The sequence below is a fragment of the Glycine soja genome, chromosome 15 (assembly GCF_004193775.1).
Source record: "Glycine soja cultivar W05 chromosome 15, ASM419377v2, whole genome shotgun sequence".
In the NCBI taxonomy this organism is placed as follows: Eukaryota; Viridiplantae; Streptophyta; class Magnoliopsida; order Fabales; family Fabaceae; genus Glycine; species Glycine soja.
In genome coordinates, this window is record NC_041016.1 from 12279427 (window position 1) to 12351515 (window position 72089).

Here is a 72089-nt window from a genome sequence, read left to right on the forward strand (position 1 = left end):
CTAGCATCCAAAATCATGGTGAAAATTTGAATTAAGTAAAAATGATTATTTGTTGCTTTGACTTTCAACGATATTGGAATTGATTATGAAAACTTTAAATCCAATTCAAAAAGATTATCAAGCTCGATCAATCTATTACAGAACATGTGTTGTGCCGTGTTGGTCCTAGTGGGCAAATGATATATGTTCACATGATAAGATACGCCAGTTTTGTAAACTTGTTTTATACACTAAGGAGAGCAAATGGGCGATTGTTCACCTAAAGTTATCAAATCAAGCTTATTATATGGGCCATTCTAGGAACCGTCAAATTGCATCCGTGTGAATGAGTCCCCATTTTTGTCACTCAACAAGTGTATACATTTTATTAACATTCCGTATTTCTTTTTAAAAAAATGTTTAATAGATACCAATTAACCTATTCAACACTTAGAAAGATAGATAAAAATAAAAAAATATAAATATAATAAGATTTATAATTAAATTGAAAGAAAAAGATAAAAAAGATAAAAAAATATTGATAAGATATTTAAAATTAAAAAATATTTATATATCATTATTCTTGTTTTTATCCATCTCTTGTTTTCATATTATATTATATCAAGTATATAAATTATACTATTATTTTGTCTTTCTTCTCTTTTTACTTTTTTATTGAAGAGGTGTCCAAGAATATTCTCCTTACGAATTTCACCAACAGCTCATGTATAACTAACATTTACCGACATACGTATGAGTTGTTTGCACGAGTGGCTAAGAATGAATGATGGGACATCCGTCTAATGTGCATGTGACGCTAGAAGACAAGGCTTTTAAATAATCAAATAAATGCAATGGAATACGGTAGGTAATCTTTTTGATGTAGAAGGGAAGTAATAACTAATAAGGTTTGAATAAATACAAAGAGTAATGTTATTTTCATAAGAAACTTATACAATAATTATATATATACATATATATTACTTATCTTATTCTATATTTCTTTCTTTTCTCTTCTTTTCTGTCTCTCTTTTATAAAAAAAATAAGTAAATTATATTAATTATCCTTTAAGTTTTATGAACTTATTTAATTTTTATTTTTTAATATTTACAATTATTTATCTTAGAAGAAATGTCAGTATAACGTATACGGAGTGTCGATGCATATTTTTTAAAAGTTAAGGAAGATCAGGGGAATGTATAAAAGAATGTTAGTGTATATTAAAATAAAAAAAGATAAATAGTTATTTTGTCCCTGACAAATACTTGAAAGATGAAAATACAATCTCCGAAAATATAAAAAGTGACACAAATATATTCGGTCATTAATTCTTGTCTGTCACAATTAATAAAATAACTTACATGGCACACAAGGACAAATTTGTTACTGAAATGATTGTTAACGCGATCATATTGACTAGATTGTACAAATATTTCAGTAAGATATCATTTTTTGACGTAAATGTCAGTAATTTTTTGTTGGACGAAAATGTCAATATTTTTTAATTGGAGGAAAAAGTCAGTAAATTTCTTTGGACTTAAATGTCAGTATGTTTCATTGGACAAAAAATATTAATAAGTTACCATTATTTGATGAAAATGTAAGTAACTTTTTATTGGATCTAAATATCAGACTGTTTCTATTGAACTAATTTGTTAGATCCAAATTTTCGTTTCATTTAAGAGTAAAATATAATTTTAGGACAAATTTTTGTCATTTTTTTATCGTTACAAACATAACATTACAATAATCACTTAAAAAAATATATTGACAAAAATAATTTAAAACAAACATAATAACGATAATATTGATTATCAATCATAATTTATATATTATAATAAAAATTATTCAAAATAAACATTGTAGCAGTTTACCAAAATTAAACATTGCAACAATGTACCAATCATTACAAATTTTTCCAAATTACCCTAAAAAATAAATATATCTCATATTTCACTTCTTCAAATCTTGGTTATTTTGTTAACGTTGACGAACGAAAGTTAACGGCCGAATATATTTGTCACACTTTTTATACTTTTAAGGATTAAATTTTATATTTTAATCTTTTAGAGACACATTTGTTAGCAAATTACACATTCAGGGACAAAAGTGACTATTTACCCATTCATATTCCTAGAGAGTTGGAAGACGAAAGTCAATAAAATATTATATAACAAATATGTCTCTATGTTGATAATTAGAGATGGTCACGTTAACAATCATTTCAGTGATAAATTTGTCCCTATGTGTTACGTAGGATATTTTATTAACAATGACAAACGAAAGTTAACGGTCGGATATATTTGTCACACTTTTTACACTTTTGGGGACTAAATTTTGTATTTTCATCTTTCAATGATACATTTGTCAGTGAATTACACATTTAAGGACAAAAATAACTATTTATCCAAAAAAGAAAAAAAAATAGTATAATAGTAGATAGAAGTAAGAGGTGTTTGTACAATGAAAAAATAAAGTGATGCATCGAAAGTGTAAAAAAAAAATTATATTATCACATTATCAATTAATTATAAGTCATTGTGTATGATAAGTTTGTTGATTTTTATAATAATTGCCTTGAAAGTTATATCAACAATGATTTGTTATTGGTTGACAATGTAAAATAGTTATTGTATCATCATTGAACTCTTGCATAAATTCATTAAACTTGTGATTAATGTAATTTACTCTAAGAGCATCTACAATGAGGGTTTCTTGAAGGATTCCTTATAGTTTCTTTTCCATTGGAGCAAATCTATATGACAAAGAAAATTTCTTAAAAATAAGATTTGTATCTTCTATCAGAAACTATTTTTTAGCAATAAAAATAATATTTAACTGACACATAACAACACCATAATTAAATCATAAGTAAGTGAAAATAAAAAATAAAAAAGTGTGAGTTTCTTGAAGTTTCCTAGAATTTCTTACCATTAAAGCAAAATTATGTATAGATTTTTTTTACAATAACATGACATTGTGAGAACCACAAAAAATACCATAGGGATCACAAAAAGTAACTTAAGAAACTCACTTAAGAAATTTTTATTGGAGATGCTTTAGTCCAACTCACTTAAATATTTTTATATATAAAAATGACTATGAAAAACTTTGTATGTATAAACTTCTTTTATTACATGATTTATCAACAAAGTTTTTATATTATATGTGTGTTGGAAAAAACATTTCAGTTAACTTTTGGTTTTTTATTATTAGCTAAAAAATTTATTTGATTGTTTGATAAATGAGTCTTTTTAGTAGTTTCTAGCATTTTTTTGAAATGTTAATTTTTAATTTTTTATATTTTTTTTCCTTGGACACTTAGTAGATTTCCTTTATAATCATTTTATTTGAGATAAAATTTTATTACTTTTACCTTTTTTTATATGATAGGGTTTTCTCATTTTTACTTTTTTATTTATATGATATTGATAGTGATATATAATAAGTTTATGTAATTTTTTATATTTATTTTATATTTTATAAATAAAAAGCTACAAGTGTTTAAAATTAATTTAATATTAAAATTATAAATACTACAAAATATATTTTTTATCAAGAAAATTAAATTAAAATGTATAAAATCATCACAAAAATAAGTTCATTTATGTAATTTTACATTTTTTAGCCACTTTAATAGATAATTCTATCAAATACTTATGATTTAATAAGATAACTTTCTAACCACCTAATTTTTTAACTTCTAATTAACTTTTTAACTAATTTTATCAAAATAACTTATATTAGTAATAAAATTTGAACTAATGTCGGTATCATAAGTAGTAGTTAATGGAATTGAAATCACCAAATTTGAGAAGTCGGTATCAATTATATCTAATTGTTTCATATATAATTCCTCTAACCATGTTTTCTAAACAAATCTAGGCCAATTCAGATTGGTCTTGCAATAGATCAACTACATAACAAAGATGTTTATTTTTCAAATGATTTATATCATCAAGTATATCCTTTGTAAATTTCATTCCAATCAAATGATCCACAAATGTCAATATATCTCGGGGTGACAAAAATGTATTGTTGTGAGATATATCCTTGTAAAATTCAAACACAATTGTTATCAACTAGAACAATTTTGTTAAATAAATAATGTTCTAATAGGAAAGTTCTAGGTATGATAGTATCATTATGTTTGACAAAATATTTTAATTAATTTTTAATTTTTTTACTAGTGAAAAAAATTTGTTTGATTGTTAAACAAATTTTTTTAAGTAGCTTCTAGCATTTTTTTAAACGCTACTTAAAGTAACATTTTTAAAAATGCTAATTTATAGTTTTTAATATTTGATTTTGTTTTTATCCTTAAAATATTTATTCAATTTTCTCATTATATTTTACATTTTTCAGTTACTTAAAATCACTAGTTTTATCAAACATTTATAATTTAATAATAACTTATTAAATTAAAAGTGTTCGATAAAATTAGTTGTTGATGTAGTTGAAAAATATAAAAATATAAAAATAATAAAATTACAATTTATTTTTAAAAAATAATAAGAAAATTTGATAAATATATAAAAAATTAGAAATTAAAAAATAACATTTAAAAATATCACTTCAAATAGTATTTTTAAAAATGTTAAAAATTACTTAAAAAATTTATTTATGAAATAATTAAATAAATTTTAAAAATTACTAAAATATCTTATAGATCTTATCCATAGTGTACTAAAACAAAATAGTACAGTTTTTCGTTGTTGTAAAGTATAAAATAATGAAAATATATATAGTGCAAGTGGTGGTGGCTATTATTTTAATTGGGACATAGTTGTGTATTGATAGATTCTGCGAGCAAGACAGGAAAACCAATATTTTGTATAATGTACGGTTAATGTAGGAGAGTAGGCTGATTACAATGCTCCCAATTTTTCTCTCTCGACAATCGTCGCAATAAATTGTTAATCTACTCGTGGCTTTTCTTTTGAGAATCTAACCATTTACTATCAGCAATGCACGTGTTGCACGAGATTTGGGAAACAATATTTTAAATGCAAATTTTCTTTTATATAAAAACTGTGAGAAATTGTTGTGAAATGTAATTGGGAAACAATATTTTAAATGCAAATGTTCTTTTATATAAAAATGTGAGGAATTGTTGTGAAATGTAAATTTCTTTATCAAATGTACAGTGAAAATTGCTATAGTAAATCACTAATTTAAAACTTGAATTTTTTTAAAAAAATTCAAACTTTAAAATTAATAAAATATATATTTTAAATTTGATATGATAAAATATATTTTTAAAAGTTAATCGATTCTATTAAAAAAACTGATTTTATTATCTATTTAAATAATCTATAACTATTATAAAGAAAATAAGTTTATTTGATATTGTATTTCTTCTGAATATTTTTATTCTCAACTATTATAAATTATTATGACATTTTATTTTAACTTTTAACAACTTTTATATCTTTTAAAATAAGTTACACTTCAATATATATATATATATATATATATATATATATATATATATATATATATATATATATATATATATATATATATATCTTCCATTTTATGTAATTTAATATGTTTCTTTGATAATTTAACTTTAAGAAATAAACTCTACAATTTATATAATATTTTGATATTGTCATCCACATTTAATTATTTAATTATTCCACAAGTCGTGTCACTTTTCTTGTAAGCAATGCTTAATTATCATAGAAAAAGTTGCTTAAATATGTGAATTTCACGTAAGCAATCCTCAGAGTTATCAAAGGAATTATTTTTGTTGTCCAATTTTTGTGTTAAAAGCATTTTTCATTAATAAATATGAATCAGTGTTCAATTTTTTTTATTGACTAAAAGTTAGGTCTCTAAACTCACTAGGATCAGGACATACTTACAAATTATTTATCAACAAAATCTTCACATTATGAGCATGTCTTTGTGGGACCTGAGTTAATAAAGGTCGAAAAGATCCATTAGTCATTTGGCATTTTGAAATTTTGGTGTGTGTATTGTGTTGTACCTCTTCGTGTGACAAAAAAACAAAATATATATCTTGAGAAATTGACGGAAAAATAAATAAAAAATTATTTTCAACGTTTTATGTAGAAATATTTGAAAACAAGAAACAAATTTAAAATAAATTGACAATTTTTTGTAACTAAAAAAATGAAAATAAAAACACAAGTAAACGTCTCCTTAAGGTGTGCATGATATGATTTCCATTTTTCAAAATCGTTTTTTACTTTTCAAAAAATAAAATAAAAAATTATTTTATGGGTGAAAACGGTTTTTAGTTAGATTAAAATGGAAATAGTTGTTGGCTTTCAATTGTGGCCTCCTGCACGGCTTTTTCATAGCAATTGGCCCATCTATCGCTAAGTATTGGAAAAAACGAGTCACGTGTCAATTAGCGATACCGTTAAGATATAATATATAAATTGAAATATTCTTGTATTAAAAATAAATTTATATCTTACCTCGATCAATAAGAGATAATATAAAGATAAAATATATAAATAGAAAAACTCTTATCTTACATGATTTTTTTTTAATTTTTAACTTTTTAAAACATAATAGACTTTACATGATAAACACTCATAAGTAAAGGAGAATGATGTAAAAAACAATTAATAAATGACTAACCACAAATTAATAACCTAAAAAGCATAACCACTATTGTGTTTACTAAAAATTAATAAATGTAATATATTTAATAATACAACATTTGAATTTTTAATTTAATTTAGTTATATTATATATTAAATAGTATAATATTTAATATCATTGGACAGTAAAAAGTACTGATAATAATTAATTGTATTATTTATTAAATATAATAAACATAAGATATGTTTGTTCAACGACTTTTCAACTTAATTTTAATATTTCAAAATATATTAAAATATGAATATTTGATTACCATCTTGTTATTATTCAATTTTGATAAAATTTGACAAAAATGATCTTGATAATATATAAATATAATTCAACGGTTGGATCTATAAAAATCACACTTATATATATATGGGTGTGTGTGATATGTAGATCCTAAAATATGGTTTTTATTAATTCAACTGTTGAATTATATCCACATATTATTAAAATCATTTATATCAAATTTTATCAAAATTAAATATCAACAAGAAGGTAATCAAATTATTCATATTTTAATATATTTTGAAATGTTTATATTATATTAATTTTAATTTATATGAATGAGATAACAAATGATTTTGGATTAATATGAAATTTTGTAAATATGATCTATGTAAAATGAATTTTTAATCCAACTGTTAATTTTAAGAAAATATTATTCATTTGAAAGTTATAAAATGATATAATAATTATCAAAGTTATATGGGTGTAATTTAATTTTTCCTCCTTGAATATATAATATTGAATAAATATATCTTATATTGATTAAAACATTTTCGAATAGAAACGTTTAAATATATTAATAAAATGATATATAATAATAATAATTGTAAGAAACCATCCTCTATGCATAAGGACAAGGGTAATCTACTAGAGTTGACCTAATAGTAAAATTAAAGTAAATACGTAAAGATTTAGATTTGATTTATAGGTAGTTATAGTCATACTCATAGTTACACCATCGAGCTCCAACGCGCTATTTCTTGTTCTAGACCCGTGGGTCGCATGGAATCTTATTTTATTGGCATTCCTGTTCCTCTCCACGAGCAAGCCGAATAGAAAAATACATCTCGTTTCAACCCCACACTACTCCCATTTTCATTCACATTTCTTTATTTCCTTTTGTTCTTCTTTGTTCTTTCCACCATCTTCATATTTCTCACCGCCTCTTCCTCCTCCTCCTCATAGATTTGTACGTTCAATCACACCTTCATCATCATGTATGAAACGAAACCTTGTTAGTAGCATGTTACACTTGCAACCTTCACTACTTGTAACGTCACAACTAAACTCCATTGACATCATTTGAAACATGTCTCCTTCCTTTTCACCTTCTTGGCTAACTTCTCCTTCATGTTCCACTTTGGACATAGATTCATCTTCTCCTACTGCTTTACTCATAGTTCAGTGGTTGAGGTTTATTTTTCTATCTCCATGTCCACAACGAGTGCTTCTTTCAGCTGTTGATTCAATCTTCTTGCTCTCACTCTTAGCCTTTGCAGCAGCTAAACTCTATTCTCGATTCACTTCCAACGCCACCTCCAACTCTACCATCACCAAACCCCTTCTGCAAGAGAAAGACTCTGACTACAAAGTCACCTTCTGGTTCAAACTACCCCTCTTGGTAACCACCCTTTTGGCCATAGCTTACACGGTTCTAAGCATCTTGGCCTTCACTCAAACGAGCCTTCCGTCATGGAAACTCATAGAAGCGCTTTTTCGGCTCTTCCAAGCGGTGTCCAACATAGTGGTGGCGATCCTAATGGTCCACGAGAAAAAGTTCAAAGCTTCTAAGCACCCTTTGTCACTGAGAATCTATTGGATTGCGAACTTGGTGGTTTCGTGCTTGTTTGCCACTTCGGCCATTGTTCGATTGATAACTGTCGATGTAGTGAAATTGGAGCTAAGTTTGAGAGTGGATGACATATTCTCGTTGGTTAATCTTCCACTGTCCGCCTTCCTTTTCCTAGTAGCAATGAAAGGATCAACGGGGATTCAAGTGATTAGAATTTCTGATGTAGTGACAACATATCAGTCCCTTTACACTGACAGAACTTTGAGCCCTTATGCCTATTCTTCGTTCTTCTCCAAAACAGTGTGGCTTTGGATGAACCCTTTGCTGAACAAAGGGTACAAAACATCCCTCAAGCTTGAAGATGTGCCTTCTCTTCCTATTGATTTCAGAGCAGAAAAGATGTCAGAGCTTTTCCATAGCAATTGGCCAAAGCCTGAGGAAAACAGCAAGCACCCGGTTGGACTCACCTTGTTGAGATGCTTCTGGAAACACATAGCATTCACTGGCTTCCTTGCAGTTATAAGGCTTGGAGTTATGTACATTGGTCCAATGCTTATTCAGAGTTTCGTTGATTTCACTTCAAGAAAAGACAGCACCCCCTATGAAGGCCTTGTTCTGATACTGATCCTGTATTTGGCAAAGTCAACTGAAGTCCTCTCTCTGCACCATTTCAATTTCCACTCTCAGAAGCTTGGCATGCTCATTCGTTCCAGCCTAATCACTTCTGTGTATAAGAAGGGTCTGAGATTGTCGAGCTCTTCAAGGCAGGCTCATGGTACTGGCCAGATTGTGAACCACATGTCTGTTGACGCGCAACAGCTCGCGGATTTGATGATGCAGTTTCACCCCATATGGCTGATGCCACTGCAAGTGACTGCAGCTCTGGTCCTTATTTACAGCAACATCGGGGTGTCTGCGTTCGCGGCGCTTCTTGGATCGAGTATTGTGTTTGTTTTCACTCTCATTCGGACAAAGAGAACCAACAGCTATCAGTTCATGATAATGAAGAGTCGTGACTTGAGAATGAAGGCAACTAATGAGTTGTTAAACAACATGCGTGTCATCAAGTTCCAAGCGTGGGAGGAATACTTTGGCAACAAGATTGGCAAGTTTCGTGAAGCGGAGCACGGTTGGATTGGGAAATTCTTGTACTATTTTGCTGTTAACATGGGGGTTCTGGGCTCTGCTCCATTGTTGGTCACTGTTCTCACATTTGGAAGTGCTACTCTTCTAGGGGTTCCTCTGAATGCTGGCAGTGTGTTCACAATCACTTCAGTGATCAAGATTCTGCAGGAGCCGGTGAGGACCTTCCCTCAGGCTCTCATCGTGATTTCACAAGCGATGATTTCTCTCGGGAGGCTGAACGAGTTCTTGACGAGCAAGGAAATGGATGAGGGAGCAGTGGAGAGAGTGGAGGGCTGCGACGGTGACACGGCGGTGGAGATCAAGGACGGACAATTCTCCTGGGATGATGCAGATGGGAATGTGGCTCTGAGAGTTGAAGAGATGAAAATCAAGAAAGGGGACCATGCTGCTGTTGTGGGAACAGTTGGCTCAGGCAAGTCTTCTTTGTTGGCTTCTGTGTTGGGGGAAATGTTCAAGATATCAGGAAAGGTAAGTGCTTGTTTTGGACTCATCAATCTATGTTGTTTGGTGTATCACATTAGTGCAAGTTAATTGCATTGGAGATTGGTGTGTTTGTTGATGCATTTATGTTCATAATGCCCCCACACATTCAATGCCTGCAGTGAAAAAGATAGATGCAAAATTTTCACATGACAAGGTTATCTAAAATTCAATACTAGTAGTATAAAGTATCCATTCCCTCAAATTGAAGAATGCAGACATTGATTTAATGTTAAAATTACTATAATGCCTAATCTGCTGGAAATGTCAGCAAAATTTCTCTCTGCCCAATTAAGATGGGCAATGAGAAAAATAAAGTTAATAAGGCAAGAAGAATAACATCCAAAATTTTAGCGTGGAAAATCCTTGAAAACGAAGGTAAAAAGGCGTACATGTCGACTTTAACAATAGGAGTACAAAGAAAAACTTTACACTTAGGTGGACCACTCAATAGTACACCAATAACTACAAAAAAAATGCAGATAAAATTCTCACAAATTGGACAACTATTTACGTCTCAGAAATCTCGAGTTTCTCCCTAATTTATTTGTCACTCCTTTTGTGTCTCTGATTGTGAGGATCTCAGTTATGGTAAGTAATTTTACCTGCACCGAGAGACACATTTAGTTGGTGATTAAAGAAAGTTTCAACCTTGCAATTAAAGCTTAGGCTGAACCACAATATAATCTTGGTCTATTTCCTTCTATCACAATCCCTTTCTTCCTGGTAGTTGTGTAAACATTCATGGTAGAGACATCACGTCAATTTCCATCAAAGTTGACATTTTTATAACGATTCGGCAGTTGGGTAACTAATACTCCTTTAGTCTTAATTATAAGAAAAAAAATCACACTGATTAAAAAAATTAATTAATATCATTTTATTTTATTAATTCCATTTATAGGTCAGAGTTTGTGGGTCAATAGCCTATGTAGCCCAGACATCATGGATTCAGAATGCAACCATCCAAGACAACATATTGTTTGGTTTACCAATGAACAGAGAGAAGTACAGGGAAGCAATAAGAGTGTGCTGCTTGGAAAAGGATCTTGAAATGATGGAACATGGAGACCAGACTGAGATTGGAGAAAGGGGTATTAACCTCAGTGGTGGCCAGAAGCAACGTGTACAACTTGCTAGAGCTGTATACCAAGACTGTGACATCTATCTCCTTGATGATGTGCTCAGTGCTGTTGATGCCCAAACTGGATCATTTATTTTTAAGGCAAGTACAGAACTACAAACATTGATGACTAGCTCCATTTCCTTAAACGTTTCATAGTTTTTAGTTTCTGTTGTTACACTCCCTTCGTTCCACTTTATATGATTAAGAAATGTAATTGATATTTAGGATTCTATAAAATATATTATGTAACTTAGTCTTTATTCCTCTAATTAATTAGACTTTTTCTCATTTATTATTGCTTTGGTTATTAATTGTAAGATTATTTTAATTAATTTACATTTCTTTAAAAAATAATTAATTTAATTAATTATATTAAATCTGTCAATTATTTATATTATTCTTTTTAAATTATCTTTTTTTTATTTTTCCATTCATTTAATTGCTTTTCAGTAATGTTTGAAGAGAAAATAATTAAATAAAGATATATAATTTTTTTTTATTGATGCATCTAGAAATTAGGAAAAAAGATCTTATAAAAAAAATATTTTTTAAAAGAATCTTATAATTAAGAATGGAGGAAATATACAAATAACAACTACTCCCATTAAAGGTATTCCATGGAAAAAAATATTTAATGCTTCATTGGTTTTCAAAAAACAACAATTAATTTGGAACAATTCTTTTTTGCTAAAACATCATGTAAAGTGGAATGGAGGCAGTAATGTTTCTCAGACTAGAAGAAAAGTTGAAACAAAAATAATGTTTCTGATTTCTCCAACTTGTTGCAGGAATGTATTATGGGAGCCCTAAAAAATAAGACCATTTTACTTGTAACCCATCAAGTTGACTTCTTGCATAACGTTGACTGCATAATGGTATGTATATACTCACAAATCTCTTACAATGAACACTGAAGTGATTTTCTGTTAATGGTTTCGTCCAATCTCACCTATTTTAGTGATAAGGGCATTATTTAAATGCAATTCCTTAGTTATCTAGTACTGCTTTCTAATTAAAATTAGAGTTTCACCCCATTAATTCATACAATAAAGGTTGACATCTAAAGCTGGCGTTGAATACTGAGGTGAAACTCCAATTTTGATTGGAGAACACTAAAAATACTTTAAGAATTATACGTAAGTTTTTGTCTGACTGAAATTGACAGTACTCGCGTAGGTCTTATTGGAAACAGGTATTATATTTATTCCATCATGCTTTTCACCATGAAGAGGAAAATAATGCGTCATACATTCTTGACTCTTATCTCAAACCCGGTCATTATAAGTTTTATTTTCTTGGATTAAGCATGATTTCCATTTCAAAGCTACAGATCACTTGTTCTGCAACAAACAACCTCAAATATTCTAGTTCTTTCAACTGAGCACTTTTCTTGTTTTTGTTACCAACATCAAGGTAATGCGAGAAGGGAAAATCGTGCAAAGTGGCAAGTATGATGAACTTCTCAAAGCAGGCTTGGATTTTGGTGCACTTGTGGCTGCTCATGAATCCTCTATGGGGATTGCAGAGTCTAGTGATACAGGTGGTGAAAATTCTGCTCAGTCTCCAAAACTGGCTCGCATCCCTTCAAAAGAAAAGGAAAACGCAGATGAAAAGCAACCTCAAGAACAATCCAAGTCAGATAAGGCTTCAGCAAAGCTCATTGAAGACGAGGAAAGGGAAACCGGCCGTGTAAACCTCAAAGTGTATAAACACTATTTCACTGAAGCATTTGGGTGGTGGGGTGTTGTACTGATGCTGGCAATGTCTCTTGCATGGATTTTATCCTTCTTGGCCAGTGACTACTGGCTAGCAATTGGAACTGCAGAAGATAGTGCCTTTCCTCCTTCTACATTCATCATTGTCTATGCTTGCATAGCAGGTCTTGTTTGTACTGTGGTGATGACCAGATCACTCTTATTTACATATTGGGGTCTAAAGACATCTCAAAGCTTTTTCAGTGGAATGCTTGAAAGCATCTTGCATGCACCAATGTCATTCTTTGACACCACTCCCTCTGGCAGAATTTTGAGTCGTGTGAGTTTTAATTAACACCCCTTTTTCACATTAATTTCTGCTAGTAAACAACGTAAACTACATTCTTTAAATTTTATTGTTTGGACTTACTGTCTTATGAAATGTTTAGGTATCTACTGATATACTTTGGGTTGATATATCAATTCCAATGTTAGTAAACTTCGTCATGATCACGTACTTTTCAGTAATCAGCATCCTCATTGTAACATGCCAAAATGCTTGGGAAACGGTCTTCCTCTTAATCCCTCTGTTCTGGCTGAATAACTGGTATCGGGTATGATATGCCTACTCACTCTTATTTGAATTCTCGTCTCTATAATCGTATGATCCTAAACATGGTGGATTTTTGTTGATTTTTTTTCAGGTGTCTTTGTTCTAGTAATCTTACATATTAAAAAATGTTTAACAAATAATAGAAAGGCTTAAATATAGATTTTAGTCCTTCTAAATATCATGAATTTGATATTTAGTCTCTTACTTTTATGAAGTTGGAGTCTAGTCTACATAAAATATTTTCCTTTCCCATACAGTCTCTATATTAGTTTTTTTATTGTTTCACCCGTTAAAGTCTAGTCTACATAAAATTCTCGTTTACCCTCTAAAATGTTACAACCAAATAGGAAAACCCTGATATTTAGACGGATATAAAAGTAAGCAAAAATAGCTCTTAATTGACTAAGGTCCTGCTTGGATAAACTTTTCCATAAGAGCTTATAGAAAATAAAATAAGGTAATTAAAATAAATTGAAACTTCTTGTATAAGCTAAAATCAACTTATGCACTTAACTTTTATAAACCTTTTTTTTAATTTAACTTCTTCAAAAGCTAAGGTGCAAAACTTGATTTTGGTTTACGGACAAGCTCAATGGATTTTATTTTCTTATTTTCTTCTCCTTTAAGTACTTATGGAGAAATTTATCCAAAGAGAGCCTAAGATAAAAGGAAAACTAACTAGTTATTTAAACCTATGATATTAATGCATGGTTAGTGCAGAGGCCTTTGAAACACTAGAACTGGTGTCCAGCTTTGATATTACTAGCCAAAGAAAATATCCAGTGCATTTTGACGCTTTCTTTGTTCTGGTTTGCAGAAATATTACCTTGCATCTTCTCGGGAATTGACTCGCCTTGATTCTATCACCAAAGCTCCTGTGATTCACCACTTTTCAGAAACCATTGCTGGTGTTATGACCATCCGTGGCTTCAGAAAGCAGACCGCATTTTGTCAAGAAAATATTGACAAAGTCAATGCTAGTCTGAGAATGGATTTCCACAACAATGGTGCTAATGAATGGCTTTGTTTTCGCTTGGACTACATGGGAGTGGTTTTCCTTTGCATTGCCACTAGTTTTATGATCTTTCTGCCAAGTGCTATTATTAAGCCAGGTATACCCCACTGCATCTCTCAGCTCCTACTAACTGAAATGCTAACATGTGACATTATGGTTAATAATCCTCTCTGTCAGGCATTTTCTTTTAGAATAGTATAAAAGAAGAACTAATCAATGGCTTTTGTAGTACAGAATTATTTATTTGAGTTCACATGCATTGCATACATAATGTTTAGATAAATATTACTGACCAAGGATCATTCCACTTTTTGCAGAATATGTTGGTTTGTCTTTGTCCTATGGCCTGGCTCTCAGTAGTCTCTTGGCATTTACCATAAGCATGACTTGTTCTGTTGAGAACAAAATGGTTTCAGTTGAGAGAATAAAGCAGTTCACCAACCTTCCCTCAGAAGCTCCATGGAAAATTGCTGATAAAACTCCACCTCAGAATTGGCCCAGTCAAGGCACTATTGTGTTAAGCAATTTGCAGGTACGTAGTAGTCAGAAACAGCTAAGTACATATTGTTTTTATTTGGCTTAAATTTGATGGAAATGACAAAATTGTGTTGGTTTCACTCCTTATATCACGAACCTAACTCATGATTTCGTAGTTTTCAATAAATTTTAATAAATAAAAGAGTATGGTGAGAGAAGTATGTTAGAGAGTATATTGCTAATACTCCTTTTCAATATAAATTGACAACCAGCAGGATTTAACCAAAACTATAGATGTATACTATTTAGAAATGTGGCTTTACATTACTTAACAAAATCTTCAACAAATTAAACATGTACACATTGTCACATTCATATGGTCACTATCTCTCCCATTTTCCCAGTACTTCTTGGGACAATTAGTTTATTTCAAAATTTGACACAAAGCAGCATGAAAGGTTAAAAACAAGATATGATGGAATCCTATAAAGAGAGGGGTGTACTTTAGAGAATAAAATTTACTCGCAATAGTTAACTATTGAGAGTTGTTTTCAAATCAAATACATATATAACAAAATCTAAAATCAATAACAATCTCAACTATTTATTTTACATGGAATTTGCATACAGAAGAACACATTTGAATTTGAAGGAAATTTTGATCAAATTTTTATGCACAAAAATGTAGGCATATAATGCAATTCTGTGGTGGAAACTTGTTTTTTTTAGTAATGGTATTGGTGGTGAATTCCCTTATAGGTTAACATGCATTTCAGTAACTACTATATAATCTTTGTTAACATATGGTGGTGAACAGGTTCGGTATCGGCCAAATACTCCTCTGGTTCTCAAGGGAATCTCTCTCACCATTGAAGGAGGAGAAAAGATTGGTGTTGTTGGTCGTACAGGAAGTGGGAAATCAACCCTCATTCAGGTGTTATTTAGGTTGATTGAGCCTTCAGCTGGGAAAATAACTGTTGATGGAATCAACATTTGCACTGTGGGCCTTCATGATCTGAGGTCTAGATTTGGAATTATTCCTCAAGAGCCTGTCCTCTTTCAAGGAACAGTACGAAGCAATGTTGACCCCCTTGGACTGTATTCAGAAGAAGAAATTTGGAAGGTATATAACTCAAAGAAGCACCATGCATGCTTCCTGTGATTTGTTAAAAGGACAAAACTTAGGTACAATACTTAGATGCTTTAGGTTTTGTTTTTCAATTAAAAAATTGGAGATTCACTTCGCTAACCTGTATAATAAAGGTCGACATTTAAAGTCAGCATCGGTTTCTGAGGTGAAACTTCAATTGTAATTAGAGAATAACACAAGAAGTGTCTAATGAACTGTGTCTAAGTTTAGTCCTTGTTTAAAATGTATCAGTATGTGTGCACTACAAAAGGGAAAAGTAGAGTTAAATAAAATGCATGTTACCTGCATAAAAGCATGAGTGCACTTGAGTTAATAATTTGAGCTTCTCATAACTTATAAATTGCTGTTTAATTGTGTTGCTGCAGAGCCTTGAGCGCTGCCAACTGAAAGATGTGGTGGCTGCAAAGCCAGAGAAACTTGAGGCTCCAGGTGATAACTCCTCTCATAAATCTCCTTTTAATAGTTTAGTTAGTCCAATGTGGTTGAAAAACATTGCTTAAGATGTTGATATTGCTTTATGATGCTTCAATTGGTGAAAGTATGAGCTGACATAGTTTACTTTATTTCTTAGTGGTTGATGGTGGAGACAATTGGAGTGTGGGGCAAAGGCAGCTTCTTTGCTTGGGAAGGATCATGCTAAAACGCAGCAAAATACTGTTCATGGATGAGGCAACAGCATCCGTTGATTCACAAACTGATGCTGTAATACAAAAGATCATCCGTGAGGACTTCGCAGATCGTACAATTATAAGCATTGCTCACAGAATACCAACAGTTATGGACTGTGACAGAGTTTTAGTCATTGATGCAGGTAATCATGTTATTTATGTTTATGAGCTTCTCTGCATATGCAACTTAGATTTTGTGTAGATAATCTTCTCCATAAGTACTTAAAAAAAAGCCTCCATGGGCTAAAATTTGTAAAAAAAAAAATCATATTAGTTTTTTCATAAGTTGATTTTAAGAAAAACTTTCTTTCATTTTTTTCTTCTTATTTTCTTCTCCTATAAAAGTCTATAGAGAAATTTATCCAAACAAGACTTAAAAACAACAACAAATGTTATATAATGTGCAGCTTCTATCATTACTGATATTTTTACAATTTCATACAAATTTTCTCCTGTTAAGAGATTTGCTTAAACAATGAGTTGCGGGGGTGTTTGGTTTTTTTGACAGGCTATGCAAAGGAATATGACAAACCATCACGGTTGTTAGAAAGGCCTTCACTTTTTGGAGCATTGGTTAAGGAGTACTCCAATAGATCAGCTTAACCAGAGGCTTAGATCTAATAAGGACACAGTTGATGTACTCAATTTCCATCCAACACACAGCACCAAAGTCAAAAGACATTGGTCGACGGGTCTACTAAGATCAATATTTTTTAGCATTAATTTTGATGTTTTACTCTTTCAGTAGTTTATTAATTAGACTAGGATAATAGGTAAGAAAAATTTAAATTTTTTACTAATAAAAAGTCAAGTTTGGCTGCAATTGTTACTATTTTATACGTTTTTTCTGTCGATGTGTATTCTCTTTGCTCTTCTTTTTTTTAATTTTTTTTATTGCTATGAGGAGCTATTTTATAATTGTCAACTGCAACCTACAAGATAGGGATAGAGAAAGAGGAAAAAAAATCAGGATTTCGCTTCTTCTTTTTTAACTTTTCGCTCAATGATGAAATGAGTCAAAGTATAACTCAATTCGTATGTTGAATTTGTAGGAACAACTTTTTGATTCTAGTAGGATATATCCTTAAAGATAAATAATGTGCTTTAAGTGTAATTAAGTCTGGATCAACTATTAGTTTCATAATTAACCCAAAGGACTAAAGCTTCTGAAAATATCTTAGGTGTCATAAGAGAGTCAAAAGTCCTAATTACAATTCCTATCAAATACCTGTCCAAAGCACCACAATGTTGTCTTTGGTTAAACTCTTGAAATTTGAAAATAAATATTTTATAACAAATGCTAACTTGTGCTCTAAGAACATTAGTTGAGGAATTTAAAGTAGAAATTATTTTTACTAGAAAACGAAAAATTATGTTCCCATTATCTTATTACGCTTTTATGATTTAGGCAATAAATATTTTTCTCTTTTAATTTTTTAATCAATGTCTTAAGTACATTACTTATCAATACCTATATTTTATTTATGCTCTAGAAAGTATTCATTGTATTGTACAAATACTTTTTTTAATTTTAAATAAAATTTGTGGGGATGTTAGTTTAGAATAAGGCACAAAGGCCTATTCCACTAAATTGCTCAAAAGCCATGCTAACTTGTGCTCTAAGAACATTAGTTGAGGAATTTAAAGTAGAAATTATTTTTACTAGAAAACGAAAAATTATGTTCCCATTATCTTATTACGCTTTTATGATTTAGGCAATAAATATTTTTCTCTTTTAATTTTTTAATCAATGTCTTAAGTACATTACTTATCAATACCTATATTTTATTTATGCTCTAGAAAGTATTCATTGTATTGTACAAATACTTTTTTTAATTTTAAATAAAATTTGTGGGGATGTTAGTTTAGAATAAGGCACAAAGGCCTATTCCACTAAATTGCTCAAAAGCCATGCTTGTTCTGTAACAACACTAAGGGGGGGTCGCATTATGTGCAAAGATGTGAGCAATCTGGATTTTCCAAATCAACCACAAGGTGACTAGCAACAACATTCCCTACTACATAAATCCTTCACGAAACCACTCAAACTAGTTTATGTTGTGACGTAGATCATGTCTAAGGGCAATATGTAGCTTCGCCTAACTTAAGTGCACTCCATCACATTAAAAAAATACATACATGGAACAAATTCTCAAAAGGTGCACCACATCTACTACACGTGGCATTATGCTCAACATGTCTACGAACTAGGAGTTGTTTTGTGGGTTAAGCCTCTTGAAAAAATCAGCCACATAAAAAAAATTATGTTTTCAAGTACAGATGCCTTCCAAACCCAATTCCAAGAAGCTATACCCAATTTCAAGTAGACGATGTTAGGCAATGAACTATGAAGACAAGGAACAATAGTTTTGATTTTTGCTCGAACATCTCGAGGGATCATCATCTTGAGCCTGTTCAAATCCCATTTTCCATTAGTAAGAACATCACACACACACAAATGAAGATCAGGAATGTGCCCATAATAAGACACTCTAGTGCATGGAGCTGAGATTTTAAACCAAATATCATACCAAAGATTGAGTTCGTAAAAGTCATCCTACCCAGTATATAATTAAGTGTTATGCTTTAGAAAGAAAAAAAAGAAAAGGATAAGGCAATCTAATAGTTTCTGGGGAGGATCATGCCATAAAGGTAGAGGATGTCCTCTTCATAGAACTTAGTTTCCAAACTGTTTTTCTTTTTTTTTGGATAAAATGCAGACTTATATTATTTCACTATAAATATGAGCAGCAATACAATCTGGTAAAACATCAAAGTAACAGGGACTAGCAAATGAATTTGTCACCTTAGCCAAGCTATGAGCAACAGAATTTGCTTGTCGCCTAATAAAACCAATAGAGACATTTAGTATATCTAGAAGGAACCTACGACACTTGTTAATTAATGATGCTGCCAAATTCCAAATCGTCATTGTTCCAACACTGAAGGTTTCTAACCACCACCTGACTGGCAATTTCCACCAAATTAAAGTGTCATGAAAACCATTATTCTTAAGGTATTCTAAAGTGTGAAGAATTGCCAGCGCCTCATCTTCTTTCATTGTTGGTAAGTAAGGCTTCAAAGTCGTGAATGCATGCACACAGTGTCCTCTATCATCTCGCAAACAAGCACCAATACCCATCCTTCTACCACCTTCCCGAAATGCCGCATCAATGTTACACTTCATCCTCCCCTTCGAAGGAGGCATCCATTTCACTGGCAGTCTGCTTTGAATAGCTTCCTCCGGTCGTCCATCAATTACTACTGCATGCCTCCAATCATTCAAGAATTGACACGCTTGATTTACCACTTGCTCATGAGTACCCACACAACTTCATTTCTTCTAGCCCACAAATTCCACGTAATGAGGAAAATATCTAGAGCCACTTCATATGGGAAATCATTACACACTTTAAAACATAACTGTGGGGATCTTTATAAAATACCAATATAATCACTAGGAACACATTACATTAGATTTAATAAGAGTTTTAAGAATATCTGAATCCGTATTTGATTTCTAATCTATGTACTCTTATTAGGATCTGTTTCGGAATATATAACCGGCTAACAGCATAACCGGTGACTTCATGATTATTCCTCAATTAAAACCTCTTTATTTTCTGATATATGTGACTACCATAACTTTCTTGTAGCGTATATCCCTTAGTGACCAACACTAACATATGCTTATTTAAGTCCATATCCTTTTATTTAATTGTCACGTAAATAATTAATATAATTATCTTATAATATTAGTCTACAGTAATTATTAGAATAAAAAATTCCAACAAATTGTGCTAGGCCTTCACAGTTGTAGATAAGCCTTTCAATTTTCGATCACAAGCCCACTTTCTTCCATGTAGCATCCTTAAATCCACACCTTACCCGTACATGCCAGGCATTCTCAATATTTGTCTCACAAAGGGGACATATACTTTCACAATGAACTCCACGAGATTGCAACTTAGCTCTGGTTGGTAGACATCCACTACAGACCCGCCAAAGAAACGTTCTTCACTTTGGGGTAGGGATGGGTAAACGGGCCCAGGTTCATGGACTGGCCCACGGGACCCACGATCCGCGCGGGTAACGGATCAATTTTTTTAAACGGTCCATGATTATGTCATATTTTTTATCTCGTCCCGCTTAACCCGCGAATTATACGAGTTTGGCCCACGGGATCCGCAGGTTGCCCGCATTAGGTTTGATTTGTGTGACCAAGTTACAAGCAAGACATTAGAATTTTAAAAAAACAGATAAAGAACTATATTAGATAAGATAAAGATTTAAAGATAAAAATAAAAGGTTTAAATTAAAAGATGATAAAGATAAAAAAGATAAGATAAGTAAAAGATTAAGATAAAAAAGATAAGTGATATTGTTGCGACCTCACATGCTAAAAATATTCCTTTTTGATATTTTTTCGATCATTTCCTCTTTTAATCTATCATTTTCATATTTGCAAGTCATAAATAATAAAAATATCAATTCTTATCATTTAAATAAAAAATAACTGCTAAATAAATATTTTTAAATATATTTCAATATATTTTTATTATAAAAAATAACTCATATTTAACACTTATCATTGCAGCAGGCTAAGAACACTTTTTCTTCTCCACCACACAGTCATATACGCGTGCAGTCATACGACTCTTTCCCTTACAAGGAAAACAAAACGCGACTCACGCTTATGTAGCCACACGACACACCACAGTGGCACAGTCTCGGCCCACCATTGCGTCACCATGCAAAGTACATCTCTTCTCTCTCTAGAATTTGTTTTTATCCTATTTTTGTTGAGACTGATTCATTGTTGTTGTACTCTTAAAATAAAAGAAAAATGTGAAAAACCTATAACTGTTGTAGAGATACTTGTTGTTTTCACAAACTTACTACACCCATTACACTTCACTTGTCAATTATTTATTTCCTTTATATTTCTACAATATTACATAGAGATCAATTGAATTATACTTAGTTGATTCTTTAATATGTTTTCTATTACTAGTGATTATTTAATTATTATTATATGATAAAATCATGGGATAAGGGAATGAACCACAAAACTCTTGATCTGCAAGTTATGAACATGATGAATTGAGTTTTTGTGTGATTTATTTGAATTTAGAATTGAGTTCATTTAATTTTATTATTTCAGATTTTAAATATGGATTCTTTTGAAGTTAATGTTGATGAGAATGACAATGAGAGTATTGATGTGGATGTGCATAAAAAATGTTATTCATGAAGATGAGCCTATTGAGTCTAAAATGTCAAAAAAGAGGGCTAGAAATTATTCATCACATGTGTGGAATTTTTTTGAGAAACCTGTTATGCATAGTGATGGAAAAGTGAGGAGTAAATGCAAATATTGTTTGAAAGATTATGTGGGCGGTGACAATAGGAATGAGACTTCAACCTTACAACGTCATATGAGGAAATGTGATGTATATTTGAAGACGTGTTCTAATAGTGATGTTGGAAATATTATTCTCGATCATGCTGGGAGATTAAGAAATAAAAAAATAGATCAAAGTGTGGTATATGAGATGATATCTATGATGATTATTGAGCATGATCTTCCATTCTCTTTTGTTGAACATAAAAGGTTTAAAGAATTATTACAATATTTGCATCCTCATGTGAAGGTACCCTTTAGGCGTGTTGCTATCATGAATGTGAACAATCTGTATGAATCTGAAAAGAAAAAAAATGAAATGCATGTTGTCTAAAGTCCCTAGTAGAATAAGCTTGACATCTGATGTGTGGATATCTTGTATTTTTGAGGGTTATATTTCATTAACTGCACATTATGTTGGTGCAAATTGGAAGTTGAATAGTAAAATGCTTAATTTTTCTCATTTTCCTCCTCCACACTCGGGGTGTGAGATGACTAAAGTTATATATGGTTTTTTGGAAGGATGAGGGATTGAGCATAAAATATTTTCATTAACTCTAGATAATGCTTCTTCCAATGATAAAATGCAAGACTATTTGAAGGAAAAACTTCTTTTGCATACTAATGGTTTAGTAAGTGGTGGTGAATTTTTTCATATCCGATGTAGTGCTCACATTTTAAACCTTATTGTTCAAGAGGGGTTGAAAGCAGTCGATCCTACTGGAAACAAAATTAGAGAAAGCATTAAGTATGTTAAGGGGTCAGAGGGTAGAATGAAAGTTTTTAAAGCTTGTGTTGCAAAAGTTGGTGGGATTCATACAAAGATGGATTTGCCCTTAGATGTCATTACTAGGTGGAATTCTACTTTTCTGATGCTTGAGAGTGCCCTTGTATATCGACGTGTTTTTTGTAGTCTTGCATTTGATGATAGGAGCTATTCAAGTTGTCCTACTAATGAAGAATGGGAGAGAGGACACAAAATGTGTGATTTTTTGCGTCCTTTTTTTTGTTCAAATCACTGAGTTGATATCTGGTTCCTCTTACCCAACGTCTAATTTGTATTTCATGTAAGTGTGGAAAATTGAATGTTTATTGTTTCAAAATTTGAGTAATAAAGATGAGTTGATTAGAACAATGGCAATTGATATGAAAACAAAGTTTGATAAATATTGGAGTGATTATAGCAATGTACTTTCCTTTGGGTGCATTCTAGATCCATGCTATAAAATCAAACTTTTGAAGTATTGTTATTCAAAACTTGGTCTTGATCCAATATCTTGTCAAGCAAAGTTGAAAGTTGTGGAGCACAAGTTGTATACTCTATATAATGAGTATGTTCAAATGTATTCCAAAGAAACAAAAAGCAATGTTGGTTTAAGTCAAGGTTCATCACAAGAGACTATAGCTACTACTAGTACTATTAGTATTGCTCAAGTTGATGTTATGGATGTAAGTCAAGGTTTCTCTTAATTTTTTTGACTACCAATCATTTATTCTTATTTACTTTGACTAACTATTTTTTATTTTTGTGGAATTAATGTAGGAGTTTATACAATTTGAAGATGAAGATATGTCACAAGTGGGTAAATCTCAACTAGATACATATTTGGAAGAGGCAAATCTTTCAAATAAATATCATCCCAATCTTGATGTTTTGCAATATTGGAAGTACAATAAAGCTCGATTTCCAGATCTTTTATTGTTGGCTTGTGATATTTTAAGCATTCAAATTACAATGGTGACTTCCGAATCAACATTTAGTATTGGCTCACAGGTGCTTAACAAATATCGAATTAGACTTCTTGTTGACAACGTACAAGCCTTGATATGTACTAAAAATTGGTTACTAGGATTTGATATGCAAGGTAAACAATGTGTAATAATTGTTGTCTTTTAATCACTTAACTTGGCTTTATTTTAATATTTATTATTATTTTGAGTTTTAGGAAAAGAAGATGAAGATGTGGAGATGGAGAAGGTTCAAACTACTTCAAATATAAAATCATTTGTTGTTAGAGATGTTTAAGTTTTATATTTTAGATTTATTACTTGAATTTTTTTGTTAAGAGATTATTTATTTTATTGATGTAATTGACTAATTATTGAGATTTTATTTACATTTGTATTGAACTTAATCTAATTGTGTTGTATTTTTTTATTAAAATTGAAATTCTTTTAAGACTAGGCTTGCGGACCGGCCTATTTGACCCACGGGGTCCGCGGGACGGGGACAGATCAATTTATTTGATCAATATAAGAATGCGGGACAGACTGGTCAGTCCGCTGCCAATGTGACTTATGCATGCGGATCTTACGCAAGGTGAGTCGACCCGCTTACCCACCCCTACTTTGAGAGATGCTCGAATTTTCCAAATACTCATCCGGTCACCTAGCATAACTAAGTGGACATTATTTACAAACAACTTCCTATATAGATTATAGGCATATTTCACATAATACCTTCGATATCAACTTGTCCTCTTAGGCTTATCATCTAATGGAATTCTGAGAATTTCACAAACCTCATCATGATCTATAAGGTTTCCTACCATGATGTCTAGCGGTATACCTTCAGCTCGAGGACGCACATAAAAGGGATTCCTTGTTACGAAGCCACAGGTCCTTCCCACCCTCCACCGTGAACCTTCCATAACAAGAGCTTTTGCTGACCAAAGGCTTCTCCAAGTATAACTTGGGTTATTTCCCATATATCAGAAGCCTTGCCGCTAAGGTATGAGGGCTAGCCATTAGAGACCAACCTTGCTTTCCCAAGAGGGCTTTCAAATCTCTGAACCCGAGACCCCTCCTTCATTGATCCTTACGCATTGTCAGCTTCTCTCACCTCATCCAATTGATCCCACGACTAGCCTCCAGAATTTGTTGAACATGTTCTGGATATCATTTATAAGAGAATCTGGAAGTTAATAAAGGTTCATATAATAGCTAGGAATGAATTGAATCACTGATTTTATCATAACCTCCTTTCCTGCCCAAGATAACCTAATTTCCAAAGTTAACACTTTTAAAATTAGTTTTCAAAAGTATTTAATCTGAAATAATGTTAACAGAGCTTAAATCCAAGACTTTTATATAAGGAGATTGAGGCTGAGATTGCTCAAATCAATTGATGAATTTGATTCCTTTAAAATAAGTAAACTGATAATATTTTAATATTCATCATGCATACAATACGCTTTGTTAATTTTTTATTAACTATTAGAATTATTTATTAAACCGAATTCGTTTTTAAATGTGACTGGGAAAATGAGGATACCTCACCTTTTATAAGAAAAGAGCCAAAATTTAAATTTTGTGCTAGATTTTCTACAATTTCAAAAACAGCAAAAAAAAAAAGTTTCATTTCAAAAGCCAAAACCTCACCTTATATATATATGTTCTTTTTTTTTTCCCTTCATTTCAAAAGCCAAAACCTCCTTCATTTTAAAAGAAAAAAAAATCTGATTTTTGAAGTTAGTGAAGAGAACAACACTCGCACACCAATTTCTGCACATTCATTCAAACGAACCCACACCACTGCATACTAGTACATAAATACCAAACCCCGCGCAATTTGTGTAGGATTTTAATTTTCTTTCCCCTCGTCGTAACAGAAGAAACCTAATTCCTCAAATTCTCACGCTGGACATGCTTCAATCACTGCGCGTTCTCAATTTGATCAATCAATGGGCGCGATGACCATCAACCGCAAGCGCCCTGAAGAATGCATGAATGTAAACCACACCAATTCCGATTCCCAGAGAAAACGTGCCAAATTCTCGACCAAACCCGTGCCGTCCGCCACCAGCGCCGTCGCGAGACTCTCCCGGTACCCGGAGGTTCACGCGCCTTTGGCGAGGGAGGTCCACGCGCCGTGCCGGCAGCGAAAATTCGAACGCGCTAGGGTTAGTGTTAGCGTCAGTGCCAGCGACGCCATGGGGAACGTTCTGGCCGCGAAGTTTAAGGAGGCGAAGCGTTCGGCGGCGGCGAAATGCAGAATCTTAGTGGAGGAGGGGAAGGAGGTGACTGAAGTGGACGCGGAGACGGAGAGCGAAGGGCGTTACGAGAATTCGAGTGTGGAAGGGGCGGGTGGCGATGGTGACAAGGTTGTTAGGGTTCAGCAGCAGTCACAGTCAACGCTGTCGTTTGATTCGGAGGTGACGAATGCGAAGTTAAAGGTGGCGAGTGGAGAGAAGGTGTGGGGCTATGAGACGCAACGCGATTTGGAAAATGTTCATGTGTATAAGAAGTTGCTTGAGGATGTTGGGAGGAGAAGTGACACGCTTCAGAGGCTGAATTTTGAGATTGATTTGCATGAGAAGCGCAGGGACTATTATAATTTGGTGCGGCCGAAGAAGGAATTGGTTGAGGTGATTATGATGACTTGTTTAGCATTTAGCAATCACTTTGTTGTCTGTTTGGTTGTTTAGGTGTTATTATTGTTGCTTAGTAGTGGTTTGTTCTTCTACGGGGCCGTGTTTTGTTTCTAGACGGCTATGATTTTTTATGTTTTCGCCATTTTTAGTGTGAATTTGGAAAATGGGAGGAAGTAAAGTGAGAGAATGTGGTATCGTTGTAATTATTAGTGGAAACAGAACAGAGATACACGGAGATGTTTGTTATGTCTAATTTTTAGTGCTAATGGGTAGGGTTGGGTTGATGTGGTTGATTGAGGAATGAGAAACAGGGTAAAAGTTACAGCAGTTTACCCAGTGTGTTGCCATGGATTTCAGGAAGAGGAAGTGCCGCAAGAGCCTTTTGTTGCTCTTACAAGTGAGGAGGAAGATGAGGTTGAACGTGCCTTTTCTGCCAACCGGTATGATTTGATGATTTGGCTATATGTTAGGAGGGAGAGTGCAATCTGTATTGTAGCTCATTGAGTGCTTGCTTATGCAGGTGGAGGATCTTGGTTACCCACAAGAATTCTAACATTGAGATCACGGGAGAGAAGTTTCAGTGCCTTAGACCGGCTGGATGGTTAAATGATGAGGTAAACTTGTTTGCTGATTATTAGTTTACCCCTTTGTTGTTGAGTTGCTGAAGAAATTTAGTACCTAACTGTATCATGATTTGACATTTTTGCACCTTGAAATTCAGTGATGGATCATGTACCTTTATTGTGAAGGTTATAAATTTGTACCTGGAATTGCTTAAGGAGAGGGAGCAAAGAGAACCACTGAAATTTCTGAAATGTCATTTTTTCAATACCTTTTTCTACAAAAAGGTAGAATACCCCTTCACATAATTATTTAGTGTTGACTTTGAAAAACCATTCCACCCTCAGATGATTGATAACCATTGTTAAGGAGAGGGGCCATTTTCCTCCTCTTCAAGCATTGGTTTCAGTTGAGCAAGACTTTCTTATCATTTAATATATAAATGAGATACCTCATCCAGGGCACAAATGGAAAAAATTGAATGTCTTACATATGATATACATTTTATTATATTTGTAATTTAGTTTATAACAAAAAAAATATATGTAATTTAGTCATATTGGTCAGAAACCTATGTTTTTTAATTTTGAATGTTTTTGCAGTTAATAAGTGGTCCGAAAGGTTATGATTTCAAATCTGTCAGAAGATGGACAAGCCAACGGAATTTGGGATACAGTCTACTTGAATGTGATAAAGTAATTATGTTGGAACCAATTTTTCATTTTACTTCTAACCATGTCAATTGATTTTCATACTGATCGATCTTTCACCTGATTTATTGTTATTACCAGATATTTGTACCTATCCATCAAGAGATACATTGGTGCTTGGCAGTTATCAATAAGAAAGATAAGAAATTCCAGTATCTTGACTCAATGAAAGGAGAGGATAGTTCTGTGCTAGAAAAGCTGGTAAATTTTTGTTCTATGTAATTTAACTGTAAATTCCGTAATCCAAGATCTAAAATGCTAATTAAAGATATTGAAAGTAATCAAATTGCCTCGGTGAGGTGCAGGCTTTTGTCTAGCCTTTGGTGCTTAAATGTACCTTACACTTCTTAAAACACCAGAGGTAGCCATTGTGGCCAGTGCTGTTTCTTCTTAGTTTAAGTTATAGTGACAAACTTTTGAAGCTTTGAAATTTCATAATTATGTCATTATTTTGTTTCACCAATGGCCTGAGTATTAATACAATAACACATTTCTTGTTGAAATTTATTTTATAATAACTGAGGAAAGATATACAAGTGTTTACATGTTGTAACGTGTAAGGTCTATTTAATGTTTTCCATTGATGTCTCTCAGGCTAAATATTTTGCGGATGAAGTAAATGACAAGACTGGAAAACATATTGATGTAAATACCTGGAAAAAAGAATTTGTGAAAGACCTTCCTCAGCAGAAAAATGGGTTTGTATTCTATTCTGCAAATCATTTAGTTTAGTATTTTTTGCATCAGTTTTTCAAAACAGAAGAAATATGCAATTAATAATGAGTTGTAGCTCTTACAACATTTTTGAAAATAAAACACCCATAAGTATGTTTTCCCTCACACATAAATGAACCTAATAGAATTTTGCAAAAAAAGTATCCTGAAGCATATAAATTTATTTCTTACAAATATGTTTCCCTTGTATAATGAATCTATTTTCCTTACAATTTTAAATTTAATCTTTAAGTTTATTGTGGAGATAAGAAATATATATTTAATAAAGGGACTGATTTGATTAATAAGAGGGAGAAACAGTTCTTTATTGAATGGCTCTAAGCAAATTATTAAGTGAAATATATATTTTAAGCATTGGCCTTTTGAACTTATATCAAGCTCTGTTTGACCTTGTCTATGAATTTCTTGACTGATTGTCGTTGAGATATTGCTTTTAAGAGTTATTCCCTTTTCTTACTTCATGAATATATGAAATATATTGCAACTTTATCTGCACTTTCTTGGAAGTACTTCTCAAATTTAACTTTGAAATGAATGAATATGAAACGTTTTGACATTAATAGTTTTCCAATACTTGCTCTATTTTTATTCCTTATTTTTCCCCTATGCCTTTGCACGCCCAAATTTCCGGATTTGTTGCAGGTCTGAACAGTTCGAGCTAGCAGCAGTTTTTGGTGAATTATTTTCTAAACAAAAAGTTTTTTTGTCTGAACAGGTATGATTGTGGGGTGTTTATGATAAAATATGCAGACTTTTATAGCAGGGGTCTGGAGTTGTGTTTTAACCAGGTAGGACATGGAGCCTTAGATTTATAGCAGAAAAATTATGTCTTTATTTTCTATATATTTGGTTATGTTGAAATTTTTTTCTTTTACTCCATGTCTATCTCTAGACATTCTCGTTTTCAGTAAGTATGGAACTTACGCGTTTCAAATCTCTTTGAATCAATAACTCTGTAGTCACTTTCAAGAAATATTTTTTATTGTTTCACAATTGAATTATTACTCTCTTCAATTCTAGGAAAACATGTCTTACTTCCGGTGTAGGACAGCTAAGGAGATCTTGAGATTGAAAGCTGAATGAGGAAAGAAATGACAGAGCAGCATTCCAATATATTGCTGTCGATTTTTGGTGTAAGATATTTTGAAAGGTCGTTATTATTTTTTTGGCAGCACTTGGCGAAAGGATACAGCTGAAAGGATCCTTCACATTTGGCAATGTCTTAACAATAACCATCATACAGTTGGAGCATTTGTTAGCTTGGATACTAAATTGACTATACATATATGGTTGTGTTGAATGTTGCAGGTTGTATATTGCTATACGAGAGTTGATTATTAGACGAGGCATAGTTTAACGGTTAAGGTGTTATTTCTTTCTCCTCAATCCCATTCTTTCTATTCAGTTTGATCAATAATGTTCGTCCCTGATGTCCTGTGAATTAAGAGGAACGTATTGGTAGTTATTAATAATGTTTGTCCCTGATGTCATGTGAATTAAGAGGAAGTAGAGTTATGCAATTCTGGTGTATTCGTTGTGTAATGTTGGTTTCACGCCTAAACTGGTACATCTTGTTCCAATTTTGGTGTTTAATAATATTATCTCATGCTTGTTCCAAAAGAAAAGTTATTATGACAGACTCCTTTTATATGATAGGACAGTGGAACTTAGCATTCTATAACTATCTGTATTAGAGGGAGGGAGTTTTTGGGTTTTGAATCAAGAGTATCCATGGCTTCAAAGGTTTGATGGCAAATCTGTAAGGCGGTGCCAACTACAGATCTGGTCAGGAACAGAAAGTGGCTTGGCGATTGGACCACCTACATCCTTATTATTTTCTTTTCTTGGGTCCTCATTCTCTGTAAGGCGGTGCTCATTTTGCTGTATCTTTCTTCTTTTTTTATTTTTTCTTAAATGAAATTGAATTATAGGTCTTTGATTGTTGCCTTGTTGATTTAGCTTCTTTTCTTTCATGATTTATCCCAACCGGTGATAACCCTTTTGGACACCTTGTAACTAAGGCTTTAGGGTTATGCGGGTTGTTTGCCTTGTCTTGGTTGAATCTTAGAGTTTCACTTGCCATTAGCCTAGGAAGATGGGAGAGACTGTATCTGAGTTGCTATTCCATGTGGCTTAATAATAAATTGTTTTAATATTCGGAAAACTTGATGATTTTAAGCTTTCTTTTCCATGGTTGAGCTAATCAACAGTAGCTAGCAGAAAGAAAAAGCATGCTACAACAACGGTCCTCAGAATACATACACAGTAGTGTAGTATACAACAACAGTAGTAGAGAGGCGTTTAATCTCTTAAATGTGAAATTAATTTCGAGAGTGCATGAGAGAAGACATTAATTCAAAGGACCATCATTGTTTTGAGAGTGTTGGAGAGAGAAGGCAGATAGAGAGATTCATCTTTGCATTAGAGGGTAAAGGATTTGTTAGAATTGTACAATTATATTATGTTAAAGATAATATGGTTTGTTAGAATTTTAAATAAAATAGAATTTAATTTGAACTTTAAGATAATGGTAAACTTACAATAATAACTAACTTAATTTAATTTATAAGTAATTGTAATTTAAAATAAACTTATAACATATATAATGATAATTATTTAAGTTTAATTAAAAATAGATTTAATGTAACTTTGGGATAGCTTTTTATGTTTTAACGGAAAAGCAAGAGAGGTACTCATCTAGGGAACAAATGAGTTTATTTAATATTATAAATGAGATACCTCATCCAGGGAACAAATGGAAAAAATTGAATGTCTAACATTTGTAATTTAGTTTATAACAAAAAAAAAAATGTAATATAGTCATATTGGTTAGAAACTTATGTTTTTTATTTTGAATGTTATTGCAGTTAATAAGTGGTCCGAAAGGTTATGATTTCAAATCTCATAGAAGATGGACTGGCCAAAAGAAATTGGGTTACAGTCTACTTGATTGTGATAAATTAATTATGTCAGAATCAATTTTTTTATTTTACTTCTATCTATGTGTATTGGGTTCATATTGATCTTTCACCTGATATGTTTCTACGTCTCTTCCTTTCATATTTGTTCTCTTTTTTCTTTTCCAAAATCCTTTCTTTTATTCGCATACCCCAAACTTGTTCCATTAAAATTACAATATTGAATCATCATGAAATTTGACACTACCTTCAAAATTTATTTTTGCACATTCCCACCATTGAAATTTGCAAAATAATGTCTATATAGAGAGAAATGTCCCTCGCACGAAGAGAGTGAAATTGAGATTCCAATCTCTTCTCTTTAACGCTTGAAAAATCTAGTAGAGCAATCAAAGGAAAAACTTGGGAAATCTTAGGAAACTGTTAGAGACGTGGTTATCGCTGTTGAATTACACACGTGAGCCCACCTAGAGGCAATGGATGAGTTTATCGCAGTTGGGGTTAGAGTGAACATGTGTTGGGATCCTTAAAGGATCAAATTAGGGTTAATTTTGGAGTGTTTTATGCCTTTTAATTTTGTCTGTACAATGACAACTACGAATTGCCCATGTTTGATAGATCAATTGATGTTGTGATGCAAATTGAATGGTTTAATTGAACGTTTGGCTTTGAATGTTAGAAACCTAGAAATTTGGGAATTCTTGATTCTTGCATGTTTTCTTGAAATTGATAAAGGAGTTTTGTTCCCCATGATATGATCACATGTTATGTGCTATTCATTTTGAATTTAGGTGTGTTTTGAGGTTTGAATTGTGCCTCTTTTGTTTCACCAAACAGAGATTTTTTGCGAAGCACGACCGTGATTGGTGAAAAATCATAGGTTTCATAAAAAATTATATATGTAAACAAATTAATTATTAGATCAAAATTAATTGTCACAAAATTTATTATGTAAATTTACATATGCATTAAATATGCATTAGAAATTTTAGTGTTATATATAGCGACATTAATTATTTTATAACATAATTGACTTACTAACTTAATTGGTTAGAGCGTCATGCTAATATCCTAAAAATGAATCTGTTTATTAGCAGGGATAATTTTGGAAAATAAACGAAAAAGTATTGAGTGTACAAGAAAAACGTTGGATGCACAAAGAAATTTCCTCTCTTCATTTGTAGGAAAACATATCTTACTTCCAGCTTAGGCAGCTAAGGAGATCTTGAGATTGAAAGCTGAATGAAGAAAGAAATGACTGAGCAGCATTCCAATATGTGTGGATTTTTGGTATAAGATATTTGAAAGGTCATTGTAATTTTTTGGCAGCACTTGGAGAGAGGATACAACTGAAAGGATCCTTCATAGTTGGCAATGTCTTAACAATGACCATTGTAGAGTTGGAGCATTTGTTAGCTTAGATACTAAGTTGACTATTTATATATGATTGAGCTGTTTGGATACAGCTGGTGGGTTGTGTAGAATGTAGTAGGTTGTATATTGCTATAAAAGAGTGGATTATTAGATGAGGCATAGTTTTAAGGTTAAGGTGTTATTTCTTCCTCCCCAATCCCATTCGTTCTATTCAGTTTGATCAGGCAACAATAATATTTGTCCCAGATGTCATGTGAAAATTAAGAGGAACGACGTGAATGATAAATTTATTGGTGCTTATTATGACAGACTCTTGTTTTATATGATGGGACAGTGCAACATAGCCTTCTACAACAATCTCTGAAAAATTATGTGATAAAATAATTTTATACGGTGATTCAATCACAACTTATATGATAAATTTATTAATTATTATAATAATTATCTTAAAAATCATACAAATAATAATTTGTGATTAGATAACAGTATAAAATTATTTTTCAGCATAGTCATTAAACTTATAATTTTATATTTTCAGTAAATTTAGAAAATCCTCATTTTGCAAAATATTATAATTCCTAATTATGCAAGTCAGATAAGTATACCATTATCTTCAAGTTCTCATGAAAGTTTTTGGAAAATTTATGATATTTTGCAAAATCAGGAATTATAGTGAAAGTTTTAAAGTCAGATTAATAATGTTTCCTATCTCAAACCAAAATGGAGAATTAATTGGAAATATATAACCCACTGTAATAGATATTTTTCTAGTCACTATTGTAAGTTAGAGATTAATGATGTTTCCTATCTCAAACCAAAATGGAGAATTAATTGGAAAAATATAGCCCAATGTAATAGATGTTTTTCTAGTCACTATTTAGAAGTACCCAATCATCTAAGACATAATTAATTTCTCATTGTTCGACAGGTTTAATGCCCGCCTATTTTAAAGATGTAATGCAGGAGTTCCATAATAAATTCAGATTGTCTTAGTAGAAACAGAGAATAAAGAAATGATAAATAAACAACACAACTAAACAATTTCATGGCAGCCTCACATTACATTAGGGATTGGCTTAGTTGAACTAATATAATCCAATGTATTTTCTTTTATGCGAATTGTTATTTTTAAAATAATGCAAGTTTGAAATATATTTAGATTAATGGTACAGAAATTGTGATAAATATTTCATCTTTCACTAGTAAATCTAAATTGACATGGTCTACCAAATTTACCTAAAAAAAATCTACCTATTGCATTTTCATACTATAATTTACAAATCGAGTCATACTTAACCACATATTTTCATCTCTTGTAATAAAAAATATGATAAATAGTAATTTTTGTCCTTAAAAGTGTGTGGCGCTAACAAATCTGTCCCTAGAAGATGGAAAAACAAAAATTAGTTGCCGAAAGTGTAAAAAGTGAAACAAATTCATCCCATCGTTAATTTTCGTCTGCTAATGTTAGGGAATTTACCTAGGTGGCATCCATAGATGAAAATGTCATGAAATAATTGCTCACATGACATTCATTGGTTGGCACTGAGGCGATGACTCATAGGGACGAAAATGTCAGTAATATTTTTGTCTTTGTTACTACTTCAGTCATACTTAAACACAAGGTTGTTTATCCTTTGTTACTTCTTCTCTTTTCACCTTTTCCTTCCCGCCTTTTGAGACTTTTGACAACTTCCATAGCCATTGTGAAGAAATATCGTTCTTCCACCGTTGAAGACAAAGTTGTCATTTCGTGTTCTACTATGATGCGAAAGGTAAGAAAGCAATCCTCTTTTGAAGGACAAAAATATCAATAAATTATTTAATCTAGTGACCTATTTGTCAGTAACTTAAATAAATGGAGGTGAGATAAAAAAAATAAGAAACACCCAAAGAGGAAGAAGAGGGAGGTAGAACAAGAAGCTCAATCCTTCATTCATGGAGAACAATATATAAGATGAGGAAGAAGAAGTAGTTGTTGCAAGTCTAACGGTAAAAAAGAGAAGGGATAAAAAAATCCTTATCAACAAATTAGTCTCTATATCCACATAAGCAATTCTTTCATGATATTTTTGTCCTAACATAGGCAAATTGACTAACTTTTTACAGACAAATTTGACTAACTTTTTATATTTTTAGGAATTAATTTTTATTGTTTCATATTTTAGGGACAAATTTATCAACGTTATACACTTTCATGAACGAAAATAACTGCTTACCCTAAAAAAAACTAACATACCCGTGCTAAAGGTTTCACATAATGTAAATGTAAAAGAGAGGTTCATATAGACTTATCCTTCTATATATAAATAAGTTTTTTCGGATTCAAACCCATGACCTATCGATTACCAACGCACAACTTTGCCATAACAGAGTTGGCCCTCTAAAAGGTGTACCAAATCTACCTAAAAAAGTTCTACATACTGCATTACCACATTATAATTTACAAACCAAGTCATAGTTAACCACATATTTTCATCTCTCCCAATAGAAAAACTAGCGTAACCGATGCCAAAGGCTCCACATAATGCAAAGGTAGAGAGAGGATCATGTACATAGCCTTATATGCAAAAAAAGAAAATTCGAATTCAAACTCATAACCTACTGGTTTACCGCACAACTTCACCATATCAGAGCTGGCCCTCTAAAAACATATGTACAATTGCACTCCCAAGATCTCAAGAACGAATATATATGAAATTTTCCGTATTGATAGAAAAAAAAATATAAAACACATCAATTAAGTATCAGCATTAAATTCTATTTTATTTATTACTTTGCCCACAAACTAAAAATTTTGGGGCAGACAACTTTTTTTTTTTTTATGACAACGAAGCAGATAACCTACATAGATAACACCAAATTTGCAAAGGCAAGAGGTGGCCCAAAAGTCACACGACTCACACAAGGGCATATACATGTAAGTAAATTCAATTAGAATATATTCAACAAAAGATTTGTTTATATCAAACAAAACCTTTCAACTATATTGCTAATAAACACGAGAATACAGATGACGTTGAATAAGAGAAACCGAGTCTCTTATTGACGGGGAACTCTTTTTCTACTTAGAATTTCTTGCTCTTTTAGTCGATGTTGGAATCTTGCAAGACGAGCTTGAAGACCCACGAGACTAGCTGCTTTGCGAGAAAGCACAAAGCTCAATTTGGTTACATAGTTGTCAATAAGGCTTCCCGGTTGGTCCACCTCTGCCAAGAGTTTCATTTCCTGAAAACCAAAAGGTGAACACAAAATAATAAATTGTCAAGTTATCTGAAATTCAATTTTTTTATTAATTTCCCCTTTTACTATTTTATAAATAAATTTTAAAAATTGAACACAAAAATATAAAGCATAGTAGTTCATGTCAAGGCACTAGAAATTAGAAATTGAATTTCACATGTTATATGTAACCTATAGAAGAACATGTAATAACTCACTTCACGAACAATCTCCATTGTATCTTCAATTTCTTTCCTATGAGCAGCAATTAGCGCTTCTTCCTCCTGCATAAATACAACATAGAAATGAAACAGACAGCATAAACAAGTTTCTACAACAACAAAATCTTATCCTGTTAGATGAGTTTGTTGCATGGATTGCACAATGCCAGCATAAACAAGTTTATATTCAACTAAAAAATGGTAAAAGAATAAGTAATTCCATATTCGACAAACCTCAAGTACTGCACTGACATTCCCATCAGGAGAGGATTCTGTTTCATTAAGCCTGGATCCAGTGGTGATATTGTTATAATTCCCGGTGCTCTGCTGCTTGGAGCTTGTAGTGAAGGTATCAGAGCCGTTGGCATCCCTTTTAATCCAGTTTGCAGGCCTTTCAGACTTTTCATCCTTAGACAAAGTGCTATAACTCCCGGTGCTCTGCTTGGAGCTTGTAGTGACAAGATCAGAACCATTGGCATCCCTTTTCATCCAGTTTGCAGGCCTTTCAGACTTTTCATCCTTAGACACAGTCCCATAATTCCCTGTGCTCTGCTGCTTTGAGCTTGTAGTGAAGAGATCAGAACCGTTGGCATCTTTTTTCATCCAGTTAGCAGGCCTTTCGGATTTTTCATCCTTATAGCCTTTTCTGCGCGGGGGAGACACCTTTTGCACTTTCTCATCCGTATCACTTTGTGAATAAGAGTTCATCTTTTGACTGGTAGAGTCACCATGTGAGTTCTTCACTTCATACCTCTCCCTGTCCACTGAAGCTGAAGGAAAGCCTTTTTCCTCTCCCCCATTTGATAGGTAATTTGAAGAATAACTTAATGGCTGTTTGTCAACAGCAGCTGCTGCAGAGCTGTGCAAAGAATTTTCCTTTTCAACAAATTTCCTGCCCATATCCATTGTTTTCTCTTGACGTTGATCATTAAAATCCTCTGCACCAGCACTGGCTGGAAAGGATGATGTGGATGAAACCTCCTTATTATTAGTTTGTGGTACAGCATTTGGGACCTGGTCTTTTCTAGGATTCCCACTTTTGGATAGACTTTTAACCCTGTTCACATTATGATAGAACAGTCAATATAATCAAACTTAATTTACATAAAAAGGGACCCTGTTTATGAAACATAATGTTAGAGCACATAATGGGGTAACACATACCGATCTGCATATCTCAAGGTATTAAGTGTGTGTTCACATGACCCGGCACCTGGAGATATACAAGAGATCATAACAGTCTTTGAATTACCCACAAAGGAGTCACGAAGCACTTCTGTAAGTTTGCTTCCTCGAAATGGAATATGGATCTGGTCATTGTCTAAAGCACGAATACACTCCTTCAAAGCCAAAAGGCTCTTATTGATTTCTGCTCCTTCAATCCTATAGCAGACATACACAAATTGCATTGAGAATTGATTTGTTAATATAATATGATGTGCTTAATCTGAACAAATAGAAGGATGCCACCAAATCTTGTTTTCAGCAGTTACATCAAAACAACATACTAGAATTTATATAACAAATAACCAAGATGTTGTGTACATTTCGTTTATATTATTAAAGTAATCCTGCATTATCTAAATTTTACAAATCTATCCAAGAAGGAGGCCACCCGCGATTCCCTGTGCCATTTTTTCCTGCTTAGCAAATGCGGCTTTGATGTGATTATGTTGCAATTATCAGCGTTTTAAATTGAAGCATTTTGGGCTCAATTGTGCAAAGAACAGGCCTATTATCTAGTTATAATAATTTGTGCAACTTGGTAGTCCTCAGTTTATATTATTAAATCCAGTTTGAAGTATGAAATAACATCAAAGCAATAACTCAAAATTCTAAGACAGACAACTAAGAAAAATACATATGTAATTTTGTTGTCAGTCCCACATTAAGTAGAATAGGAAGCATTTTGTGGTACCTTATGTCTTGAAACTATCCCACTTAATGGACTAGTCTTTTGAATTGGTCTCTCCTTGGGTGTTAAGTGATAACAATGGTGTTGTTATAATCTCGCATTAAGTAAAATAGGAAGCTCAATGTGGTACTTCAACTATAGGGCACTCTTACCTAATGGACTACTCTTTAGGATTGGGTTCTCCTTGTATGCTCATAACAATTGGTATTTCAATTGAAAGTTGGGCAATGAAAAGGGCTACCTATAGGCAAAGATTAATATGTAATGTACCAAATTCTGATAGGCGAGTGATGATGCAACGGGCGATCATTGAGTCAATGTCAATAAAGTAAAGCCGCAGTGAGCATTGACTCTTAAAAGGGGTGCCAATGTTGTGAGTCCCATATTGAGTAGAATAATGTGGTACTTAAGCCATGAGGATCTCCAACCTAGTGATGAGAGCCCAGCCTAAAAGACTTTTTTTTTTATCAGCAAAAATAATATATATATATATATATATGTTGAATATTTTAGTATTTATCTATGTTTGGTAGCTTAGTTGGTAAGCTTTATTCAGAAGGCAGCAGTGAATTGTCGCTGTCATAGTCCTTCTCTCTCTCATATGTATTGTATATATATGTATCATTTTGAAATCAATAAAGGTTAAGAGAGAAAGTGAGAATATTACTCAACTCACCTCAGTCTTCAAGTTGGCATCAGAGCAGGTGTCGTCCGCCGCCCGCCGCCGCCATCATTTCTGGCGGTCATTTCTCCGGCGAGACTAGGGTTAGGCTCGCCTTGAAAAGCGTGACCCAGCCCTGGGAAGCGCGTCGCCAACGGAGCCGCCACGCGCCGTCCTTGTCCTGCGCGATCTCCGACGCGTGAAGTCCATGCGCCACCATCTCGACTATGGAATCGTGTCGCGCCACCACCGTTCCCTTCGTCGGCCCCTTCTGAGTCCGTTGCAACCCTCAGTTTTCAGTTTCGTCACGTGGAACGTATCATCCCTATTCTCCTCTCCTTTTTACTCCCTTAGGGTTTCATCTTGTGGGTCAAAATGGCTTCCTTTGGACCTATTTTCTCCTTCTCTGGGACTCCAACCATCACGACTACTAAACTAAACTGGAAAAATTACCCCTCGTGGTCTGCTTCCGTGGAACTTTGGTTTCTCGGTCAAGGACATCATGACCACTTGGAGAAAGCTTCCGATTCCGTTCCAAATGACAAAAGACCTGAATGGGAGAAGTTTGACTATCAACTCTGCACTGTGTTGTGACAATCAGTTGAGCCGGATATTTCGGATATTCTTAGATCATTTAAAACGTGTCGTTCTTTTTGGAAGAAGGCCCAGGAAATTTTTGCCAATGATATCCAAAGCTTGTTTGATGCAACCGTGAAGGTTACAGCCCTCAAGCAAACCAGCCATGACATGATTGCTCATGTGGGTAAGGCTCAGGCTGCCGTGGAAGAGCTAAGAAAGTTCCTTGTGGCTGATTGATTGGAAGAAATGAACAGAAAACTGGAAAAGTTCTACATGGTCCTCATCTTGAGAAGCTTTCACTCAGACTTTGATCATGTGCGTGATCAAGTACTCGCTGGGGATCAAGTTCCATCAATGGATTCCCTCATCACTAGGCTTCTCCGCGTGCCTTATGTATCGAAGGATGAAAATCCTGTTGATGGTGTAGAGACGTCAGCCATGGTTGCATCTCGTGGTATAGGAGGCGGCCGCAACAGTAGAGGAGGCCGCAGTGGAAGGGGTGGACGTTCTCATTGCACTTACTAAAAGAAGATGGATCACATCCAAGAGAATTGTTATTCGTTGCATGGGTTTCCTGACAAGGTTGCACAGGTTTCTAGATCAAAGAAAGCAGAGTCTAAGTTCTCTGATGAGGAGTATCTCTCATCTATACCATGTTTTTCAACAGCATGTATCTCTCAATCCATTGAAGGTCCTAGTCCTTGGATACTCGAATCAGGTGCCTCTGATCATATTTCTGGTAATAAGTCCTCCTTTTCATCCTTTTCCTTTCCAAAAATTCCTCATCTCGTTACTGTAGCTAATGGCTCCAAGGTTGCGTCTCAAGGAAGTGGTCAAGTTTCATTGTCTCCCTCTTTGAAATTAAATTTTGTATTATTCCTTCCTCAGTGTTCCTATAATTTAATCTCATTAAGTCAGTTAACTCGTTCGTTAAATTGTTCAATAACCTTTACTGCTAATTCTTTTGTTATCCAGGAACATGGTATAACAGAAAGGAATAATCGTCATTTTCTTGAAACTGCACATTCCCTAATGCTAAATTCAAATGTTCCTACACATCATTGGGGAGATGCGATGCTTACTGCTTGTTTCCTAATCAATAGAATGTCCTCTTCTTCTCTTGAAAACCAAATCCCTCACTCAATTGTCTTTCCTCATGATCCACTATTTCATGTTTCTCCTAAAGTGTTTGGTTGTACTTGTTTTGTCCATAATTTGTCTCCTAGTTTAGACAAACTCTCTGCTAGGTTAGTCAAATGTGTCTTCTTGGGTTATTCTCATCTTCAAAAAGATTACAAGTGTTACTCTTCAACCACGGGACGATACTACATGTTTGCAGATGTAACCTTCTTTGAAGACACACCCTTCTTCTCACCCTCCGTAGACCATTCTTCGTCCCTCCAGGAAGTTCTTCCTATTCCTTCTCCTTGTCCTCTAGATTACTCAGACCAAAATGTCAGTGTTGTCCCATCTTCCTCACCAAATTCACCTGAAGTTGCCTCTCCACCTCTGATTACAGATCAACACAGGACAAGGCAAATTGGATCTTCAGTACCTGAAGCCTCTCCTCATGATCCTCATTCTTCTTCAACCAGTCCTCCACTCATGGATCCTTCCTCTCCTTCCACTTCTCCTCATTCTGACTCACATTGGCCCATTGCCATCAGGAAAGGTACTCGCTCTACTCGTAATCCTCATCCTATTTATAATTTCTTAAGTTATCACCGTTTGTCTCCTTCATATGGTTCCTTTGTTTTCTCATTGTCTTACCTAACTATTCCTTCCACTGTCCGTGAGGCACTTGATCATCCTGGCTGGTGACAGGCTATGATTGATGAAATGCAGACTCTTGAAAATAATGGTACTTGGGAGCTCGTTCCTCTTCCTCCTGGCAAGACAACTATGGGTTGTAGATGGGTCTACACTGTTAAAGTTGGGCCCAATGGTAAGGTTGATTGGCTTAAGGCTCGCTTGGTAGCTAAAGGCTACACACAGGTATATGGCATTGATTATTGTGATACTTTCTCTCCTGTAGCCAAACTCACCACTGTTTGTCTGTTTCTTGCTATGGCTGTCATCCGTCACTGGCCCCTCCATCAACTTGATATTAAAAATGTCTTCCTCCACGGTGATCTTGAGGAGGATATTTATATGGAGCAACCTCTTGGGTTTGTTGCTCAGGGGGAGTATGACCGTGTGTGTAAGCTTCGTCAATCTCTCTATGGGTTTAAGTAATCTCCTCGAACTTGGTTTAGTAAATTTAGTCATGTTGTTCAAATGTTTGGACTGAAACGAAGTGAAGCTGATCACTCTGTATTTTATTGTCATACATCTACTGAAAAATGTGTTTATCTAATAGTCTATGTTGATGATATAGTGATTACAGGAAATGATACTACTAAGATTGTCCAGCTAAAAGAGCACTTATTCAGCCATTTCCAGACCAAAGATCTGGGATCTTTGAAGTATTTCCTTGGTATTGAAGTGGCTCAATCAGGAGATGGTGTTGTGATCTTCCAGAGGAAGTATGCTCTTGATATTTTAGAAGAAACAGGTATGCAGAATTGTAGACCTGTTGAAAGCCCTATGGATTCAAATCTGAAGCTCATGGCAAATCAAAGTGAAGTTTATCCTGACCCCGAGAGATATAGGAGGCTTGTGGGAAAACTCATTTACCTTACCATTACTAGACCTGATATCCCCTTTGCTCTGGGAGTGGTTAGCCAATTTATGCAGAATCCTCATTTGGACCATTGGAATGTTGTCATGCGTATTCTGAGATATGTTAAGAGAGCTCCTAGACAAGGGTTGTTGTATGAAGACAAGGGTAATACGCAACTATCGGGATATTGTGATGCTGATTGGGCTGGCTGTCCCGTGGATAGGAGGTCTACATCAGGCTATTGTGTCTTCATTGGAGGAAATCTTATCTCTTGGAAAAGCAAGAAACAGACTGTTGTCGCTCGGTCCAGTGCAGAAGCTGAATATCGATCTATGGCTATGGTTACTTGTGAACTCATGTGGATTAAACAATTTTTGCAAGAATTGAGGTTTTGTGAAGAGTTGCAAATGAAGTTGTATTGTGATAATCAGGCTGCTCTTCATATTGCCTCAAACCCAGTCTTTCATGAAAGGACTAAGCACATAGAGATTGATTGTCATTTCATTTGAGAGAAGCTTCTGTCCAAGGAGATTGTCACTGAGTTCATTGGTTCTAACGATCAGCTAGCGGATATTTTGACTAAGTCCTTAAGAGGACCCAAAATTCAGACTATATGTTTCAAGCTTGGTGCATATGATTTATATGCTCCAGCTTGAGGGGGAGTGTTGAATATTTTAGTATTTATCTATGTTTGATAGCTTAGTTGGTAAGCTTTATTCAGAAGGCAGCAATGAATTGTCACTGTCATAGTCCTTCTCTCTCTCTTATGTATTGTATATATATGTATCATTTTGAAATCAATAAAGGTTAAGAGAGAAAGTGAGAACATTACTCAACTCACCTCAGTCTTCAAGTATATATATAAAGGAGTACCAGAGGTACTAAATTACAGAAATAGGAAAAACCATACGAATGGTGCCTGAAGACAGACTGAACATAGTCTGAGAAGGAATCAAACTATGGCTACATTTTAGAATCTACCCCTAGTGCTATTGTATTTGTTCTGTCTTCTACCGATAAAGGAAACCATATCTAATGTTACTTGACCATTGATTAAAGTGTATTGTGAAATCTTTCTCAAAGCCTCTAAGCCACGTCCAAAGTAGGAAAGTTGCATCTTCAAATAATTTGTTGCCATTAAAACTTTCATTTGAGAACAGTATTTTATTTCCAAGCTGCCATATAGCCCAAGTTAAGCCCAGCCTAAAAGACTAATCCATCAAGTGGGAGACATTGACTTAAGTATGACATTGAGCTTCTAATTCTACTCAAGTGAGACTCAACAAATTTACTTTAATATGCACATTACAATGATATCAAATATAAATTCAGTAGCTACCAACGAAGGCTTTTAAGAAGTTCACTCTCAGCCAGAAATATTAAGAAGCAAATAGAATCAGAACAATTAGAGGTTTCATTTTCCTTCAATCAAAACACTTGTTTTTCTAATTGCAATAATCATTTTTACGATAGTTTTGACAATTTTGAGTAAAAAAGCTGATAAAAAGGAAAAGAAGTATATTTTCAGTTCTACAGAAAATTTCAATATTCATCCACCTTAATACCGTCTAGCCAAAAAATTCAGATTATGCACCAAATTGTCAGAATGCAGTGAAATGAGAAATCTTCATGCATAGACTATTCTAGAAAACCCCATCAAGCAGTTGATTTTTCAGGAATTTGAAAAATTAGGAAAACAATTTAGATGTAAAAGTACCGTGTCTGACGATCGTTATCAGTAGTGTCAGCACCTCGTTCACTTCCAGCAAGATCAATAAAAGAAATTTTTCCCACAACCTTCCCACTTCTTGCCTCATTCCCATCATTGTTTCGCTTGCTCGCTTTAACTTCACTGTGCTTCTTTACAGCCAGTTGCAAGATAGCATGTGACCTGGAGGACTCCTCATTAGCACCAGTGGATCCTGTACTTCTTGCAGCACTTCCCTTTTCAATGAATTCTTTGACAATTAGTACATCACAAACTTCAAATTCTTGCAGTCCTACAATACAAACTTGCTGCCGTCCATCTTCCCTCATGCAAAGTTTCCTATTCATATATAGTAATAAATACAGCCATTTAGAAACTGATTTACACTGTATCAAAGAGCAAATAAAACATGCAGGTTGATGCACTAAGTATGGAGACATAAGTAAATGTATACAATTGAGACAGATAGATATTTACATCCATTTACAGCCAAAATCAGAAATATGAATGCTTTATATAAGTTAAAGTTACAAAGTAATACTTGATATTAGAACAGATATTTAGTAAAGCAGTTAAATCCCCAACACAAACATTAAAAATGTGGCATCTTAATTAATGCCCGGATCAATATATAAGGAACTTATACCAAAGGCACACATAATGGCTTCAAGACAGACCATATGGCAAAACTATCATCACATGCATTTACATAACACACCCAACGTAGTCATATAAAAGATTGAATACCCACTTTCTGTCACTAAGAAGATCATAAAGTTTTCCACCATATATCTCAAAGTAGCTAAGCCACAATTTAAATCTCTGATCCCGGTAAACTGGCTGATGCAACTGTCGAACAAGGTCTTCTGCAGCTCTGAGTGGTAAAGGTTGCATTGTGTATGTTTTGCCACTTCCTGAAAGCAAAGCATAATTAGCATCATAATAATGAATGCAAGTGGAGTGGCTGTCTGAGGATCAAGCACAGCAATGGAACATGAATGAACAAACTTATATGCTGCAAACAATTACACATTCAGCTTTATTGAAAAATAAGTATTTCCAGGATAAATTTCACAAAGAAGAATTTGGGTTTGAAGGCCTAACTCAATTCCACAAAATTGGCTTGTAAGGTAAGGATTACCCTAAGTCATATCTATAGTCAATGTAGGACTAAACACCCCCCCCCCCCCCTCGGTTAAGGCGGGTCAAGAGTGACCGAGAATAAGGCAACTTTTCAACATGCCCCTCATGCTAGGGCTATGCCTAGAGCATGGCAATGTAGGTACCCAACAATGGATATAGGATAGGCTTTGATACTATCTTAGAATTTTTGACTTAGGTAATCAACCCATCAATATTAGCTTGTACAATGAGGACTACATTGGTCATAACTTTAGTCGATGAGGGATCTCAACAAGTGATCATTTTTTAGATGTTGAATTTATAGGACTATATCAGACATGCCAGCTATGAACATCACACCCTCCCCTCCAAAAAAAAAAAGACTTAAATGCATTCCTTCCTTGTTCACTAGGTTCTCACACTGAGAACCAAAAATAAATGCTATAAAGCATAAACAAACTAGTAAAGTTAAAAAAAGAAAAAAAAGTACACATTGATAGATAGTATGAAAAAGCTAAAAGCTTTGAAATGTGAAACTGGGTACTGATAGTCCAGCACTAGTATGATATCAATAGCATACAAAAAATTTCTAACCTGTCTGACCATAAGCGAAACAGGTAGCTTTGGTTCGCTCAAATATTGTAGGAATAATTGGTTCAACTGTGCTTCGGTATACCTGTTATTATAAAGCAAGACCAAGATGCACATTCACTTTCATAAACCTCAAATAACAGCAATAACAAAGAAATGAATAGATGATATCAAAACAAATGAATAAGTCATTAATATTAGTAAACAGCAACAAAAATTAATATTGGACAAGACATAGCCTTACTTCATCATTGGTCACATGCTCATCAAGCACAGCATCAAAACAAAACTCATGCTTCTCCACATAAGCTGTCAAATCAACCTTTTCATGATAGAACAAACAGATTTTTTAGTAGTAAAATAAAATGAAAACATCAATGTTAAGATAATTCAACCTTTGAAATGAATATAATTATAATTTATAAATCAAATAGTGCTTAAATCCAATGTCTAAACAAACCTTTAGTTTCGGTTCATGGACTGTCAAATATGCATTGCCAGTTACGGTTACAACATCATCCTCCTTCTTAGCAAGCTCCTTCTTGTTTAAAGGCCTTTTGCGTACCTAAGACATGCATTAAAAATGAATTTTTTTTAAAAAATTTAAATAAAAGTAATTACAAATCTCCCTCAAATCTTAAAGAATCAAAATTGCATTTAAAAATTTACTCTCTCCCTAATTATAAGACCCTTTTAACTAATTCACGCCCCTTAAAAAAAGTACTAAATTTAATTAATCACATTAAATATGTCAATTATTTGTATTATCATTCCCAAATTACCCTTTCTTTATCTCTCTATCCACTTAATTATTTCTCATTAATGTTTGGAGAGAGAATAATTAAGTAAGGGTATGTAAGGAAAAAAATTATTAAAGCATCTAGAAATTAGAAAAGAGTCTTATAAAAAGCGACAAACAAATTTTTGAAAAGGGTCTTATAATTAGAGACAGAGGGAGTACAAATTAAAAGAAAATTATTTAAGAGAAATAATGTTTATAGTTATAATGTTATAAACAAAGTATGCATAATTAATTCCCATATAGAATCTTAAAAATATATGTTAAACGAGAAAAGTATTTAAGATTGTACATAAGATATGTACAATTAGTTCAAAAGAATTCAAATTAAAAAAAATAAAAAAAAATGGCATATGTCATTCTTTACGGTAGTGTACACCATGAGAGCATACTCTAATTTAATATATAAATGCAGATTGAAAGTAATTAATTTGAGAGAATCAGTAGCTGAAATATTGAGGGAATGAAGGACAGAAACCAAACTTCCAATATGTATTTACTACAACTTTCAATGCATATGGAAGTCCCCAATGCAAAACGTGAAAAATAAGATCTTTCTACAAGTTTTAATGCATAAAAGATTAAGTTATGCATGTGTCTATAAAATTTTGACATACCACAACTTTAATCTTAGCAACATTATTTTCCCTTGTGCTATTCATAGGTAAGGAAATTGATGCATCAGTATCTGCTTCCCCGCTTTCCAGCTTGCTGTTAATTGGATCGAAATCGTCTTCAAATACTCTAGTATCTCCAGGCATGAAGGGTGATGGCTCAAAAGGTTCTGAAACTACATGCTGACAAGAGGGGAAAAAAATTAAAAACAAACACATGCAAGCAAAAATGTGCTTGAAAGCTATTTTAAAGCTGAAGTTAAAAATACAGGGTTTAAATTAAAAGTTAAGCTTTTTGGTAATTTTATAAATTTTTAAGCTTAGAATTACTTATTAAGTTAAAATTTCTTGAGTAGTGTATCCTTAGATCTTGGGATTAGGAATGAAGAAGGAGAAAGAAAAGTAGAAGCCAAAAAGCTCCTAAAACTAAGGGGTCATTTAGTTTGAGAAAATATTTTTGTTATGTTGTTTTCATTGGGTGTTTATACAAAATTTTGATTCATGACATTCTTGTAATTAAAAGTGAAAACAAAAAACATTTTCTCAACCTAAATGCTCCCTAACCTTTTTAAAAAACTTATTTTTTATAAAATTCCATTTGGCTTAACTTGTCCTTTTAAGGAGAAGAGTGGCCAGAATAAGCTCGATCAAACACTACCTTGCACTCATACTAAAAGAAAGTTAAGCTAAATGCAAGACTACACGGGATCACAGAGAATAAACATGCACAATTACAAGAAATAACTTCAACAAAAGTTCTAAAGGAAGGTTCAGACATTAAGAATCAAGATTACTGTCTCAATTGCTGGTTGTATAGCCTACAATTTTCTCCATCACCAACACAAATTGTTGCATAAGATGATATAAACAGTTGCATAACTTTTCATGACAAACTGGTAAATTACATGGTCAATTTTACCTGATACATAAATGACATAATGTCAAAATTACATGTTGAACATATTTTCCCTATATACTCTAGTAAATGAACCAGTCTATGGGCTTACTTGAATGAACAGGCCACTATGATATAGTAACTATTACGAATCATATCCATACCTCAGACAAAAGCTCTGTATCATCCATAGCATGAAGATCCAAAAGCCCAGCTCCAAACTCCCCCCTGAACTCAGGAGAATAAAACCCATCCGACCCAGCCACACCTAAAGATTGAGTGGTGGGTGTATATGGCTCTGAACCAGATTCCCCATTAAAATTGAGGTTTCTCATTAACTTTAAAAGCCTCTGCTTCTCCTCAGTAGACTGTGCTCCATAACCCTACAACAACATCACAATCACCCAAGTCACCTCACAAACTACCATCACAAAGAAAAACAAACAACATTTAGCAAATTTGACCTACACTACACTCAATGCAAGCTTCTAAGTTCTAACCATAAGAAAACCGTACCATAATCATCCCTCAAAATGCAGGACAGCTCAAAATTCATAGAGTAATACACCCTAAAAGCAAGCGCTTCAAAATTTCAACTTACTCAAACTTCATCCAAAACAGAAAAAAACCTCACGACACGCATAGTCAACCAGACTCCCCTTTATCAAGCAAAGACCAAATAAAAAATAAAAAAATTCACATAATAATAATTATAATAATAATAATAAATATTAATGTCAATTAATAAATAAATACATTACATAAATAAGAAAGAAATCAAGCAGCAATAGCGTGATGTGCTACTCAACACGTTCCAAACAAAAGAAGGAAATGAAAATTATTATTTATACAAGGAATAATCTCAAGAAAAGGAAAAATTGAGGAATTGCAAAAATCAAAGAGGTTGATTTACGATAATGCGATACCTGCATGAGAAGGTTAGGGAGGAGGCGATGATCGATGGCGGTGGAAGCGAGGGGAGAGGCTAGATGCTGCAGGCCAGCGGACTGCAACCACCGCGCCATTACGGCGTCGCCGGCATCGCCGCCGTGGTCCAGCAGCGCTGCTGCGGCGGCGGCATTGCCCTGCGGCATCTGGCCACTCGCGTGGCGCTGCGAACGTCGTTGAGGCGCCAATTTTCAAGATCTGTTCGCACGCGCTTCGCACCAAACAAACAAATCATCAAAATTAGGACCACAAAAAAAAAAAAAAGTGAAACGAAAACGAGAAGAGAGAAAAACAACGAGGCTCACGAGAAGAACATGAAAGGTGGGAGAAGTGAACGGAGAACGCAGCCACTGTGGATCTCTTCAAACGATTGCGGTTCAGATCTGAAACCGAGTTCTTCGAAGGAGTGACCGCAACGAAATGGTTTTCGCTTGATTATGGCAGAAGAACGAGAATTCGCGACAAGAAGAGAGAGAAACCCTCTGAATGCAAATTTTGGAGATTAATTAAACGTTAAATATCATCATAATCATAAATATAATAATTATCATAAATTCATAGTAATCGTCTAATTTTCAAATTTATAAAACGGCTACGTTGAACTAACACGCTCGTGGTACTTTTACCGAAAGGTTTTGAAATGTCTAATATGCCCTTGCACTCTCCCTCTCCCTTCCTAACATGCATAGTTGGACATTATGAACCAAACAAACCGCACCGCAACCATCTTACTTTACCATTCCTTTTTTATTTTTATTTTCTTTTTGGCTGGTGGGTACTTTATTTCAGATCAACAGGGTGGTAAAGTATTCAGAAAAATTAACTAAAATGGTAAAGCGAGTTCAACCTTTTGAGTCAATTCATTTAATCTGTTAAAGATAATGATGTAGATTAGGTAATTCAACTTATCAAACTCGCTTCCGCCTAATCCATCAATATTTTATATAATTAAAAAATTATATATATAACGAATGGAGTGTTAAAAAGAAATAAATTATTATGTTTTTAATATTTTTTTAAAAAAAATTCTCTTTTATTTTGTCAACTTGACATTTCATGACCAATTCACCTCTAAATTGGGATGGTAGTATTTTTCAGAAGACTTAGTCAACTCATCCTTGTCTTGCTATAAGTGGGTTAATAGGGAGTTGGAGTGAATTGGCCCATTTTATCACCCTACAAGTTATAATGATTGTACATAAATTTTATTTTATTGTTTAATTATTTTTTCTTGGTTCTTAATTCGACAATAAATCATGTGTATCCCCACAACTGATAACTACCGACTAATCTCTTGATAATGTAAGTAATAAAAGAGTAAACTATTCTATGTACAGATATTGCTCTATTTGCATAATTAGATTTCACATATCGAATTATTATCATTTGGTTAAAAACCAAAGTTACTAGTCACTTGTCCTGCATCATATAAGTTTATCTTTTTTTTTCTTATTTCCCTCCTTACTTTTTATTTAATAGTTCATCATATTTATCAATTTCTCTTCTTTTTTTCTCTTCTATCTCTCCTCCTTCTATTCATATACCTAAAAAAATATTAGAATACACATTTAAAATTTTCCTTTCTTTTATCTACTAGAGCAAGACATCTATATCAAGAACTCGTGGCACTTATTGTTGACTCTCATTTTTATATTTCTAACGGATAATTAAGTAGTGATCTAAAAATATGTTTAATGAGGCTAACATTAGGGAAGTGTTTTTTTAAGGGATTTCATACTAATTGGACAAAAGTCCTTTGTTTTGCTGAAGACAAATGTACTATTTTATGTCTTATTATAATTTGATGGTATGGTAATCTTTGGATACAACAAAGATGTTATGTCCTGTGAAAGTACATATGGGTGTCACATGATTTTTATGATGGGAAATTTAAAGCAAAAGAAACAATCTTGTTGTCCAAATCTCCTTTTCCTCTATTAGGTATCACAATTTATCTTTTTTTTCCTTTTCATTTAAAATCTAACAAAAAGTACTTCATCCATTAAAAAGAAGTAAAAAAACAACTATCTAAGTTTATGGGATTTCAAGGGTGAGCCTAACGAGGTGAATATAAATTTCAATATCTTATTCAATTTTAACAGTGTTCACAAATTGAAATGTATCACTATTCACTAACATAACATGTTGGTATGAGTAAAAATTAAATTTAGATTTCTTGATAAAGAAGATATTAGGTTCAAGTTTTTGTGAATGAAAAAAAAAATATAATTAAAAAGAAAGATTTCATTAAGAGTGTGTTTGGATAGAAAATTTTAACTAAGAAAAGTAATTCAGAGAATTTGAATTTTTATAATCTTGAATTCATTATTTGGATGCTTTATGTGAAGAATTTAAATTTTTGAAATTTTAAAACGGAATTTTAAACAACTAAAAATATAGAATTTTAATTTCCTTTTAAAATGTGAGAAATTGAAATTCTCTTTTTACAAAAGAATCTTCTAAAACATTCGTGTATTTTTTTAATAACTTTATCATATCTTCTACTTGAAAGTTTCCAAAATCCTAAAACGTTGAAAATTTTCAAATTTAATTTTTTTATTCAAACATAAATTTTAAAAATAAAAGAATTTATATTTTTAAAATTTCTCAGAATTTTAAATTTTCCCATTTAAACACACTCTAAAGATGATTAATGAAGTTTTTTTAGTTTTGTATTTTAATGTGATTTTGATTATTTAACTTAATGTTCAATCATATATGAGGAGACAATAGAGAGGGCGCGAAGTTGGATGAGTGAAATGTCTCAAGATGCATGCACACAACATAATTATTGACCACGTTGTTCAGTTCTACAGTGTTAGTATATTTTGTCAAAGACACACGCTCTAGTGTATAAAAAAAATGAGCATCTTTCCTCTTTTGTTATTTCCCTGGTCCTGAAATTCACGTGAACACGAGTGCTACTCCAAGCAAAGGATAAATGGAAGAATGAAAAATAGCAGAAACTGAAAATTAAAAAAATGATTTTTTTTTATCAAATTGGTTTGAACTTCAAAACTTACTACATGTTGAAAACTTATCCAATTCAAATTAAATTTAAATTTGTTATATATATATATATATATATATTTGAGATTATCACATATTTATGTATCCAAAAACTTATACTATAAATAAAGAATTTATCATCTATTGTGTGTTATTTTTTGAGAGATTATGAGATTATCTTTAACGCACAAACATAGAAAATTGATGCAAGTAAACTTGAGTTCACCTGAACCAAACACTTATATACATATGTACTAAACGTAGGTCTAAAGTAAAACATACTAGTACTGCTTATACGCCTATGATCCTATTACTGCTATCTACTGGAATGATCCTGAACGCAATAAATGTGGTTATTATGCCATAAAGGTCAAGGCTGCGTAAGCCTAAGGTCAGGACCAAAGATTTTTACCTCAAATTACTTACAAGCATTTATTAATATTTGGTACAAGTAGGTGTTACCACAAATACCAAACCAAACCGGACATTTTAACCAATTGCACGATGGGCAAGATACACTTTAAACTTTAAAGCATTTCAAACACAATTTATTTCCCAAGCATTGATAATTTGTTAGTGTAGTGTACTGCAATTAATTATGACAACAGTAGTACTACATTGTTAATAAATATAATTAATGTTGTTCTTTTTTGGTGGGTGGTCATCGTGAATTATTAAAATCCCTAATTTGATAAAAGAAAATTCTAAATTGTAGTATGTCAAAAGAAATCGATGTAAAATACCCATGAAAGCTTTCTTAGATGACGCACCTGTTGTCACTTTCACATAAAATAACATTTGGGTTTTTATTTTATTTTATTCTCAAACATGGAAATGAAGAAAGAACACAAAAAAGGGTGTCTTGTTTTGGTCACAATTTTGAAGGAGGATGACGCACATGGATTTCAAAGGGGGCCAGCCGTTTTTCTTTTTTCTTCAAACGAGATAAAAAAAATTATATTAATTTGTGCCTAACTTGTTGTCATACCTTGATTGCAGTTCACTTATAATTGCTGTTTAACAAAAAGTCTTTGCTTTTGCTTAAAGCATGTGAGGTTAATTAGGAACACAAATTTGAAAGATGGATCCATCACTGTTTTGATTTTCTTGACCAAATTAGTTGTTGTATCCTTTCTAAATGTATATCCCCACACCAACATCCAGTGGCGGATTTACAACCAATCAAGACTGTATACTTGCATCTTCTCATTTTTTAAAATTCATCAAATTTATAAATAAAATTTTATATTTTTATATTTTATTTCATTTATATTTATATAATTAAACCTATTAATTTTATTTTTTATAACTTACGTCCACTAATTTAGTATCTTGAATCCGTCACTACTAACACTGCATTTTTCGACAATCCAAGTGGGTGGCATGGCCCTCTACATTAGCTCCTTTCAAATGCTTTTGTTTCTAACCTCATTTTGTTTCCACGTTAACGAATACTATAATGAATCTATCAAAAAGCTACTTAATAAATGATTTAACCTAGAGCAGTACGCCTGTACCAAACCCCTTATAAAATATCTCTTTTTTTCCCACTCTCTAAATGTATTTATGTTTAGATGCTACCAACGATCAGTTTTCACTTTATTATCTTTTGCTTCACAATATTTATCATTTTCCTTTCTATTTCTTTCTTCTTCCTACCTCGACTCACTCATAAATAAGATAGATGCTTATCATTACTCAGTGAAAAAACGAGTTAATATCAACTTTGACCTCAAATGATACTATTTTATTAAATTATATAATAAAACAAAGAAGACTTGATACCATATCTTTGACATGCATATCCTAGTGTGTGCACTGTGCTTGCTTTCAGAAAAGTATAGATAGTGTTACTCAGTTACTGATTCAAAATAAATTTTCCAACACGCCCAAGGCAATGAGGCATGTTAGACGAAAGCCATTGATGTCCCATCTCTTGCGCCCCCAACCCCTCGTTTACAAATAAATTATCTTGCATGACTATGAACACAAAATATTGAATACAAGGTAATAATATTAGATATTTTATAATAGCGTTAACCAAATTAATCTTAATCACCACCAAATGCATTAATCAATTGAGACACAGCTAAAGTTTGAATCTCTGTATGCACTCACGTTAAATATTCGGATGAAGGACTTTATTGTTCACAATGATCCAATTTAGCTTGAGCAAGATTACTTTCCGTTAAGAATATTTGTATGTAGTCTATATCAATATAAAAAAAATTACATAAACTTTTTTAAAGATTTAAAAAAATTACACATCTTTTTTTAAAAAATTCATATAAATCTCTCAGTGAAAAAAGAAGAAGAAGAAGCTAAGAAAGTAAAGGAGGGAGAGAGAAGGAGAAAAAAAAGTAAACCTGTAGGCTACAACTCACCACCAAATGACAAGTCAATAACAAAAATGGGTTCTGCACATATAGATTACACACATCTCCCCTCTATTTTATAATACATCTAAATTTAATGTTATTATTATTGGTATGATGTTAGTTCAGGTAATTTTATGTTGCATCATTGATAGTCTAGTTGGGTAATTTCATTTAGTTTATGAACCCTCTAATTATTCATTTGGCTTATAGGTTTGCTGGAATGAGGCCAATTTAATGGTTTTGTTACTTATTGTGGTATTCATTTAGCTTAAATGTCACATGTCACTTGACTTGTTATTATCAAATGTTTAGTTGACATTTAAGGGGATTAATTTATGTAGGATTTAAAAATTGAGAAAAAATATGTATAATTTTCTTAAACCTTAAGGAAGGTTTGTATAAATTTTAAAAAAAAGAGACATATGTAATTTCTTTAAACTTTAGGAGAGATTTATGTAATTTACTCATAAAAACATCTTAATGAAGTAATAATATCAATCAAATATAAATGTACTTAATTAGATTAATTATTGATTTGGTTTCTTTATTTTAGAGTAACAATTGTTATTTACTTTTTTTTATAGATACATAGCAAACCAAATAATCGTATGTGTAATGTTCTTAATTATCGACTTCTCAGTTACTCACATTTTATTATATTTTATATGGTGACATTTCACTCAACTTTTTTGTTGATCAGAACCCTCCATAGATAGCACCGGTCAGAATCCTCAATAGGTAACACTTTTTGAGATCTCGATAATATGCTTATGTTGCTTCTAAGATTAATATCTGTCCTCATAAAACAACATGAGACTTTTCAATATGTTTTGTCTTCACTTACGTTTTTTGAAAAACTTTTCAACAAGTCACGTATCTCATAATTACTCTAAATCAAATACGTTTAATTGTAAAATTCTTAAGTAATGAACTACAAAAAAATAAATGTATTTTGTTGGTATAGATGATACCAATAAATTTCTTTAACACATCTTCAATTTACAAACTCCTACCTACACAATCTTTGAATCTATCTCGTTTTGGTGTGAATCGCACTTGTTATTACAATATGCAAATGTTGAAAATATATAATTTATAAACAAACCCGTATCTAAGAAAAGAAATAAACTGAATAAGAAATTATGGCTCATACCAACTTTAGGCATGCCGAAATCCCATCAAAATTTTGAACTCTTGGCCTTTTATATATAATAATAATAATAATTAAAATGAATCAAATAATTAAAATGAACAATAAAAAAATGTATAGAGACTTTTCATTGTCTTGTACCTATTACTCATTGTTCCTTATTTCGTGCCTCAACTTTAGAGATGCCACCACCTTTTTCTTCTTTATTTTCAATGCTAGCTAGTGTCACCATTATGACTGTTGTTGCATCCTCCCCTGTCCTTCGGTGTCATTGACTTTTCCCAACCTACATCTCCTTCGGTGACCGATCGGGGAAAGTTTTAGTGTGAAGCAAACGCATGTGAGTATGGTATGTTGAGAATATAGCTATAGAGGTAACATGTTTTCTGCATATTCATGTCCGATATAAATATGACATGCGTATGTTTATTATTTTTTGTGTCTTTGTAGTTCAATAATAATCACACGCAATCCAAAATTGAGATTATTTAAATGCTTAGTAGGATTTTTAAAGAAGACTAGTATAAAATACTATCAAGTAAAAAACTATCAATATAAGGTGACTAACACTTATATATAGGTATGGGTACCCTAAATGCCCTGCATATATCAATATATTTCATTTTGCAGATTAAAAAAAAACTATTATGCCCTACATATATCAATATATTTCATTTTGCTGATAAAAAAAAAACTATAAAGTAACAGTGCAACAATACTCCTACACGTAGTGTACGCTCCCAAAAAGTACTACATGTATATATTAAACCCAAGTATCCAACATTTTCTTTCATTTTTTTAGAGACACATGTATCTTTCATTGAAGTTAATATTTTGTTCAAGTCTAATAAAATTATTACAAGTGAAAAAATTTTCTTTTTAAATATATAATGTAACTGCATACACATGATTTAAACTTGAAAATACTAATTAAACTAGAACAATCAGTATCAATTACTCTACCAAACTCGGTGATAACACTTTCCTAAGTTTATTCAAGGGTAGCCTGTTTAACACTCTTTTTTGCACCTATTTTATACCTATAAAATTAAATTTGTACTGAAAAACTTATGATGAGATATTTATTTTAGAAAAAATAAAGAGAAAGGCAAAGAAAAATATAAAAATGAGTGTAAAAAAAGTGCGTTTTGTTTGAGTGAGATAGATACACAGATAGTGATTGCTTAATGAATTTGCATTGTTAGTAAAGTAATCATGGATAAAAACCAAGAAATCCATTGATGTTTTAATGGGAAATTCGAAATTGGCAAGAGATGGATAGCAAAGTGACGACTGTGCATTTTTCATACTAACAAAGGACGGAAAGGTTGAAAAGAATAGTTTTTTTTTTTTCTTCTTCTTTTCTATACATTATCTGAATTTAGACAATTACTGGTAATTTGCGTTTACAACATAATTGTGGGTAGTTAACCACTTAAATAGAAACTGCCAGAAATGTAGTATCCGTTATTCTGCAGGATGATATCGTTGCTAGATTTTAGCTTGTTAGTCCCTTCGCTTTGGAATAGGGTTTATCCAGTTAGGAACGTAGTTCAAGTCCTATAATTCATTCCTATCTAACATGTGACATTTATGGATAAGCGTATGATGGTAGTTTCAACTAGGTAGAAATTATAATAAATGTTGCATATCTATAATAAGATAAGAATGTAGGCATGGGAAATTGATGTGAAATCAGATGTTTTCGGATAATGAAATTGATTAGTAGTTAAATACTTGGTTGGATGAAATTGTATTTTTCATGGTGGGGAAAGGTAAACCTGCCATGCAAGTGTACCTAGAACAGGAGGATATTTTTATACTGAGTTAGTTATAGGTGAAAATAAGAGGCTAAATAAATAATAAAGTAATTATAAATTATAGTTTCTGGAACACTTTAACAGAATTATTCATAAAATATTATTTGTCCTCTTATCCCTTCCTCTATTGGTTAAGCGACAGGAGATAATAGAAAAAGTAAATAACAATAATTTTTATTTAATTTAAAAATAAAAAAACTAATTTATAGAAATATTTTAAAATCTCATTTCCCCTTCTCATTCTCTTCATTTAAACTAAGGGTTTAAGAAAATATGTATTATCTTTGTTATGAGAAAATTTTATAAGTATGAGAATTTTGATGAATTTTGATATGTATCATTTTGTTGACGAGAAATATATCAAGATTAACATTAGACTAAATTTGGATGAATGTCAAAATGGTTATTGAAATAAGAAGTTTCCATTAGGTTGAAATTTTGAGAAAATGCATTAAGCATGTAGAAGGAAAAAAGTTCAAATTCAAAATAGTATAAGGATTAGGAGAAGATATTAGATGCTATTAAATTTAGGTAATTAGGAACTTATACACATGTTAAAAATATATAATTGACTAGTCGAAATTTATAAATAAAGTTACGTGACAACTATTTTGTTGGATTAAACAACCATTCAAATCCTCAAATACCAATAATGACACACCTAAAAGTGACTTTCAATTTGAAGGTTATCTATTTATCTCACTTTTTAATGAATTTTTGTTTTATTTAATTTTATACATCTTTCTAAATCATTTACTCTTTTCAATATTTATTTATTCTCTAAACTTTACTTTTATCTAATTCTCGTTATCATCAAATCCATAAGAGATTGTATATTTAGAATTATTATAAAAACTATTACTTAAAAAAAACATTATTATCAAAAACTATTACTATAAGGATTACTAAAGAAACTGTTTATATAATACCTTTTATTATAGATACCACTGTTAAAATTATTATCATTATTTTCATCGATACTTAAACAATTCTCATAAATTAAAAAATTACAACTTTTTGTTTAACTAAAAAGAACTTACAATCGAAAATAAATTTTATATCTCACTCTTAAAAAATTTATTTATTAAAGAAAATTAACTTCTTAAAAATATAAAATATTTTCAAAAACCTATTTATGATTTTCACAATTAATAATATGATAAAAAATTATTAATAACCAATTGTAAAAAAAGAAATCATAACTACCTGTTTCCTTCCCTATCCCTTAAACAAAGATATCATTTTCCTCTCCTTCAATCAAACCCAACAAGCCTCCTTTTCCCTCCCTCCCCTTTCCTCATTTAAACCAAACATAGGGTAAAAACTTGCAAATAAACAAAAATGTAATGCGAAAAATAATAACAACGCTGCTGTACATATCCGTAGTGTGATTTATAACCTTATTATTCCGATAGTAACCTTATTAGAAGAATTCCATCATATTTCAGCACGAAGGTTCTTTAGCTTTCTTCTAAAATCTATGATACTATGAGCTAGTCAACCGAATCTACAAATAGGAAGGGGTATGAAATTCAATTAAAAATTCAGGTCGCATATTAAATTCCCAACTCGTATTCAATTCTTATTGATAAAACTATTAAGTTAAAATATTTCTAGTACACATCCAAACATTCTTCAAAAAAAGAATCCTGGAAGCCCTTCCAGCACAACCAAAATCATAAATTAATGAAATTCTAACCCATCGATAATTAAATTTGATGGGAATTATGATGTAGCACAAAATGTCTCACTATTAAAATCAAAATAACAAGTCGAAGTTTTAAGTAACTTAGGACAGAACTTAAAAAAAAAAAACTAGGTAAAATGAGAGTAGATAACTTGGTACATTATGTCACTTAGCACTTAACCTCCTTTAAGGCATATGCAAAGTATAAGAATGTTGGATCAGCAGCACCATCCTTGTAGTATGCAAAGACCAAGCAAGCATCATCATTCATGCTCTCCCCAACAAAACTGCACATAAAGATTTCACATCAATGACCTTTTATTCTCATAAGCACTAACAACAAATTATATTAATTGATGACAAAAAAACACTGAAAACAACGAATTCACCCATGTGTGTAATAAAGATGGCACTTACAACTGGAAATCCTTAATCTTAGAGAGCAGGTATTTAGTTGCTCCCTCAATGTGCTTCTTAAACAACTCTTGTTTCTCTGCATCGAGCTTGGGAGTCAAATTCTTGATAAACCTCTTCATGAAGGTAACAAACTGTTTCTTATCAAAAGCGGGTTGCTCCTACAGAAATTAAGTAACTATATTATTCTCATCTGAACTTAATATTCAAGACAAAATAATTAAAAAAATGTGTCCACCAAGGATAGAAGAAGAGGAGCAGCAAGGTTGCCCAAACCTGAAGTCTGAATGTATCAACAATGTCAACAACCTTAACAGCTGCGTCATCGACTCCCTCATCTTCTCCACCCTCAGCAGAAGGGTTTGCACCAATGTCAACATCAACTGCTCCCTTAACAACCCACTGCACACCAAAAAGAAATAGTTTTAGCTTGTCACCCATGTGTAACCAAACTGTTTCAAAAATGAATCCAAACAGCCATAGAAATTGAAGCAGGTTTTTGGAATATTACAATCAAATAAAAATCAGCATAATTTCAGAACATTCAACTAACCTTCCCCTCAACTTCCCACAGCATTCCATTCTCAATTTCATTGTAACGGAAGGAGTCCGAGAGAAGCTCATCACCTACACAAGGCAGTACACATAGTCAATGTTACATGCAAAACAGAAACCAACAAAAAAAATAAAAATCAAAGAATGGCACAAAACAAAATTCCTTCATAAATAATATTTTATACACCACACCAAACCTAAATATGTAAAGCAGAGAATTAGTCTAGCTTTAAATTATCACTCGAATCATAGGCAATACTATTAAAAACAATAAAACCAATAAAAACCTGGAACTCACAATCACTGACTAAAGGCTTCCCATAACTATTGAAAATCAAAGCGTTTTACGTTAATCAAATCAAACAACATCGGTAAAAATCAATAACCTAGCTATAATTAACGACAAGAAATAAAATAATAAAATAATCAGATACGCGTGAAACAAACGCTTGTCCACAATCAGTAATTAAATCGAGAAGAAAAAAAGCCAGATCCAAGCGTCGATAAAAGTTTAATACTCTACAATGGAAAAATCAGAAGCGCAACCTAAGCAGATCTTTGGCAATAGATCGACAAGGAAAAGCTGCGATAGGAAAAAAAAGAGAGAGATTAGTTTACCTGTAAGGAGGTCCTGATAAACCAACATGTTTGCAGAGTTTTCTCTCAAATTTATGCAGTGAAACTGGTACGGAGCAGCGACGCGAGAGCAAGAGGGACCGAAAATTCTGTGTGCAACTATTTTTTATAGTCCAGGGTTTTCAGTTTCTGGTTCCACACCCACGCAAATTACCAAAAACCCCCTTCTCCTATTGGGCTTCTGTTTCGGCCCATAGAATAATAGGCCCATAATTGAAAAAGCGGGAATTTGAAATTGAATAGAGAGCGTGGAGTGTGTGGACGAAGACTCAGACACACACAGCATGACGGAAATGGAGGAAACGGTGTCTCGCATAATCTCCGAGCTAGAGGATCTCCGTGGAAACCCGCAACCACCGCCACCACTCTCCGAACAAACCCTAATGGATCTTCAATTTCTCCTCAAACACTCTCTCACAGAGACTCTCTACGATGAGCTTCCATCGAAGAATCTCTCTCCGTCTTCTCTCATTCCTCCCATTGCTTCAGCAATGGACTCTTCACCACCGCACCACTCTCTTCTCGCTTCCGACGTCTTCCTCTCGCTCCTCCTCGCTCCAAACGCACCCGTTTTTACACTCTTTACACCCATTTCGTTTCTTTCTTTCCTCCGCTCCCTCCGCCGCTCCTGCAAGGCCCACTCCCACCCCGGCCCGGCCCAAGACAACTCCATGAACCGGAAACGGAAGCGGCCGGGCCGCGGCCGGGCGAGTAATCCCCAAAACGACGACGATTCGCCGGACACCGGTTCCCAACACGACCCCCGGGTGCTCCTCCGCGTGCTGGAGAAGCTAGTCAAAGTAATGGGATTGATCCACTTGAACCGCTTCCCGGAGACTCTCAAGTCCCTGATTCAAACCGTGGCTGAAATCCCCGTGACCTCGCTCGATACGTGCGGGAACGCGGCGGTGTATAGCAGATTGCTTAGCCTGTGTTCGCACGTGCTGAAGGAAGTTCTCAAATCTGAGCACGGAGAACCTTCCAACACTGCTGCCGAGGTGTTGAAATCGCTGTGTTCGCTTGTTCTCATGGCGAAGTCGCTGGCGAGGACATTTGCTATTGGATTTGTCACCGGTCTTAGTAACCAATGCGATGGTGTGAAGAAGGCGCTGGTTAATTTTCCGAGGTATTTGGCCAAGAAGGCGCCGGAGAAGGCCGAGCCTAGAGCATTGGCGGTGGACTCCATCATGGAGGTTGTTAAAGTTATGGAATTTGATGATCAAATTGCGTTTGTGAAGTATGTTGTGCAGATGGCACAGGGGAAGTCGAATCTTCGGCTTTTGGCGGTTGATCTCATTTTGAATCTGGTGACGTCATTGAGGGATCCGTTGGGCGTGGAGAGTGAAGGGAGTGAGGCGTGGGGAGTGTGGTGCTTGGAGGCACTTGTGAAACGGTGTTCTGATGTGAGTGGCGCAATTCGGGCGCGGGCTTTGTCGAATTTAGCGCAGCTGGTGGGGTTTTTGTCTCGTGGTGAGAGGACTAGTGCGGTTCTGAAGGAGTTTACGGGGTTTGGGAGGGTTGGTGATGGGAATGTTGGAGGTGGAATGAATGATATGCTGAGGAGGAGGTGTATGGATGATAAGGCAGCTGTGAGGAAAGCTGCATTGCTTTTGGTTACTAACTTGACTTCTCTTCTTGGAGGTGCAATTGATGAAGTGGTGCTCAAGACAATGGGAATGGCTTGTTCTGATCCACTTATCAGTATGCGGAAAGCTGCAATTACAGCTCTATCAGAGGTAGTTTATTTACTTTTTACAAGTTATAAAGTTTGGCAGTATAATATCTATTAGACAGAAATGAGAAAGTTTTGCAAAATTTAGTGACTTAACATGAAAATTTAAGATATGATGTGGGTAAAGGCTTCTTTCACATGAGTAGTTACAGAAGAATCTTTTGTCATGACAACTGTAGGGTTTGCTTTTGTCTGTTGTGTGGTTGGCATCTAGTTTTCCCGGAAATGGATTTGAATAGAAAAACAACAATGCAGGAAATTTTCTTCTGCATATTGCTCTTCTGTCGGGCAGTTTTATATGTTGTGTTCTCTGCTAACTGTTTCTGCCTTTAAGTTGAGTAGATACAATAAAATTCAGTTACATTGTTGCTTATGAAAGAAAAATTAAAAAATGCTATATCTATACATGAAATCCATATGGAGAGCATAATGTAACATCGATCGATCTGTTGTGATAAGTTTGTTCCATATGACTAAATAAATACTCGAATTATATTTTTCTGCATGAAGTACTTATGTTAAACATTAACATTCCCTTATTATAATGTTTTAAATGTCAAATTGTTAAGTATGCTTTAGATAGTTGCTCAGCTTGTGCAGTGTTTATCCAATTCTGCCTGAAATATTTGGAGAATTTGATGTTTTAAAAATTATTTCTATAATCTTACTATACGTGAGAAGTTATGAATCTCATTGGTTCTCTATATTGTCTTCTCTTTTTCTAGGTCCCTTTTTACTAATGTAAGTAAAAACAGATAATTAATTAATGAAATTTACTTAAACAAAATGTAGGCTTTCAGAACATTCTCTGCTGAAACAGTAATAACTGAGTGGCTACGTTCAGTTCCGCATTTAATAACTGACAATGAATCAAGCATCCAAGAAGAATGTGAGAACATGTTTAAAGAACTTGTTTTGGACCGGATATCTAGAGCTGCAACTGCTACTTCTTCATATAGTGAGCCTTTGTCTAATAGAAAGATGAAAGGAAAAGGTGTAGACAATGAGATGGAGAAGCTTTTTCCCAACGGGACTCTGTATCTTCTGAGAGAGATTTGCCATGGGGAGGTGAGCCCTTGGGTGAAGAAAATTTGCACAAATCTGGGCAAAAAGAAACGTATAAATCACAAAATTGTTACTGCACTTCAAAATATAATCAGGGCATCAGAATCTATATGGCTAAGTCACTCCATGCCAATAGAAAAGTGGACTGCCCCACCAGGTGCTTGGTTTCTTTTGTCAGAGGTGTCAACTTTCCTTTCAAAAGTAGTAGACTGGGAGTTTCTTCATCATCATTGGCAACTTCTTGACAAACATGAAGTGGAAGGTGAGTTCAAAAGCCCATTTGTACAAAGAAATGCATCTGCAGAGGAAGAAAGCATAGAATGCAATCATGTTGCCTGGGCCAGTGACCGAGTTTTCCTTCTACAAACAATTTCTAATGTTTCTGTGGAGCTTCCCCCTGAACCTGCAGCTGATTTGGCTCATAATTTGCTCAAAAGGGTTTTACAATTCAACATGCATTCAACAGAGGTAATCATTACATGCCTACATGGTATTATTGATCGAATTCAACATGCATTCAACAGAGGTAATCATTACATGCCTACATGTATTATTCTTCAATGTCTATCTGGATGGTGTGAATGTGTGATATTCTACAGTTGTTAAACATGGCTTTATTTATCCACCAGATTTTGAATTTCATAAAGCTTTTCATGGAGTGCTTTTTTGTCTTGATTATCATCTTTTGCATCATATATTATAATTTCTTAATACCTCAATTATATTGGTGTTAAATCTGTCTATTAATGATGCCAATTTCTTGTGGAATTGACTGGACTGAAGGTTGCCTGGAAATTAAGATTTCTGCATGGTCTTTTGTAAATTGGTGTTAAATCTGTCTATTAATGATGCCAATTTCTTGTGGAATTGACTGGACTGAAGTTGCCTGGAAATTAACACTTCGGCATGGTCTTTTAAGATGTGTAAATGTCTTTCTCTCATTTCTATTTTATGTCTTGTGCCAGGTCTGGGGAATTTTATTCCATCTGAAGCTTAGCATTTATCTGATTTACTCTACTGCCTCCACACAATGAAGAAAACTGGAAACACTTTATACATCATCATTTGATAAAGAAATATTAGTTCCATGATCATCTTAGTTTCTTAAGCAATTAGCCAAGCTATCTATACTTATATATTAAACAGTGTTGTCATACTAGATTTGTTATTGATTGTTAATGGAACAACTATTTTCATAGAAATAATGTTAGTCAGTATTTGAGTTGATAAATCTGGACAGAAAGGTGGACAAGTTAGACTGAGAGGTATAGAGGTAGAACAGAATGATAATGGCTGAGGACATTATAATTATACATTGTTAAAAAGTATACCATATTGACTTGTTACTTTTGCTTGATAGGTTGATGCTCATTTAAAAGCACTAAAAACATTATGCAAACGGAAAGCTTCAAATCTCGAAGAGGCAGAAGCATTAGTCTTGAAATGGTTCCACCAAGTTCTCTCCAGGGCTTCTGGAATAATAGAAAAATTCATTTCAGAGAATTCAGAACAAAATGCAGAAGGCAGCTTCTTCACTCCACCTAGAAGTGGGACTAGGAAAGGCAGGAAATCAGTAGCAAAGTCCAAGGCATTGTCTAAAGCAATTACAGCGATTTATACAGTTGGGTCTTTAGTTATTGTTTGCCCATCTGCTGATATGAGCAATGTAGTTCCTCTATTGCATACAATCATCACTTCTGGGAGTTCTGGTCCTATATTAAATAAACTACCCGGCCCTTCAACTTCTTTACAACAGGAAGCTCCTTCTTTTTACATTCAAGGGTGGCTTGCCATGGGCAAGCTTTGCCTTGCTGATGGGAAGCTAGCTAAGAATTATATTCCTCTGTTTGTACAGGTTGGGCCTGTAGCTTTGACTGTTTATGTTATGCCTGTGGACTGTGATATTTTTCTCACTTCCTAATTAAAATATATTCTGTTTCAAAATATGCAGGAGCTTGAAAAGAGTGGATCTGCAGCTCTTCGCAACAATATTGTGGTCATAATGGCAGACTTTTGTGTCCGGTTCACTGCTCTTGTTGATTGGTAAGCCTCGTTAATATTGCATTTAAGTGAATTTGAATGGGTATAATATTGTAAGGAAATAATGTAGTGTTCTTGTACATATTGATAAACACATAGCAGATTGTATTAATAATAATATAAACAAAGGAGTAATTTTTGTTTCGTGCTGTGGCAGAAATCCAATATTTACAATATGCAAAATATATAAATTGAATGTCAGTACATATTCTCCTTGCTATTCTTACTTCTTTTTCATGGAAGTTATCAGTTACATAACAAGGATCACAAGGTGTCTCTTAGATCCTTGTGAACTTGTGAGAAGGCAAACATTCATATTGCTTTCCAGATTGCTGCAGGTACTTTTTATGAATCAACTGCTTCTATTTCACAGCTTGTTTTCATTTATCTCTTCTAAAAGGGGAAGAGGGAAAAATTGTATTATTTGCTAAAATATGATTTTCTTTTATCTAGAGGGACTATGTGAAATGGAGAGGAGTGCTATTTCTTCGGTTCCTTTTGTCACTTGTTGACGAATCAGAAAAGATAAGGCAGTTAGCGGATTTTCTCTTTGGAAATATTTTGAAAGGTTTGAAGCTTTATCTTGATAGTTATACTTGCCATTATATATAAATTGGAAAATATGTTTGTCATTGGACTTTAATTATTGTGTTTTTCTCACCAGTCAAGTCTCCTCTTTTAGCATACAATAGTTTTGTTGAGGCTGTTTTTGTTCTGAACGACTGTCATGTCCATAATGGGCATCGTGAGTCTCAAGGATCACGAAAGGAAAGCCAAATCTTTTCCATCAGGTAATGGGACCCCAAATTAGCAATTGGCAAGACAGTTATTTATTTGAGATATTGCACTGATATCAAATCTGCATTGTTCTTTGCAGAGGTACTGATGAAGAGTCAAGGTCTAAAAGAATGCACATTTATGTTTCTTTACTAAAACAAATGGCTCCTGAGCATCTTCTAGCAACCTTTGCCAAGTTATGTGCAGAAATTCTAGCCGCAGCTTCTGATGGTATGCTCAATATAGAAGATGCAACTGGACAGTCTGTTCTACAGGTATGAATCTGTACCAACCATGGTCACCAGATTGTGATTAATTCTCAGCACACACACACACATATATATGTATGCAATTGGTAATGCACACACATTGGAATATGAAGGGAGACAGCATTGCCTTAACCACTGTCTTATATCATGTAATTTATGTTCTAATTAGGCTTAAATAAGTTTTTGTCCATATAAATAGGTTTTTTTTTAGTCCTTTATTAAAGTTTTTTTTTTTGTTTCAGTCCTTTAAAGATTTAATATTTTTGGTTTTAGTCCTTGTTGTCAAGTAACATCGACGCTGACATTTTATTGACATGCAGAGTCTGACAGGGTAATCACATGTAATTTTTTGGGTAAACTGTATTTTAAAATCCCTCATCAAATAGTCTAATTTCATCAATTGGTTTGAACAAATGAGGATTTTAAAACACAGTTTACTAAAAAAGAATTACATGTGACTGTCCTATTAAACTCTTTGATGAGGTGACAAGTTAATGGAGAGTCAATGTTGTTGTTACATCATCATTTACCCTTTTTAATTGACAACAAGGACTAAAACAAAAGAAAATCTTTAAATGACTAAAATCAAAACAAAAATCTTGAAAGAATTAATAATAAAAAAACTATTTTATGGGGACAAAATACTTATTTAAGCCTTCTAATTATAACATTAATTGTGGGATCAGGATGCTTTTCAAATTCTCGGCTGTAAAGAGATACGCATTTCATCCACTCGTGCATCATCTGAGTCAGCAGATGTAGAGGAGGAAGGGGGAGAAAATGGATCTGCAGCTAGAAGAAAGGCTATAACTCAGGCAGTCAAGAAAGGCCTTATCCAAAATACAGTCCCCATCTTCATAGAGTTGAAACGTCTGTTGGAAACCAAGAATAGTCCCCTCATAGGTTCTCTTATGGAGTGCCTCCGCATTATTCTAAAGGACTACAAGAATGAGATTGATGACATATTGGTAGCTGATAAGCAGCTGCAGAAAGAGCTTATTTATGATATTCAAAAATATGAAGCAGCAAAAGCTAAAGCAACAGTTGCTGAGGCTGTGGGCACCAAGCCAAAATCAGGTTCAAATCAATTAGCTGATGTTTCTAAGAATCTGACCAAGACTCAAGAACAAACAGTTGGACAAAGCAGTAACGAGCTTCCAAGTGATTCAAGAGTTGCTTCAGCAATAGCAGACACTGCAGCTGCAGCAACAGCCCGTTCTGTGCTCAGGGAAATAAACAAGGGGACGGGTACACCACCACTTAGTTCTTTGAGTGTTCCTAAAGTCAAGTCTTGTACTGGTATGTGTAATTCCAAAGATAAGTGCATGGATGTCATACAATCTTTAAGGAAAAGACAGTCTTTTGATTCTGATGAAGAAAACTAACATCAAAATGTATTTTTAATTTTAGCATTCCAAAATTAGTTTTATGTGGCATTGGAGACTGAAAGACCTGTCTTTCCAGACAAGTATGTTAATGTAAATATAATGGAAACTTGATATTTGATAAGAACTGGTTTTTACTGATAAAAGCTAAAATGCAGATTAGCTCCTTACAGGAACAGAAAGGTGAAGAAAAGGTTATAGGCAAAAATGCTTAGTGGTTTTGTTCAAATAGAGTTCAAAAATATAGTTGGCCTAGCAAATAGGAATATGCTTGTTCCTCACTATGAAAAGCTACAAAACTTTGGAGTAGTGTCTAGTGAGCCTGAAGATAACTTAACTCTTGCCTATCCGTGTTTCAGTGAAGGATGTCTCATCCAAGTAATTTCCTGTTGTCAGAATTGATTAGTTTTTCTTATTGAATTAAAATTTGTTTCCTTTAATTTTCAATGCTTTCTATTGTCTGCTGATTCTGTTGAAAGTAAAGCAGTTTTAATACAACCTTTCTCTCATGTTCTATTGGTAAAATATAATAATTTAGATTATAAGAATGAATTTGAAGTGGAGAATGTTTTCTTTGCCCATTTTCTTGGATCCTGAATTTGATTAAGATTATCTAATAAGAATGATAATAAAATAGATAATTAAATTAAATAGAAATACTATCATACATCAGGTTCCATGAAATTCATGGGGGGGAAACACTTCACCCCATCTAATTTATTTTTTTGAACACTAAACTTCCTTGATGCTAGGTTAACATTAAAATCTTAGTTTCGTGTCAAATGTCAATCAGTCATCCTGTACATGTTGATTTGGTGTTGATATTCTAGAGGGTAAACCAAGAAAATTAACTGTTGTGAGTATGACACACTGGGTGATCATGGTGTTCTCAATGAGCCAAAGTCAAAAGAGTAATCAAGATTTACGCCAGAGCAGCAAACCATAAATTACTACCAATGCATTCGTCTATCATGATTTACACTGACCAGAACTTTAAAATAATCCATCTTCTGTACTAAATAGTCCATAAACCAAACCAACAAACAAGTTATAAGTAACGTGTAAATCAATTAAAACAATACTCCCTGCATTGTACTTGTAAATCGACTAATCTGCAACATAATCCAAGGCATTGATCGGTCATGAGCAACACCTAACCAAACTAACAAGCTCCATAAGTCCACAATAATAGGATTCAGCCATTTAACATGTGCGTCGTTGGTTTTTGTAGAAAAGATAGAGTAAAAGAAAAGGGATTCATTTTGTATTGCATTAGACAAATGTTACGAAAGCCATTGAGTCTCTGTTTCCAATCTAATACATACGGAGAGTCTAACTAACTGACAACTATTGTATAACTGTATCAACTAAAATTGTTCACTCATATACCTTATGCTCCATCCCCCCCCCCCCCCCCCCCCTCGACAAACTCAATGGGGCTAAGAAACCAAAGGAAGCTCAGCGACATTGAGTTTGGAACTCAGATAAGTAAACCTAGTGAGAGATAAATGCTTAGTAAGTAAATCTGCCCACTGATCAGTTCCAGGAATGAGTTGAACTAGTAATTTCTTAGACAAAACTTTTTCCTTAACAAAAAACACATCCAACTCCATGTGTTTGGTTCAAGCATGCAGAACGGGATTGTGCTAATTGAACAGCACTTGAATTGTCACAGAGCACAATGGGTGTGGAGTGAGGAACTGCAAGTTCTTGAAGAAGAGTATAAATCCAGAGGATATCAGCTGTGGAAGCAGCCAAACTCCTGTATTCTGCCTCTGTGCTAGACCTGGAAACAACTTTCTGCTTTCTGGACTACCAGGACACTAAATTTGGACCAACATACATTGCTGCACCAGAAGTAGATCTTCTGTGATCTGGGTCTGAAGTCCAGTCAGAATCATAAAAGGCTCAAAAAGACAGAGGTTGATGAGTTGAGGCAGGATACAGTGCAATTCCTGAATGTAAAACACCCTTAAGATACCTTAAAATTCTTTTTACTGTTGTCCAATGAGACTCAAGAGGTGAAGACATGAACTGACAAACTTTACTTATAGAAAAACTCAATTCTAGATGAGTAATAGTCACATATTGGAGAGCTCCAACAACTGATCTGTAGAAGGAAGCATCTTGTAACATATCAAAACCCTGCTTGGACAGCTTGCAATTAGAGGCCCTATAATGAAATAGACTTTGCTTCCAATATATTGGTTCTAGTTAAATGATCCCTGATGTACTTAGCTTGAGTCATTAAAAGAGCTCCACTGGACAAAGAATGCACCTGAATGCCCAAAAAAATAATCCAAAGAACCCAGCTATTTAAGAGAGTAAGTAGCATTGAGTTGCTGAATCAACTTCTCCGCCAATGAAGATGAATTACCAGTGATGATAATCTCATCAACATAGACCAGGATGTAAATGATTGTGGATGAAGTCTTGTAAATGAACAAGGATGGATCACATTTACTGTTAGTAAAGCCAAGCTGCAGTAGTGTAGATTTGAGTCTCTCAAACCAAGCTCTAGGAGCTTGTTTTAACCCATAAATAACTTTATGTAACTTGCACACAAGAGATTTATCATATGACTCAAAACTGGAGGTTGAGTCGTATAAACTTCCTCTTCTAGAAGACCATTGAGAAAGGTATTATTCACATCTAGTTGCTGTAAAGGCCACTGATTAGAGATAGCTTGAGTAAGAATTACCCTGATTGTAACTGGCTTGATCACAAGAGAGAAGGTTTCATGAAAATAAAACCCAAACTATTGATTAAAACCCTTAGCCACCAATCTGGCTTTGCACTTGTTTACACTTCTGCCAGAGTTTTCCATAACTCTAAATACCCACTTACAACCAATGGTATTTCTGTTTGTAGGGAAAGGAACTAGAGTCTATGTGATGTTTTTCTGAAGGGCATTAAATTCGTCAGTCATAGCAGTATGCTAGTTGGAATCCTAAAGAGCTTGCTTCATAGATGTAGGTTCTGCATGAGCAAGAAGCAAGGATGAATGAACCCTTGGCTGAACTATGCCAGCTTTGGCTCTTGTAATCTTGGGATGAAAATTGTCTGGTCTAACAAATAGATTCTAAGATGAATCCTGTGATCCAGTGATAGATGTTGTAGAATTTAAATTGGCAATACCAGAAGTTTCATTAACAGATTCAGAAGCTATTGTATCATTGATGGGAGGCTGTGCCAGGTCATGATAAGACACATTGTCATGAATAGGAGACTGGGGAACATTAATACCAGAACTATGAGACTCAACATTAGATGAAGAAACTGGATTTTGAGACTGAACAGGACTGGAAACAGAACTAGAGATAAGGTTGTGGAAAAGGGGAAAAGAGAAATTGTGAAAATAGGACCAGTGGTAGAGGTGGAAAACAGTTTAGGATAAGGAAAACAAGGTTCATTAAAGATGATATCTTTTGACATAAATTTTTTGCCAGAAGAGGACATGCACTTATAGCCTTTATGACTAGGTGAGTATCCCAAAAATACACATTCTATGGATCTGAATTTAAGCTTATGAGAATGATAAGGATGCAAAAGGGGATAACAAGAACAGACAAACACTCTTAAGAACTGATAATCAGGATTATTTTGGAAAAGAACATGGTAAGGTGTATCAAAATTGAGAGGATCTAAGGGCAATTTATTGATAAGATGTAAAACTGTAAGGAAAGCATGATCCCATAAAGACAAAGGAAGGGAAGCATGACTAAGAAGAGACAGCCATAACTCAACTATGTGACGATGCTTTCGTTCCACAACACTATTTTGATGATGTGTGTGGACAAGAAAGTCCATGAAATATTCCCAATTCAGTCAAATATGAAGAGGGGCGAAATTAACCTCCCCAATCTTTTTGAATAGCTTTAAACTTTCTGTTAAATTGCAATTCAACAAGAGACTTGAATTGTTTTAAAACAGTTAAGGCATCATATTTGCTTTTTAGGAAATATATCCAAGTAAATTTAGAATAAGCATCAACAAAAGACATACAATAGTGAAAATTGCAATGAGAATTCATAAGAGCAGAACCCCACAAATCATTGTATATTAATTCCAGAGGAGAACTATACACAATTTGAGAAAGCTTGTAAGAAAAACAACCACCAGAATTCTGAGAATCGGAGGAATACACAACATTAGTGTCAAAGGACAGATTCAAACTATCATCTTCAGGAGAACGAGAGGAACTCGCTTGAGTAAGGTTCACAGTAGGCGCAAAGGTATTACTCAAAGAATCAAGTTTATTGTACTTCCTAAGTGGCAGTTCTTGTGCAAGAATAAAGCCTTCAACTTCTTCTTCACCGGTGATATATGGAAGTCGACTTTGAATAAGAGCAATAACAGAATCGAAATCCCTAGGAAGACCTTTAA

At 33.5% G+C, this 72089-nt stretch overlaps 5 protein-coding genes across 8 annotated transcripts; 3 read left to right on the forward strand and 2 right to left on the reverse strand.

Moving 5' to 3' along the window:
- The first annotated feature begins 7609 nt into the window (after nucleotides 1-7609).
- On the forward strand, nucleotides 7610-17628 carry LOC114386533 (ABC transporter C family member 14-like). Its single transcript, XM_028346548.1, has 11 exons — nucleotides 7610-10019; nucleotides 10936-11256; nucleotides 11946-12032; nucleotides 12571-13191; nucleotides 13301-13465; nucleotides 14282-14576; nucleotides 14797-15011; nucleotides 15774-16079; nucleotides 16472-16535; nucleotides 16678-16917; nucleotides 17283-17628. The coding sequence occupies exons 1-11, from the start codon at nucleotides 7923-7925 to the stop codon at nucleotides 17375-17377; spliced, it is 4506 nt and encodes a 1501-aa protein (XP_028202349.1). The 5' UTR covers nucleotides 7610-7922; the 3' UTR covers nucleotides 17378-17628.
- Nucleotides 17629-25591: 7963 nt separating this feature from the next.
- LOC114385763 (ubiquitin-like-specific protease ESD4) lies at nucleotides 25592-30726 on the forward strand. Of its 4 annotated transcripts, none has more exons than XR_003661010.1 (10): nucleotides 25592-26545; nucleotides 26909-26991; nucleotides 27072-27165; nucleotides 27301-27399; nucleotides 27715-27807; nucleotides 27904-28023; nucleotides 28417-28520; nucleotides 29273-29345; nucleotides 29578-29690; nucleotides 29866-30726. XR_003661010.1 is itself a non-coding variant. In XM_028345827.1 (9 exons), the coding sequence occupies exons 1-9, from the start codon at nucleotides 25862-25864 to the stop codon at nucleotides 29638-29640; spliced, it is 1413 nt and encodes a 470-aa protein (XP_028201628.1). In that variant the 5' UTR covers nucleotides 25592-25861; the 3' UTR covers nucleotides 29641-30494. The 4 variants fall into 4 exon arrangements, 2 of the variants coding, with proteins under 2 accessions (XP_028201628.1, XP_028201629.1); XR_003661009.1 differs by having other exon boundaries at nucleotides 29578-30121; nucleotides 30214-30494; XM_028345827.1 differs by having other exon boundaries at nucleotides 29578-30494.
- A 4863-nt stretch (nucleotides 30727-35589) lies between these two features.
- Nucleotides 35590-49312, reverse strand: LOC114386782 (kinesin-like protein KIN-13A). The gene is made up of 13 exons (XM_028346825.1): nucleotides 49092-49312; nucleotides 48765-48997; nucleotides 48003-48221; nucleotides 46947-47126; nucleotides 45991-46095; nucleotides 45775-45852; nucleotides 45534-45615; nucleotides 44569-44731; nucleotides 43827-44156; nucleotides 37457-37675; nucleotides 36527-37349; nucleotides 36290-36355; nucleotides 35590-36077 (listed from the first exon to the last, which is right to left on the reverse strand). The coding sequence occupies exons 2-13, from the start codon at nucleotides 48930-48932 to the stop codon at nucleotides 35892-35894; spliced, it is 2619 nt and encodes an 872-aa protein (XP_028202626.1). The 5' UTR covers nucleotides 48933-48997; nucleotides 49092-49312; the 3' UTR covers nucleotides 35590-35891.
- A 9387-nt stretch (nucleotides 49313-58699) lies between these two features.
- Nucleotides 58700-60560, reverse strand: LOC114387882 (translationally-controlled tumor protein homolog). The gene is made up of 5 exons (XM_028348114.1): nucleotides 60418-60560; nucleotides 59798-59871; nucleotides 59521-59646; nucleotides 59248-59405; nucleotides 58700-59117 (listed from the first exon to the last, which is right to left on the reverse strand). The coding sequence occupies exons 1-5, from the start codon at nucleotides 60443-60445 to the stop codon at nucleotides 59000-59002; spliced, it is 504 nt and encodes a 167-aa protein (XP_028203915.1). The 5' UTR covers nucleotides 60446-60560; the 3' UTR covers nucleotides 58700-58999.
- Nucleotides 60561-60590: 30 nt separating this feature from the next.
- LOC114387881 (condensin-2 complex subunit D3-like) lies at nucleotides 60591-68066 on the forward strand. The gene is made up of 9 exons (XM_028348112.1): nucleotides 60591-62171; nucleotides 62960-63700; nucleotides 64593-65087; nucleotides 65184-65275; nucleotides 65523-65610; nucleotides 65726-65840; nucleotides 65937-66063; nucleotides 66150-66324; nucleotides 67005-68066. Exons 1-9 carry the CDS (start codon nucleotides 60720-60722, stop codon nucleotides 67701-67703), a joined length of 3984 nt encoding a protein of 1327 aa, XP_028203913.1. The 5' UTR covers nucleotides 60591-60719; the 3' UTR covers nucleotides 67704-68066.
- The last annotated feature ends 4023 nt before the right edge of the window (nucleotides 68067-72089 follow it).

Coding starts and splice junctions, on each gene's coding strand:
- LOC114386533 (XM_028346548.1), top strand. CDS start 7,923: ATGTCTCCTTCCTTTTCACCTTCTTGGCTAACTTCTCCTTCATGTTCC. Junction 10,020..10,935: donor TGTTCAAGATATCAGGAAAG/GTAAGTGCTTGT, acceptor TTCCATTTATAG/GTCAGAGTTTGTGGGTCAAT. Junction 13,466..14,281: donor GGCTGAATAACTGGTATCGG/GTATGATATGCC, acceptor TCTGGTTTGCAG/AAATATTACCTTGCATCTTC.
- LOC114385763 (XM_028345827.1), top strand. CDS start 25,862: ATGGGCGCGATGACCATCAACCGCAAGCGCCCTGAAGAATGCATGAAT. Junction 27,808..27,903: donor GTCTACTTGAATGTGATAAA/GTAATTATGTTG, acceptor TGTTATTACCAG/ATATTTGTACCTATCCATCA. Junction 29,346..29,577: donor TGGAGTTGTGTTTTAACCAG/GTAGGACATGGA, acceptor CTTCAATTCTAG/GAAAACATGTCTTACTTCCG.
- LOC114386782 (XM_028346825.1), bottom strand. CDS start 48,932: ATGCCGCAGGGCAATGCCGCCGCCGCAGCAGCGCTGCTGGACCACGGC. Junction 44,157..44,568: donor GATCTTCTTAGTGACAGAAA/GTGGGTATTCAA, acceptor ATATATGAATAG/GAAACTTTGCATGAGGGAAG. Junction 37,676..43,826: donor GATAACGATCGTCAGACACG/GTACTTTTACAT, acceptor TGTCTGCTATAG/GATTGAAGGAGCAGAAATCA.
- LOC114387882 (XM_028348114.1), bottom strand. CDS start 60,445: ATGTTGGTTTATCAGGACCTCCTTACAG. Junction 59,872..60,417: donor TTATCAGGACCTCCTTACAG/GTAAACTAATCT, acceptor TGCCTTGTGTAG/GTGATGAGCTTCTCTCGGAC. Junction 59,118..59,247: donor AAGATTAAGGATTTCCAGTT/GTAAGTGCCATC, acceptor CTTTATGTGCAG/TTTTGTTGGGGAGAGCATGA.
- LOC114387881 (XM_028348112.1), top strand. CDS start 60,720: ATGACGGAAATGGAGGAAACGGTGTCTCGCATAATCTCCGAGCTAGAG. Junction 62,172..62,959: donor CAATTACAGCTCTATCAGAG/GTAGTTTATTTA, acceptor AACAAAATGTAG/GCTTTCAGAACATTCTCTGC. Junction 66,325..67,004: donor CTGGACAGTCTGTTCTACAG/GTATGAATCTGT, acceptor TTGTGGGATCAG/GATGCTTTTCAAATTCTCGG.